Genomic DNA, 72,089 nt, shown 5'->3' with positions numbered 1-72,089 from the left:
CTACTACAATGATCCACTTACTGTTATCACTCCACCACCACCAGCCCCTGCCCCCTACCCATCCGGTTAAATAGATCTGTTCATATTACACAAGTTTAATGTTACTTGAGATAGCGAATTATTTTTCAATTTATTGTAAAGAAATGCAATATAATGATGGGATGAATTGATTGATTGATTTTGCTTTACGCCACTCTCAGTATTGCTGGTTTTTAATGGCGGCCGGAGTATCAAAAGAAAATTATCAACCTTCGTCACTATGTTAAAAACAGTGTTCTCGAGCCAGGCCCACTCTCAGCATTGCTGGTTTTTAATGGCGGCCGGAGTATCAAAAGAAAATCATCAACCTTCGTCACTATGTTAAAAACAGTGTTCTCGAGCCACTCTCAGCATTGCTGGTTTTTAATGGCGGCCGGAGTATCAAAAGAAAATCAACAACCTTCGTCACTATGTTAAAAACAGTGTTCCCGAGCCACTCTCAGTATTGCTGGTTTTTAATGGCGGCCGGAGTATCAAAAGAAAATCATCAACCTTCGTCACTATGTTAAAAACAGTGTTCTCGAGCTAAGATCTTCAGAATGTACCGTCTACTAAAACATGACTACTATAAATAACAATTAACATCCATGCGGTGGGTGGGATGTTTGTCATATTTATATGGGTATTATGCCACCTTATTAAAAAGACGTTTTCAGACGCGGAAGTGCAACGTTAGTTCAACCATATCAGCATTTATAAAAGTGAATATTAAGTTTTACCTCTCATCTAAGTAGGCTCATACTTTAAGTTATCAGAAATTTACAGCATTTTTAACTCATACAAAGATCTTTAAGGATCTTTAAGGACAATCTAGCTATTATTTACTGCTTGTTGCCAAGATCGAATTAAAAGTATTTCACATTTGAAAAGGAAAAGGAATTTTTAAGCTGTCATATTGTTTTCCCGCTTTTTAAAATCCCACTTGAAAATGTTGAAAAATACATGAACATGTTGCGCAAGTCTGACAACCTTACATTTGCATATGTGCTCTTGTTTGAAGATAATGAGGATTTAATTTTCGATGCAACGGTAACTCCCCCTAGGATTTAATTTTCGATGCAACGGTAACTCCCGTTGAAATTAGCATTTTTCTTTTTTTAATGAATGTAACAAACTTCAGTTAATTATTTATATGATTTATTTTACACCTAGGACTATATTTTATGTTATCTCTTATTTTCACTAACACCGGTAATCTAGTCAAGCAGACCTTGTTTATCACGTGATTACGCACCTATTGAAATTTAACAGGTGAGTCTCAAATCAGTCGGCACATGATCATTGAGAGTAGCACACGTTTGTGCAGTTGGGTTTGTGGTTTAGATAGCAATTTGGACATTATAATTGTCAGGACAGGACATGGATGTCCAAAGGCTAATTGAAACAACACTCAGGTAAGTTATTTTACTTATATTTTATGGTACATTGAGGTCAATTTGCTGTCGAGATGATATTTCTTGCTCGCGGTCCAAATGTACGGATAATTGCCATATTATTCATATTTATAGATAACGTAAGTAATTTTTGGGTTCAATTATTATTTTGCAGGGGTTTTTAGGCCCGGTTTTAGTGTGCGTTGGCACGTTGCTAATTGTCGACTGGTCGGAGATAATGGTGTCGATGAATTAATGGTGTCGGGGTTAAAAATGGTAACAACTCGGTGATATATTGGTTGGAGTTACAACGCATGGAGGCGGTGATAAATTTATAGTCCGTTTCTATTTATTTGGAGCAAAAAGTCCGTAAAATTATATACATTTTTAGTTGAGAAATCGAGAAGTCCGTGCAGTATTTATGCAGTTTAAAGCAGTTATAGTTTGTTATTCAGCATTATATTTATTCATACAAATTTAGTGTTCTCTTCAATCAATTTAGAAGCAACCAGATATATGTGAAAATTAGTTAATTCGTCCGTTTAATTATAAAGAGAAATTTAAAGGGGAACAACCCAGTTCATCATTTACATCTACAGTACGTACAACGAGGAACGTATCCGGGCAGTGTGCGGAAAGTATGCAGGCCGAAATTTGTTTGATTTATGTTTATTTCATGACATTTTGTTTTGTTCCGTGTGTGTTTATTTATAGTTACATTTGTGTTCTCATTTCATATTACATTTTTTGTTGAATTTACTTTATTTTGTTTTGTTAATTAAATTTATATTTTAATTTGGTTTTGTATGACATTGGCCACCTGACAATTCCCAAAGAACTTACTTCGTTACAATGAAACAGTTACTATCTTACATAATATGTCAAAGTTTTTAACTTCACCAAAATCACACAGCTCAAGATAATATCATTCTGCAATCATCGAAGGATTCCGCTACTTTTACTTGTTTGATCGCCCGAGGTTTTGCCGAGTGAAGCTGATATAAAATAAAGAATTACGAATGCATTTTTTATTTGTAAACACCTATATTATATGGTCAGTGCAAATTAGCAAATGTAATAAAATCAACCGGTTATTGTTTTTAGTTCATGTCTTAAATGTTATCAGCAAACACATTCTGACTGTAAAATTTCTATGGAAATGTTATATATACATTTTGTGACATAACTGATACCATTTGATTGGACATTGCACGGCAATCTCTGTGCCCGAGTAAATTGTATATATCTAAAAATTGTCATTTCTACACTCTTTTTTTAATTCCTCATAGAATCTTACATAGTTTTGAATTGTGTTAATTATATTATTTATTCTGCTCTTCATGAGCGTCATGATTGACAAATAAAACAATTCTTATTCTTATTCTACATAGTTTTTAATAGTGTTGTTTATATTAATTAATCTGCTCTTCATGGGCGTCATGATTGACAAATAAAACAATTCTTATTCTTATTCTACATAATTTTCAATAGTGTTGTTTATATTAATTATTCGGCTCTTCATGGGCGTCATGATTGACAAATAAAACTATTCTTATTCTTATTCTTATACTACATAATTTTTAATAGAGTTGTTTATATACTCGGTTTTATCTAAAATACAATTACCCGAAAGTCAAGGGTTTTGGATAGTCGTCATTTATAACGCTTACTGAAATTTGCAATTTATAACGCAAGTAGCAAAGACGAGTGTAGTAATCATCAAGAAAAATTCCTCACAAAAAAACAATAAGCAGGACACTCAAAAAGACGGAGGACAGCTGTACTTCTGTGATCGAAATAAGAATATGTATACACATGTCATTAGAATCTTTTCTGAAACAAAAGAAAATGGAGATGTCATTATCGTCGTCAAAGCTACAGTTAATACGTGAAGTTGAACAAAATAAATAAATAAATCGTACGCGCATGTACACTTTCTTGTACATGTCATTACCCGAATTCCTCGAAGAACATCAGCCTGTGATAACAAATACTTTAATTTCGGAGGCGGAAGAAGGTTAAATATTGTTGTTGAGTGATTTGTTTTGCGCAAGCGCATACCTAAGTTTTTTTTCCAGAAATAGCCGGCGTTATAATATTTGGAATTTCCCTAAAAAATTCAATGATGTAATAGTACAATATTGTGACAAAATTAAGCCATTCAATGGTTCGTAGAAACTTATATAGTTTCAGAGCAGGCACTCTTCTGATATATATGTATACATACTACGCGTGTGTTTACTATTTTTATAATAGTATAGTTTTTTTCTACTTTAGTCATAAAACAGTGATGAGTACATTTATGATATTTCCAAACTAATCAAGAATAGAAAAAAATCCATATTATGCAGGTGTCTGTACAGCAGAGATTGTTTTCCTTTCGTGCTTTGTTTGAGCATATACAGGTGTGGTTTTCTTTTTGAAATTGCTTTATACTTTTTAAGTACTATACCATTTCTAGCCTTCTATTCAAAACTGTTTTGATCATTGTTGAAGGCCATACAGTGACCCATAGTTGTTAACTTCTATAAACATAAGAAGATGTGGTATGAGCTATTTAAACACTGGTGGACATGCAGTTGTCTCATTGACAATTTTACCACTTCTTATACTATTATGTGCATAACGTAATGTTTACAAGATACATGCATGTGTAGTTTAACATTATATATTTTTACAACATCTATTCCAACTGATCGCTTTTAAATTCCCACCAGATTAGAAAGTGAGTTTATATTTTTTTTCTCTGAATTTTTAACTTTATTTACCGCTATGTAGACCACTTAGGGTTTACGACAACCTTTTAAATGTCGTAAAAGGACAGCGTATTTATGTTAGGAAGTGTCAAATTGTATTGATATATACCAATAATGCTTTCATTTTACTGCTATATCAAGATACTTAAGCATTTAGGTAAACAATGAATCGTGGTAGATTACAACAAGTAGATTCCCGCCATTTAAAAGCTGCAAACTGTTTTACGGTTTCGGTAATTTGTTTTAAAGCAAATAAACATTTTTTTCCAGTTTTCTATAAAGAAAATGACTAGAGGACGAGTATCTTCTTTAGAACAATAATAAAAATCTAACCGATTTTTTTGGCTATCGTTTTCTTTTAGTTGGTCGTTCCGACAAGGTGACCCGGAAATAAAGAGTATCAAATGGCACGTGCCCTTGGTGACCCGGATCAATGTTTTTAAACTGTCCTTCACAGAAGACTCACTGTGCGCTTCTGAAGGTCTTCAGATGACATGATTTGTTAATGGTGTTTTTGCTGTACGAGTTACACATGTTCTAGATGGGTGGTCACTTCAGATAATTACTTTTTACTAACAGTGTTTCTTTAAAGGAAACGTTTGTAAGAAGTTTACAAAAATAAACCATTGTAAGGTATCGGTTACTTCAAAGAAAATACTGTTAAGTACAGTGCAATGGAGTCTTATATCAATATAAATACATATTGAATATGCATTTTTATATTTACTTCATCTTTGTCGAATTTAGTTTTTGTTTATATGGTCAGTGAAAGAAATATATATATATAAAAAAAATACTTCAAGGAAAATTCAAAACGTAGTGTCCCTTATCAAAAGGCAAAATCAAAGGCTCAAACTGACCAACAACTGTCATATTCCTGACTTGGTGCATGTGTATAGTATATTTCTATGTTTCTTTCAAATTTGTATCGTTCAAATCATTCGATGAAAGATTCAATCAAAGACCCAAGTGCTAAGAGTACCCGTTGACGCCCAGGTATTATTATATCTATTTATTTACACCTCTTATCATATGTTGATTAATTCGAATTCCCGGAATCATTTTAAATCAAATATTTTATAACAGCTTGTAAAAGTGCAAACTGTGTTTTTCAACATTGACAATGTTGAATTTTACAATGAAAAATGTTATACAGTAGATACCACTGAGTGTCAGATGTAAGATGTGCAGTCAAGATGTCTACAAAACTCAAATGGCAAAGCAGATGGACAATTAGTGAAACTGGAAGACAGCTTTTCAACCTAATTCCTATCGTTGGTAAGGACGCACAACTAGACAAGCCTAACAACCAAATAGGAAGAATATTGTCAGAAATAAGAACGGGCTACAGCAGACTTAACAAATACAGAAACCAAATCGGTCAATCCCTCACGCCATATTGTGAATGCGGAGAAGAAGAAACATCAGAACACTTCCTGCTATACTGCCCAAGATACCAACAAGAAAGAGAGGACATGCGAAGACAAATGGAACTACTTAACATCGATCCAACAAATATACAGTCAATACTAGCACCACCAAGAAGAGAAACCTACGAAGCAACATCGCGAATTGTAGGGGAATATATTACAAAATCAGGGAGATTCCAAGAACTTGCAATCCCTGATTCCCGATCCTGCGCCTAAACAAGTATACCAAAGTACCGCGAGATATTACCTCGAGCAACGGTGTACCATAAGAGGAGGAAGATAGCACACAGAGAACAGTAGTGTCAATTATTGACCTTAGGATCAGGATCAGGATCTAAAGACGTGTTTGCAGACTTTTATTACTTCTGTTCTCGCCATGGTACCTTTATTGTTTATAAACTGTCGAGCTGTTTTAAATGAAAACTTGCAATCATATGTACTTTAATACGTGTTTCATCCCTACTTGTCATTTCAATACGAATACATAAATAAATTAAAAATTATAAAAATAAATTTCGTTCGTTTGTTCGTTCATTCATTTATTCATGCTGCATTCGCCCAGTAAAGCCCCCCCCCCCCCCCCCAAAAAAAAAAACCCACACAGCACAGAAATTAAAAGAAAGAAGATGTGGTATAAGTACCTATTAGACATCTCCAACCCAGTCACAATGTGTAAATAGTAAACGTTACAATAATAGATAAAAGTACGACCTTCAACACGGAGCGTTTGCTCACACCAAACAGCAAGCTATACAAAATTTCAAGCAACAGGTATTTAATACTACACTGAAAGAATGAAATGAAATAAAAGATAACTGTGTATAAGGGAGCTACCATTTGATTTTTATGGGGGGGGGGGGGGGGGGCTAGGATGAAAAATTTTGTCCTGCATTTTTTTAGTTGTGATCTCGGTCCTGCCTTTTTATTTTTCACTCTATACGGTCCTGCCTTTTTTTTTTATTAGTTTATCCTGTCTTTTTTTACATTATATGTCATCCTGCCTTTTTTTTTGCCAAGTTGCTCATCCTGCCTTTTTTTTTACTCAAAAATCCTGTCCTGCCTTTTTTTTCAAATTTCATCCTAGACCCCCCCCCCCCCCCCCCATAAAAATCAAATGGTAGCTCCCTAAGTCCGTTATGATTGACGATAAACAGACTTTATTAATAAGGCAATGATGTATGCTAACGAGACAAATGTGATCCAGTGTCCTGGGTCATAAAAAAAATACCCAGTACTCGAAGTACAAAAGTTGTGCTCGAAACACCAACAGCGAGTGCATTAATTGGTTGAACTCTGAGTATAAATAAGATTATTGGGCCATTTTTTAATACCCACAAGGCCAAAAGTTTTTACTTCTTAGATTTTAACCATTACGCTAGTAGAGGATTTTCCGCCTCGCCCATGATTGTTTCGAACTAACGAGTTCATTTAAAGTTAAAATTTTATTCTTTTTTAATGATATTTGAAAAATCATCAATAGATTAAATACATAAAAATGATAAATACCTTACGATATACAATTACATGAAGTGTTACAAACATAAATATTTGATAATTCATCCAAATCACGTAATAATTTCAAGTACTTGAATTAAATGTATTTAGTTTTTTTTTGCATATAACAAGCATAACCTGTTCGCCTACAGTGTTCAATGATAGTATTGATTATAAAGTTAGAAAAAAATACAACATTTAATACCGTACCATGTGGACTATGATGAAAACGAGAAGTTTTAATGTGACTATCAAATTTCAACATCTGTAAATATATAGTAACAGATATGTATTTGACATGGTATTGTTTAATTGTCTATTAAACTGAATAAAACTTAATAATACATCGCAATTACGAATTTTTTTCGATCCTGTAATCATATATGCGTTCTGATAAACAGTTACAGTTAAACCTGACTTAACCAAACATGTTCTTAAGCACCGTCATATCAAATTGTATGCGTTGTGAACCCGATAAAACCGAACATCAGCAAATACCGAACACAATCTTAAGTCCCTGAGAGGTTCAGTTTAAATAGGTTTCACTGTATATGTTTCTCTGAAGAATGTATGTTGCCCTGCAGACTGGTTATTGCCCTATATACTAGTACACATTGTTTGTTCATTTGTATCGTTGGATTGCAGTCTCGGTTACGTGCATCCTACATCTCCTTTAATTCATAACCCGAAATCTTATCATAGTTTCTTTTGAGTTCAACAGACGTGTTACCATCACTGCATTTGTTCAGGCGTATATGCCTCCAGAAACAAATCCATACGAATAAGCTTCTATTTTAGGTGTTGCCGCAGGGTTCTAAGAAATTCAGGTGGTGCTCCCATGTGGAGTAATTTACGAGAAAAGGAAAAGAAGAAGAACTAAGTACTTGCTTGGAATCAGAGACATATAACGCATGTATTATATATCTCTGTTGGAATACAAGTAATTTGATTTTTGAATTTGTCGTATAGAGAAGTTTACAATAATGAACTTAAGGTAATGTCGTAAAAAGAAGTTACAAAAAATGAAATTTCTGCAATGTCGTAAAGTTCCGGAACAATTAAAATTTGACAGTGTCGTAAAACAGTCACCATTGCTAACCTTCTAAATCAGGTATATTCACGTTTATATTTCAAGTTTATATTTCAAGTCATGTTCATTTTGCAATGAAACTAATTATACCATGTGCAAATGTAAACAAGCTCAACAGTTATTGTCAATTGTAAAATTACAAGCAAATAATCAAATTCAACTGCTCTTGAGATTCTATTTGTTATTTAGATTAATAATATTCTTATGTCATCCATTACCAGAAGTGGGTTGAAGGAACTGTGACGACATCACGCATTTGATTCAGTACACTTATGATATTATGATCAAAATTTATTTTTCATTTGTGTTTAGAGACAAACGTCGTGTTAGCATTATGTTAACTTTTGTCAATCGTTTTATATTTTTCATGTCGGGACCTTTTGAAGATGTCTATGTGGTATATATAGATTCCACAACTGCAACACGTGGTGTAGTGGTTAGTGCATTGGACTACTAACAAAAAGGTTTCTGGTTCGATTCCCGTTTGGGATGAAAATTTCAGGAACTCAATTTTCGGCTCTCCCTTGACACCATCTGCGAGTATGGTCTTGAGGAAACGACGATAGTCCATCGGAAGGGGCGATAAATGGCTGACCCGTGTTAAGAGAGAGCCATATCTCTAAGACACCCTTGTAGACTTCGAAAAAGAGTAGGCTAATGCCGCTACAAGGCAGCACTCGCACCCGCAAAGTGGAACGGGATTAATATAAGTTGCAAAACTTGTTTCCCAATCCACTATAAATAAATATGTTTAAACTAACACGGTATTACGATATTTCTTCACTCGAGACAGTTAAATTTTAATATTTAAAGCGCGAGGCTTGCCGAGCTTTTTAAATAATTAAAATTTAACTGTTGAGAGTGGAGAAATATCGTAATACACGAGTTACAGTGGTGGAATCTGTTTCTCTTACGATTTTTATACTTCCTTTTCAAAGATGTAGCGATGAATCCTTATTTATAATTTGTTTAGGAAAAGACCCTTCAACTGCGCTCAGTCAGACTCCGAATTAAATTCATTTAAGCGACTTTGCTACGTCCATGTAATAAAAGCTGCATCAGAATACAATCAGCAATTGAACTATATAGTATAGTGTTAGCACATGTAATATCGACAGCTCGCAACATAAACTCTTTTACACTAAGGCTTGCGATATATATTAACATTTTCATTTATATGTAAATACAACATGTACAAAGCATTGTTCATAACTTTATTATTTTCTTTTCTGTTACTAATGTATTAATTTGTTGTTCATGATAATATAGTTCATGTAATCTCTATAAAGAGGTAATAAAGATATCATGAATGAATGAATGAATGAATGAATGAATTATGATTTTTATACTTCCTTTTCAAAGATTTGAGGAAAGTTGTGTAATTTTGATGTGATGTCACCAGGCATGGTCGCCTTTTTTTCATGACGTCACAATAAGAAAATTCAGAAGAAAACAAGAAAATTTAACGTCACAATTAAATATCAACCAATCATTTGCCGAGAACAGATTTTTCACTAGTGAGGAGAAACGTTTTTCTCACACCGGTCAAGAAATGTGAAAATAGCACAAAAATAAGAGAAAGGTTTTTTCCCCATTGTTGAAGGCCGTACAGTCGCCTATAATTGTTTATGTCCACTTCATTTGAACTCTGGTGGAGAGTTGTCTCATTTACAATCATATCACCGCTCCTTATTTTTACATATAATTTTAATCATAGCAAACTGAAAAATCTTAAACAATAGATTCCGCAGCGAATTACTTATTTATAGAAAGTGAAATTCAAGTTAAAAATCGACGGGCTACTGTTTAAAATTACTCTCGCCTTATATATTAGTAATAAAGGTTCTGGATTATATATATATATATTGTATACAAAAATCGGTAAAATTGTTATTCTAGGAACATCAAGAATACATGTATATATATACATGTACATTAAAAATACAGTCATATCAAGCTAGTCTACTTCTGCGTGTATCTATATATTATCTGTTAGATAAGTAAAACTGTTATTTTATTTATAGACGATTTACACTCATGAACGATACATACTGACACATGTATTCTTCTCTTTACTTTTAATCTGACCGTCTTGACACTATGCAAATACTTAGAAAATTTGATACAAATTTCAACAAACGAATGTATGCGCTCTTCAATTATGAGATAAATAAGGAAGATTGTTTTCGTACAGGTGCCCTTGTTGGCCAATCTAAATATGCAGTACCATCTTAAAGATGACGGACAATGTCATATACACAAAAAGAGCACTTGTTGCTTATTAAAATGTCACCACTCGAGACAGTCAGAGAGGACGTGTCTACATTAAGTTAAAAGAGGGAAAAAAGAGAAAAAATACACTTGAAGGTAAAAAAATATACAGTTAAATGATAGCACTTCAAGTTTTTATTTTTTACTCTTTCAAAAAACTCTAAAGTTACAAAGAAGTCAAATTACAAAAAGTATACTGACCTTTAAGGCTTTTTATATACTTATATATAGTTTAAACTTAAACTCTTAACAACTATTTATATAAAAAAAATATTATGCGTTTAAAACAACAGTTAATAAAGTAAGATCCTAAAATCCAGTTGTCCTACCCAAACATTCATTTACAGTGAAACCTGTATAAACCGAACCTCTTCAGGACTTAAGATTTTGTTCGGTTTTGACCGATGTTCGGTTTTATCAGGTTCACAACGCATGCAATTTGATATGACGGTGCTTAAGAACATGTTTGGTTTAGACAGGTTTTCGGTTTATGCAGGATACGGTTAAGTCAGGTTTAACTGTACTTTGCAAAACCAAGCATTCACCCTTTACTTGAAATAAGCAAGCAAATCCCCTATAATCGACATGACCAAGGGTACACCCTATACTTAGCCTAACCAAGCATACATCATATACATGGCATAACCAAGCATACACCATATACCTAAACTAACCAGGCATACACCATATACCTAAACTTACCAGGCATACACACTATACTATGCCTTACCAAGCATACACCATATACTCGTCCTAAACAAGCATACACTCTGTACTCGACCAAAACAAGTATACGCCTTGTACTCGGCCAAAACAAGTATACACCCTACACTTGGCATAAACAAGCATACACCCTATACTCGGCCTAAACAAGCATACGTCCTACACTTGGCATAAACAAGCCTACACTCTATACTCGGCCAAAACAAGCATACACCCTATAATTGACCTAACCACGCATACAACCTATAATTGACTTAATTAAACATACGCCCTATACTTGGCATAAACAAGCATACACCCTATACTCGTCCTAAACAAGCATACAACCTATAATTGACCTAAACAAGCATACACCCTATAATTGACCTTACTAAGCATACACCCTATACTTGGCCTAAACAAGCATACACCCTATAATTAACTTAACCAAACATACGCCCTATACTTGGCCTAAACAAGCACACACCTTATACTCATCCTAAATAAGCATACACCCTATACTCGTCCTAGACAAGCATACACCCTATAATTGACCTATCAAGCATACACCATACAATTGACCTAACCAAGCATTCACCCTGTACTCGGCCAAAACAAGCAAACGACCTATATTTGGCCTAAACAAGCATGCACTATATACTTTTCTCAACCAAGCATACCCCCTGTACTCGTCCTAAACAAGCATACACCCTGTACTCGGCCAAAACAAGCAAACGACCTATATTTGGCCTAAACAAGCATGCACTATATACTTTTCTCAACCAAGCATACCCCCTGTACTCGTCCTAAACAAGCATACACCCTGTACTCGGCCAAAACAAGCATACGCCCTATATTTGGTCTAAACAAGCATACACCATATACTTGTCCTAACCAACCATACACCCTGTATTCGTCCTAAACAAGCATACAGCCTGTACTCGTCCTAACCACGCATACAACCTATAATTGACCTAAACAAGCATACACCCTATAATTGACCTAACTAAGCATACACCCTATACTTGGCCTAAACAAGCATACAACCTATAATTGACTTAACCAAACATACACCCTATACTTGGCCTAAACAAACATACTCCTTATACTCGTCCTAAACAAGCATACACCCTACAATTGACCTAAACAAGCATACACCCTATAATTGACCTAACCAAGCATACACCTTATACTCGTCCTAAACAAGCATTTACCCTATACTCGTCCTAGAAAAGCATACATCACCCTATAATTGACCTATCAAGCATACTTCCTATACTCGTCCAAAACAAGCATACGCCCTATATTTGGCCTAAACAAGCATACACCATATATTTGTCCTAACCAAGCATACACCCCGTACTCGTCCTGAACAAGCATACATCCCTGTACTCGTCCTAAACAAGCATACACCCTATACTCGCCCTAAACAAGCATACACGCTATACTCGTTTTAAACAAGCATACACGCTATACTCGTTTTAAACAGGCATACACTCTATACTCGGCCAACACAAGCATACACCCTATAATTGACTTAGCTAAGCATACACCCTGTACTCGACCGAAACAAGCATTCATCCCTGTACTCGACCAAAACAACCATACACCCTGTACTCGACCTAAACAAGCATACACTCTATACTCGTCCTTAACAAGCATACACCTTAAAATTAGCCTTACCAAGCATATAGCCATAATGTTGATAACAAGTATATCACATACATTCATATTCGAATGTTATTTATACTTTTTTAACTTTTCATTAAAATACAGTTATCTATATATAAAATGTGTTCAAACATTAAGTAAAGAAAAATTATTGATAATCACCTTAATCATGTAGAGACTATGTTCTGTTTTACAACTTGAAACCTGGAAATTGTTTAGTTTAATGTAGCATAAACGTATTAAATGCATACTATATAATTTAAATGGTTTTACATATTTCAAATATATTGCAGCTTTGTTAAAGCGACGAATGATTCAATGAGTGCATGATTTAGTGTAAAAAGTTTGTATAGAATTGTATAAAATGTGTATAACCAATATGTTGGCCTTCATTTAACAGTGAATATATATACCATTAATGCATCTCACCACATTGTTAAGGTAAACAGAGGCATATGTCGTATGTTACGTTTTTTAAGATGACGACAACAATGGCGACGTTTACGATAATGATGACGACAAGGACGACGATGACGGTGATGACGACTATGGCGATGAGGACGATGATGAGGATGACATTGACAATGCATGACGACGATGATATAATGATGGACTGGTGTTTCACATCTTACAGCATAGCATATATAGTATATACATATCATAACAGGAACATGCTACTGTCATCATATTATTCAGACTCAGAACCGACAAGTCTTTTAATACTCAACGGCGCATGCTCAGCAACAAATATCAGACTTCAAGTCTTTGGTTTGAATCGGCACCATTGTACTGTAAACCAACTTATTTTCACGAGCGATTTATTTTCGCGACTTTCGCGAATAGAAAAATAACGCGATATTAATCGTCGCGAATATGTTATACATGGATCATTCCTTATTGAACTTCAGAAAATCGTGAAATTAAATAGCCGCGAAGTGGTCTAAAAAGGGTAAAACGCGAAATTAAGTATCCGCGAAAATAGGTTGGTTTACAGTATACGCGAAGATAGCATCATTTAACGATACAAAAGAGGCGGGAAGGTTTCCAAGAGGATAGTGACTACCATTAGTTACAGCAAATAACTCGTGTCTGAAAAACAAAATAAAGACCTTGATTATATACCCTCCATAGTTATTTCTAAATGCAGTTGATCATTTTGGTATAGCAGTGAGCTGAGCATAAACACGAATAGATTTTTCCAGTTATAAATTTTTTGAATTCGTCAATTTTACCTTTTATTTTAACGTCTTAATCATTGACCTGAATATAATTTGTGATTTTTTATAAGATTATCCTTTATTCTTCTATTTCATTCGTCAATAATGACTCATTTTTTGAAAAGAACGATTCCTCTTACCTACACTCTAACGGCGTGTAAATACATCTTAACCGTCCAATTTCACACGCAAAACCAAAAGATAAACACGACCTTTCAACCCGGTAGCATTTTAAAGTCTATGAATTTATTTCCACAGTTAATCCAGGTTTTTGTTAAAAATTTAAGCTTTTAAAAGTACTCTGAATCACGGAGATTCATATGGATGATTAATACACAAGCTACCTTTGGTATTTCATCATAGAGCTTAGAAAAAGTCAATCGGGTACCTTTATTTTCACAAAAGTTTTGTATCACAATATCTTATTAATATTCGAGTTTGTAAATACTAAGTGTACTAGAGCCAACTATATGAACGTAAATTCCGTCATATGGCGCAAATTCATTGAAGGTTTTAAAAAAAAATTATATATTTTAAAAGAATCAACATATCATCAATTTACAAGGAAAAGAAAAAAACAACCCAAGAAATTAAATCCGGAAACGCATGAAAATGTTAAAAAGTGAACACTCGAAGCAAAGACATGTTCTATTGCGTAACTAAATTCTAGATATTGAATACATATTTAACGTTCCTAATTTACATAAGAAAAAAAAAAATCCTTACAAATGCGGTTAATCTTAGGGAGCAACCATTAAACTTCAAGGGGTATTGTTTATTCTGATTCCCAATTTGATGGGGGAAAAATATTGTGATCAAGCAGATGACATTTTTATTTATTCCAGATTTTCCTCATACCTTATAGTGTTAAATTTTGAACAAAAACAATTTGTTGATAGCGTCGAAAAACTAAACTTTAAAACCATACCCCCCTTTTTGAATTTGTCTAGTTGCATCCTTAACTTCATTCATCCTCCGAAAGGTTTATCGTCACTTTAGTACGTATATTTATAATGCATGTATTGTATCCAAACCATTTAAATAGGGAGCTAACTGTACCACACTCAATTGCATGACATTTTTAAACCTCATGATTGCGACAACCCAGAAAGAGGCTTATCTATATATATATACCATGAACAACACGACTGTTATCATACTTGGACCAGAAACAACGCACCCTTCTAGAGACGTAGCAAAAGCATGTGTACAGAAACACTTGTAAAGCTTGTAGAGCGCAAACGCACAATTATGTATTTCGTAAAATTATATATATATAACACGTTCAATTCAGTGTTACTTTATCAAAAAAGATTTGAAGTTGAACATATATTTTAAAAATTCGTTTCCCATTACCCATACGAATTATGTACTGTTTGGATTCATTGAAAATATGTTAATTTTGCTCGAATATTGAAGATTTTTTAAGTGTGGTGATTTCTCTCTCGGTATTTTCATTGTTAATTTGTTACTTGATCTAGAAGGCATAATGACCATGAAGTCCTTCTTTGTACCTCAGATTTAAAATATGTAATATCTCAATTTTGAATGCAATATACCCAGAGTATTCAAACTTAAAATAAATGACCATTTATTTTAAACTGTGCTTTCATCTTAAAACAAACATTTTTTCCCAGGGTCTTTACAGATTTTCTTCTTTAATATGTTTCAAAGGCTGTAGTTTGACCTATAATGGGTTACTTTTACATAGAGTTGTATCGTTGGAACTCATACCACTTTTTATTATATCTACTTTCTGCTTGAAATGTCGCTAACAGAATTCGCAACTAAAGGGCGACTCGCGAAAACATAGTTTCATCAACATACGTTCGTTTGGAGAACATTATATATCCACAACGTTGGATACCACCCCTACCCAGATGTGTTAAAGCATGGAGTTTCAAACTCTCAATAACATTATGTAAGCCAATGGCCGTGCCAACAATTTATCTAAAATAAATCATCTTATGTACGGCAAATTGACCTTGAAAAGGCATGGAGATGTCATCACAAGATGAAACAAATTAATGTGAGGATTAGAATACCACCAACTGCAGTTTTATACGATTTCTCTCTATTTAACAATTATTTTTTCTACTGTGACATCCTTGAGTTTCATGGTGCATAAATAACCCGTAAAATAAACACTGAAATAGCCTTTAAATCAGGGGTGACATTCAATTCCATTGACAAAATCCATCATATAACAGGATTACTCTGCGAAACCTTGTTAAAGGAATTTGGTGATAAATATGCCATAAACATGGGCTTTTCTGTTTTTTCAATTTCACGGTAAACATACTCCATTTATATTGACCTGTCGAGTTAAAAAATAAATAAATTATTCTTTGACCATTTGTTTAAGTATGCAGTAAAAATTGTCAATTTGGCATGCAGTGCATCAAAATTTAAATGTCGGACAATAAAATATGACATTGGCACGTACAAATGAAAAAATTAGTTTACTACAACCTGGAAATTTCCAATAGTTTGTTTGTTTTTAATTTGTTTACACCAAATTTGTGATCAGATCGGATGTGTTATATTGAAGTGTTTTGTCTGAACAAGTACTATGTTGAAGTGTTTTGTCTGAACAAGTACTATGTAGAAGTGTTTTGTCTGAACACGTACTATGTAGAAGTGTTTTGTCTGAACAAGTACTATGAAGAAGTGTTTTGTCTGAACAAGTACTAGGTAGAAGTGTTTTGTCTGAACAAGTACTATGTAGAAGTGTTTTGTCTGAATAAGTACTATGTAGAAGTGTTTTTTTCTGAACAAGTACTATGCAGAAGTGTTTTGTCTGAACAAGTACTATGTGCTCTTCAATGTACCTTTGATTACCACTGTCAAAAATGGTCAGAGAGACTGGTACTAGTAACGCGTTAGCTTATTCCGCCATGAGCATGTTTGGTATATATATGTGCTCGATTATGAACCTTGTTAGTGGTTGTCTTAGATATATCGTAATGCTTTTGTCTTCTGGTAATTCGCCTTTTCAGAATCCAAAGAATCATGGGTCATATCATGGTTCGTACCCCAAAAGGAAAATAATGTCACATCATTGGTTGAATTTCCGTTGTTTATGACATTTTTAACAAATCACGACGTTTTGGTGTACACTCTTGAAAATATTACCCAGGATGCATTAGATTCTGTAACGGCGAATTGATGTGGATGAGATATATATTGTAGTCTCTATCAAATATACGATCTAAAGATCTAAGTTTACAATATTAATATCATTAAGGGGATTCTGGGCGCTGAATGATAGATACATGTTTGTTGTTGTTGACCTCTTAGACTAAACATATTTTTTTATCTTGTTTCTGGAGGGTTTGTTGTTTCATGTACATATACCCCCTTTACCGTTAATCACATTGCCGTAACTGTACGAACTTCAACAATGAGCAACACGTATACCATATAGTCATCTATAAAATGCCCCGTAATGTGAAATAAAACTGCCGCTTGATTTATGACAAACCAATAAACGAAAACACAAATATGACTGACAGCTACCAACGATAATCGCTGGATCATAGTCTCCTGACTTTGGACAAGCACATACTAATGTCTGAACTTTCTTTCTGAAAGCCCGATTAAGAGGATACACAATTAAAAAAAAAAACACAAGTAAAACAACAGCAATGGCACAAGTGAACATTTATTATTTGGAGCAAACATTCCAGTCTTTGACAACATCGAAATGCCAACAACCCAAAGGCAGTTCGATTGCATAGAGAAAGTCTTAAACAAAATTAAACTTTAAGGTACATTAGAAAAGATGTCAACTATACAAAACGCCGAACAAACAAATACTCGATTATACCAACCAAAGGAACGAATGACAACCAATGTTCCTAACACACTCCGAGGGCAATCGGCAATCCTCGAGTGACTCCGCTACTCTTCTATCGTTAGATGAAGGTACGGAATCAGCCGAGTTGTTACGAGTGACTCCGATGGATGCGATGGATTCCCCCAATATCTTTTCAAAGACAGTGCGCATGCTTGTAACATAGACTGTATGTATGTGTCTGTCCCAAGTCAGGAGCCTATAATTAAGTGGTTGTCGTATGTTTATGTGTTACATATTTGTTTTTCGTTCTTTTTTTGTACATAAATAAGGCCGTTAGTTTTCTCATTTGAATTGTTTTACATTGTCATTTCGGGGCCTTTTATAGCTGACTATGCGATATTATTGAAGGCCGTACGATGACCTTTATAGTTAATTTCTGTGTCATGTTTGTATTATTCTGATTGTAGTATCCTGATGCAAGATTTCATATTTATCTTTTTATTTAAGTATTACCCGTGGTGCTTGTGAGAGCTTTCCGAGTGTCAAAATAATGGAACGCAATATAATAAAACATTGTAAGGACAATTATTCGCCTTTTATAGGTTCACTTGACTATACAGGTATGCAACAGTTTGCTTTTCTATGTATTCTATTTGAACGGTTTAAGACATACAAATAGAACATTGAAATATTGGTAAAATAGCTTAGGTCTTTTAATGTCCCTTTCGGTCAAAAGGGTCTTAACAGATTTGCATATTTATTTTAAAATTAGTATCTATTTATATTATATCGGCTTTGAATTGTATTCAATTGAGGTTCCTTGTGAAGGCAGAGAATAGCATATCATGCGCATTAATATGAGAAAGTGTCAGTGCTGGATAAAAGGAAAGGGAAAATGAAAATGCCTGCAACACCATGGAGGCCCCTCATGGGGGGGGGGGGGGTCCTAGTAATCACATAATCACCATTTTTTGCCAATATAATCACATAATCATTAGATATTTGCTTATCTTTAGTAATCAAATAATCATAAACTAAAAATACAGTCCTAGGTAATCAAATAATCATGAAATATTTGGCTTAATAATCAAATAATCATTAAAAAAACGGCCAAGTAATCACATAATCAAAAACCCCATGAGGGCCCTCACCATGCAGAACAACGGAATAAACAAAACAAATCAGGAATTTGATGTTCAGTGATTGTCGTCTGTTGATGTGGTTCCTAAGTGTTTTTGTTTCTCATTTTTTTAATGTAAATTAGACCGTTGGTTTTCCCGTTTGAATGGTTTTACACTTGTAATGTTTGGGGCCCTTTATAACTTGCTGTTCGGTGTGAGCCTAGGCTCCGTGTTGAAGACCATACCTTGACCTATAATGGTTTACTTTTATAATTGTGACTTTGATGGAGAGTTGTCTCATTGACACTCATACCACATCTTCCTATGTCTAAAACAAACATAGAAAACTAAAAATTGGGGCAACACGAACCCCATTAATGATTTAAAACCGAAGGCGACCTGAGATCCTTCGGTATGCATGGACGTAGCATTGATACAAGTAGATTCCATTTAAAAAAAACAAGGAGTAGCGAGATTTAATAACTTGCCAAACAATCGATCCAGTAAAACGTACCCCACAAAAACAAGAGATTATCAGAGATAAAGTTGATTTATTCATAATGATAACTCTTAAAGAGTAAGGGATTTTTTCTTATATTTCCCAAATGTATGTAACTTCAGTATATTAAAACAAATGCATTTATTTATATAATACGTTTTGCAATTTTAAATTACTAACTATTATCATCAACCAGATGCCATTGCTAAAAATCCTGCTAATAATTCTTCCATATGTCTAATTCTATGCTGATATCCAACAAACATTCTTAAATGAAAAAAATCTTAAAATTCAAGTGCAATATAGTAAAACAATGCAAAAAAAAAAGGAAAGTACTAATTTGTACAGGTCATGACGAATATTGGCGCATCTTCTGTTATACAATTGTGAAATGCCTTTGTTTACAGAGAATTTGAGTATAATTGGTGATTTGTTTGTACGTTTCTGGTAATTTAGAGCAAATGGTGTCTATGCAACAGACTAATTTTTCTAATTTTTCTAATTATGCAAATCAACCGTATGTCATAATTTTAAGTTTATTACATTATTTTTTTCTGTAGATTTTTTGCTCATTCGTAATTTTTACTTTGTTCTACTGGGGAAAATGATTTAAAAGAATGCTCTTGATGATGTTTTAATTGATTTCAAAATGATCCAAATCCGTCTTGGTATGTATACTGACAGCGAAGCGAGAATCTAAAAATTATCAATTTAACTAAGAAACAGAGTCTGGTTGACTAATATTGTCTACTGTGTATAAGTTATTTAAGTACGATTTCAGTAACTGTGCAGGTTTATTGAAAGTCTTTCGATAATGGTTAAGGAGAAACCAATTAACTCCAAAAAGGAGACCCACAATAATTTTTTTCTCTCAATTGTTTTTCAGAAAATAACATATCATCCACATTATTGAAGTTAAAATAGTTGTGCCACATAACATTTGATCAGTTAGCTCTCTATCATATAATAAAATTGAGAAAGGAAATGGGGAATGTGTCAAAGCGACAACAACCCGACCATAGAGCAGACAAAAGTCGAAGGCCACCTTCAAGAAACAGAGTCTGTTTGACCAAGATTGTCCACAGTGTATAAGTTATTTAAGTAAGATTTCAGGAACTGTGCAGGTTTATTGAAAGTCTTTCAAACTGGTAACAGTACTTTCGTGCCACATAAAAGTTATCAATTTACAGCCCTTCTACAAAAGCATGCAAAGCAAACCTTTGATTAACTTGCTTGCTATATATGTTTGTTTGATTGTGCAGGTTTATTGGAAGTCTATCCAGACTGGAAACAGTATCGTCGTGTCATATAACAATTGCTTAATTAGCTCTCTATTAACTTCTAGAAACAATTGTCTACAGTGCATACGTTATTTAAGTAAGATTTCAGCAACTGTGCAGGTTTATTAAAAGTTTTTCCATAATGGTAAAAATTGATCAAAGTTAGCTCCAAAATTATCAATTTAACTAAGAAACAAAGTAAGTTATTTAAGTAAGATTTCAGCAACTGTGTAGGTTTATTGGAAGTCTATCCAGACTGGTAACAGTATTGTCGAGCTGTATAACAATTGATCAATTAGCTCTCTATCATGTAACTTCAAGAAACAGTCTGTTTGACTAAGATTGTCTACAGTGTAGAAGTTATTTAAGTAAGATTTCAGCAACTGCGCAGGTTTATTGAAAGTCTTTCAAACTGGTAACAGTACTTTCGTGCCACATAAAAGCTATCAATGTACAGCCCTTCTATAAAAGCATGAAAAGCAAACCTTTGATTAACTTGCTTGCTATATATGTTTGTTTGTTTGTACAGGTTTATTGAAAGTCTTTCCAGAATGGTAACAGTATCGTCGTGTCATATAACAATTGCTTAATTAGCTCTCTAGCATATAACTTCTAGAAACAATTGTCTACAGTGCATAAGTTTCAGTAACTGTACAGGTTTATTAAAAGTATTTCCATAATGGTAACAATTGATCAAAGTTAGCTCCAAAATTATCAATTTATATAACTAAGAAACAGAGTAAGTTTTTTAAATAAGATTTCAGCAACTGTGTAGGTTTATTGGAAGTCTATCCAGACTGGTTACAGTATTGTAATGCCGCATAACAATTGATCAATTAGCTCTCCATCATATAACTTCAAGAAACAGAGTCTGATTGACTTATTGTCTATAGTGCATAAGTTATTTAAGTAAGATTTCAGCAATTGTGTAGGTTTATTAAAAGTCTTTCCAGACTGGTAACAGTATACTGTCGTACTACAGGGGCGGATCCAGTCATTTAAAAAGGGGGGGGGGGGTGGGTCCTAACCCAGGACAAAGGGGGGTTCCAATTACATGTCCCCATTCAAATGCATTGATCGTCCAAAAAAAGGGGGGTTCCAACCCCCGGAACCCCCCCCCCCCCCTTCTGGATCCGCGCCTGTACTACATAACAACAATTGATCAATTAGCTCTCTATCATATAACTTCAGGAAACAGAGTCTGGTTGACTTATTGTCCACAGTGTATAAGTTATTTAAGTAAGATTTCAGCAACTGTGCAGGCTTATTAAAAGTCTGTCCAGAATGGTTAAGGAGCAACCATTTAGCTCTAAGGGGGGGGGGGGGGGGGGTTTGTCTGAGTCAGATTTCTGTCATCTGCCTGACCACATTTTTTCTCTTTTCTCTCATCAAATTGGGGATTATAATTTTTTCTGGAAAAACCACATCACCCACACCATTGAAGATAACTAGTTAAATTGTCATTGATGATAACGAACTTTTCTTTGAACTACCGTTTCAATTTAAGAATTGCAAAAAAAAATTATTAATACTAATAAATATTAGTAATTCATATTGAAGGTAAAGTGCTTCACATTTGATGATAATGTGTTGCGCTTGTCCCAGAAATGCTGACTCTTCAATTCAATTTATTCTTCAAATTTGAATGGATGTTTTTCGAAGATGACGGAAATTGTCAGAAAAAGAACCCCATGAGAATTGGACAAATTAACCCATTGTGATTTCATTTTTTAATTGCATCACTAAATGTTAAGCTGAACTTATAAAACCATAACACAACATCATTTTTTTAAGAAAATCCCACAAGACGTGAAGAGTGTTTGTATTGAAATCAATGCATGTATAAAATATTTATAGCAGTAGAAACAATACACTGTCTTAAAGCGTACTTTTCGATCTTTTAAATGTCTCATTTTTCAATCAATTTGATATTTGAATCGTTACCGCCTCCGTATAGGAACATTTATCTATCATTGTCCTTACGTGGTATATTTACCGATATAGATTAGTCCATGTGGACAATAATAAATTGTCTGTCTCGACAGAACGCTTCACTTCAAGGTCATCAAAATGTTTTTATTTCCATATTTCTCGTCCGAGATGAAAAGAATACAAGTTTAATAGTATTCTTTTTTGTATGGTATTTGGCTCTTATAAATTGAAAGGTGTAAAAGTTAATGTAAAGACATACTTTATAAAAAGAAAAACACTTTATGGTAGCCATGCTTATTTTATGGGTTAATTTCAATGTTTGCAACCTTGACAAGTTCTAAGGCAAGAATTCACAAAATAAGAGTCATTAAATGTTAAAAAAAAATCGTAATACAAATCACGTTTATCAATTTTACATCTATACTTAGCAGTACAAGGATCTTATGTAATGCGGGATCTTTTTAATAATTGAAAAGTTTTATATAACTTAACTCAATGAACACTAGTATTCCAAAATAAGACCAGGCTTCTAGATTCAATTTACCTGATCCTACCTCATTGAGTTTGCCTTGCATCTGTTTTGAATCGAGCGGCACAAGTGAGTCATATGTAGACGAAGTGCATGTTTTTGTTCCTAGGTTTTTCGTCTGTTTTCTCATCACAACAGACGTCGGGTGTGGGGTTGTCTCGCTGTGTTGAAGACCCATTGGTGGCCTTCTGCCGGTTTTTGTTCTTCGGTCGGTTTGTTATCTTTTTGACACATTTTACTATTTCATTCTCAATTTGAATGAGTGCTTTTCTGAAACATTGTCCAAGCGTTCTCCAATTCGTAACAAACATGTTATTATTTTCTTTATAAATGCTTGAGATATTCAAGGAGAGAGAGGTTAGTATTTTCAAAACACAGTTAACTTTAATCTTACCACATGCTAATGTCCATTTGTCAAATTAAAAAAAAAATGGGCCACCGTTTGTGGTTATTTGTTTAACCTCGCTTACATAAGGCAATGTCATTGGCCCTTCGTATGATCGCCATTGCTTTTCTTCGGACAATGCCTGTTCCAAGGAAAAAACGTTTCTTTATCATTGGTTCCATTGGTTGAGAATAGATAGTCCAACGTTTGATTTAACCAGGTTTTACGGACTTACCTCTTTTGAATTTACATAGGAGCTCGGTATGTTTTTAACATTTTTTTGCTATGCTATCGTGTTCCGTTTCGCGAGTAGCCATATTGTCTAGTCAACAAAGCCCATTTTTTGGAAACAAGTGTAATATACCACAGGAGGTTATGAAAGTCTTAATTTTTTATGAGGCGAAACATTGTATTTTTATCAGATATATTTGTATCTCTATGAAGTGTTGTATATTAAATACCCCAAATAAGGTATCCATTTTTATTTTCAAGTATGTTTGGCCTCACAGAAAGCATGATTGATCACAATATCTCATAATTCATAATGATTATGATTATGAGAAAGTAGCAACCCTATTTGTTATACAAAGTAAATATTTTGTAACGGGTGGAAAGTCACTGTGAAACGTTATTTTATTATGTCTCTATTGATCCTCGTGATAAATAAGTAACAGAACCACTTATATTAATACACATATATTTATCAAAAGTAAACAAGTTTTTTCGATACTCTCTAAACCAAAATTTGACAAATGGTCGATCAAAAGTTACTAAGAGCCTTTTGTTTCTAAGATATTTTGTTATGTCACTTTTTGATATTCGGAATCTCTTTGATCTCAGCATGTCTCATATGTATTATATGCCAATCAAAACGTCTATCGGTACTCATCGTTTTTGATAAAGAGAAAGAAATGAAATCAGAAAAAGCTTTTAGGTTATAAATTGGGACAAATTTAGAAAAAAATAGCAAGTTGAAAGCTGTCTGATGTTTACATCAAAACGTAGACTACAAAAAATGTAGAGTACATAGGCACTGATATAATTTCCGGAGCACCTCAGATCACCCCCAGCTTTTGGTGGGGTTCGTGTTGCTAAGTCTTTAGTTTTCCATGTTGTGTCTTCTGTACTATTATTTGTCTGTTTGTCTATTTATTTTTAGCCATGGCGTTGTCAGTTTATTTTCTATCTATGAGTTTGGCTCTCCATCTTGTATCTTTCGTCCTTCTTTTACAACAAATTTCTCAAAGATTGACCGTTTATAAATTTAGAATTTATTAAGCAACTCCTGGTTCAACTCCATAAGGCACATTGACCTAAGATGTTTTTGTCTACTCTATTATTTTGAAGTATCTTTTGGTCAGTTAGCTCATCAACTGTTTTTTTTTTACATCCTTGGCTTTCAATTATTTGGCTTAGAGTGTTCCTGTATGATGAAGGTTAATCCAGAGAAAAGCGCTTCCAACGCATGAGATTTTTAAAGTGATGTTTTCAGTATAACAGATAAAAGAACCGAACATAAAGGAACACTGTTAAGTCGTTTCTCTTTATGATGAGAAACATACATGGTCATTGACTCAAACACCAACTTCCAAGCAAGGAACGAAGCTCATAAACTCGGCAATTAAACGCAGGACTTCGGGAATGTCCGGGGAGCCGACAACCTTGCTTCGGAAGTTTGGTCAAACACGACATACGATTTGAGTAAACCTTTAAATCCCACTGTATAAAACTGTTTTTTTTTTACACATTTGATTCAGATACAAATCCACAATATAAACAACTACACACATCCTTGGCGTGGCTATAGAACTTGCCTTATGCATGTATTAGTTATATCAATTCATCGAAAGTTTATTTAATGTGTGTGTTCAAATAAATATAAGGTGCGTTATTGCAACCTGCGAAAAACTGTTGTTAGATACACCACAATCGTGTACTGTGGTAGTGGGTATACGAATTGTGCATAGACCAACCGATTAAACCAAAACGTGGCAAAAATCACTTGCACGATGACGGAATCGAATATATCTAAAGTGCAGACGGAAGGATCGAATATTTCTAAAGTGCAGACGGAATAATGTTTCAATATTATAACTAATTTTCTGTAGAGAAGGGTCGAACTGTCATTTGAGATAGTTTTCTTTTCTCCGGCGTTTGTTAAACTTTTGATAGGTCCGTTTAATTATCAGGTGTATTGTTTATTTATGTGAAATATTTGATACCGACTTTAAGATGATAAATGGCTTTTTATTGACAATAGGAAAATCGATCTATTGACTTTCTTGATATAGAAGCTTTTATTTTGAAACTTTAGAAATCTGTTAATATTTCATTGCGTGTTTAGAAAATCTGTCAGCATTTGTAATGATAAATATTTGATATTCTCATTCATAACAGAAGTTTCAATTCAGTAAATGTCGTCTGCTTTTAAATTTTTCATGACTTCCGGAAAAGCTGAACTTTCAATCTGTGGGACTTTTTAAGAGGCTCAGCAAAGGTGAACGTGTACAGCTTCTGCAATTTTTAATAAAGTGTTGAAAGTAATATTAACACAGGCGCTTGGGAATAAACCCTCTTTTGGAATATATTGTTTATGGGGCTAGGATGAAATTTCAAATTTGAAAAAAGGCAGGACAGACGTTTTGAGTAAATAAGGCATAATGAGCAACTTTGAAAAAAGGGGGGATGGCAATTTATTTTAAAAGAGGTTATTAATAATATAAACTAATAAAAAAAAGTCAGGACCGAATAAAGTGAAAAAAAAAGAGAAAAAAAAAACCAGGACCGAGATTACAGCTAAAATATAAATGCAGAACACAATTTTTCATCCCGTCCCCCCCCCCCCCCCCCCCCCCCTTTCCCCCCCAAAAAAAAATATAAACAAAATTAAAGCTCACTTATTGAATAATATATATATGAAAAAGGGACTTTTTCCCCCAAGTGGCTGTGATTTTTATTTGAAAATACTAAATTCGTTCAATAAAAATACCTTGATTATCTACCTTGGTAAAAATGTGATAAATTAGTAACGCGCTCCCTGTGAGATTATCATTACGTAATGTTGGACTTTTATAAACTGAAGCCTTAGTTCTTACAAAATAAAATATTATCTAATCCTTCTGGGAATCCTATCAAATGTCTATTATTTGGTCCAAAGAGCAATTAGTAGATGCAGAAATAAATAAATCATTCATTAAAATTCCTTGCGGATTTCGTAACAAAAGTCGTGTATTTATGTGTAATACGTAATCAAAATTTCTACAATATCTAGTTCATTACTATTTTTCTTAACTACGTACGTGGTTCTTGGTTGTCTGTCTATTCCCTTATGCAAAGTTGATCTTACGTGGATTTTGCTATGTAAGGGCCATTTTGGTTTATAGATCTGCAACGTGTTCGGTCCTCAAACATCCTTGACTTTCAGTTATTCGGCTCTCAGTGTTTCTGATGAGGGTAAGAAACTAGAAAAGCGCTGTGAACACACATTTTGAAAAAAATCGTTGATATTATTGCGCCATTTGAAACGGATCAGTAAAAAAAAAGAAAAGGGCAACCCAAAGGAATAATTGATAATAAAATGATGAATACTATCAAAGAAAGAAGAGGGAAGTTAACCATGCATGACCAACAGAAATATGATAGACAAACAGTAGTCTACAAACTACAACAAAAGACGATCAAAGAAAGATCGACAACAGTGGCGGATCCAGAACTTTGCCTAAGGGGGGAGGGGGGCGCTGACTGACATAAGGGGGAGGGTCCCGCTCCAGTCATGCCTCAGTGATTCACTATATAATCAACCAAATTTTTCGCACGAAACAAGGTGCTCCGGCAGGGTTAGTAGTGTACTTTTTTTGTGTCTGTATAAGCAAAAAAAAAGTATTTGATTATAAATGTTAATAAACAATATTAAAAAAAGATATTGATATCACTGCATGCCAATGAGACAACTCTCCAACAGGGACGAAATAAGTAATAACTATAGGTCACCGCACGACCTTCAATATTGAGAAAAAAAAACCATACCGTATAATAAGCTGTAAATGACTCCAATCAGATGAAAGGGGAAAAACGGCCTTATTTATGTACAAAACAATAAACAAAAACAACAAATATATAAAACAACAAACGATAACCACTGAATTACAGGCTTCTGACTAGAGACAGGCACATACACAATGCGAAAGGGATAAACTAGTGTGCTGACGCTAAACCCTCCCACTAACCTGGGACAACAGTACAACATTAGAAAATGAAGGCCTCGTTGTGACTTTGGGATGAATAACAGTAATAAAAGCGTTCCTTTGCCTTATGTGCTTTTTGCTGTGCATATACTACATGTAGTATACTGAATTTGTATCTATTTATTTCTTTTCTATTAAACTTAAAATTAGTTGATAAGGGCTTAACACATCAGGTCGATACAAAGCACAATCTTACCATGACATTTCAGATGTTTTTACTCCGCATGTAAACAGTTGTGGATATTCATAATGAGAAGATGTGCAAAAACACACAATAATATATGCCTTATAATATAAGTGTGTTCGAACAATTTTGAAGTGAACCACAAAACTGGTAATATTCATGTTGTTGTATGTTTGCAACCTTGTTGTGGTCACGTGCTCTAAGTACGAACTGTTGAACATAAAATAACAAATTCAAGTTTTTTCCCAGCATTTGCGGTGGAAATTCGACGGTGCGAGCGGGGTAGATTGTCCCATCATAGGCATGGACTAATATTCTTGTTTATAAGTACTTGGTATTTACAGTCTGACTACACAACTGCAATAAGTCATTACAATGAGAAAGTTTATGTATACCTTCCATGGTACTATAACCTTGTCTTTGAACGTGTGTGCTTTATTCGAGTAAAACTCAATTATTCGTAACATATGCCAGTGGTCGTTGACACTACTTCACATATCCAACGTCTGAAAAATCAGTCAATTAGTTACATAATATTTTTTTGCGTTCTCTTTTAAAGTGCTCTATTGAATAAAGATTATCCTCTATTTGATGTTTAAATAATAGCAATGTCACCATATCAAAAACTGCATACAAATGTAATATATGTTAAAACAGCAGGGTATAGGATATTCATTGCAATTTCAGCAGACCAGACAATTAGCTTATGTTGATGAAAACATGACATTTATTGAGTTCAAGGTATTTTTTTTCGTATTTGTTTTGCCCTAAGTCAACTCATGTTTGAAATAACGCCAGACGTCCTTTTAAGTTTGCTTAATAGGCTTAAATGCCATGAATACCCAAATATCAGCTTTTATAACGCTTTGAAATGAGTTCGTTCGCGCATGAATATCGTGTATTTATACACTTCCTATTGAGTGATTTTACAGCCTTTCTCATTTACGATATGTAGATTGACAAACGGAAAACGTAGAAAATTATTTCATGAATGTATGACACATTTAAATTTTTAAATATTTTTTTTTTTTAATCGGTGTATCAAATCTGATAAATTGAAAGGAATGTGCATGTTAAAACAGATATGCATCGGAGTCGGCTCGTAATTCATCCTCAGTCCAAAGATTATTAAATCTTAAAAATTATCCTTTTTTCTATGAAACACCATATAACTGACAGAAGGAAATGCATTTATAACTGAACACAATTTATGAAATAAATAAAATCTACAAAAATGCCCCAAAAATGTGGAATCAAAACTTCAAAAGTAAATCATACAGGAATTTAATTAATCTTTTCTGTGTGCACATCCGGATTACCTCCCACGACAGTGACATCCATTCCAAGAAAACAAATATTTTACTTGAACTATTTGATAACTGCTTTTTATATTTTCTCCCAATGCGTATTTATGTTTCACTCTGTTCGGTCATGTCTTTTTTTAAATTAGTTTATGTTGCCCTTTTTTTTATCATCAATTGGCCTCCTGCCTTTTTTTACTCAAACTCCTGTCCTACCTTTTTTTCAAATTTTATCCTAGACCTCTACCCCCACCCCCTTATAAAAATCAAGTTGTAGCTCCCTAAGTGTCGAAGCTCGAGGGACAAATATTGAACGAAAGATTCTCTTTGAGACCATTAAAAAACAGAAATATTGCTGACCCTATTGCCAGTGGCGGATCCAGAAATTTTCATAAGTGGGGGCCCACTGACTGACCTAAGAGGGGACCGCTCCAGTCACGCTTCAGTGATTCCCTATATAAGCAACCAAATTTTTTCCCAAAAAGGGGGGCCCGCCCCCTTAATCCACCTCTGATTGCTGATGGCTGAATATTATTTGAATGCCTGAGTTATTGTTAGGTTGCTGTCTCTCATTTAGGGAGCTACCATTTGATTTTTATGGGGGGGGGGGGGGGGGGGGGGGGGGCTAGGAGGAAAAATTTTGTCCTGCATTTTTTTTTAGCTGTATAAATCTCTGTCCTGCCTTTTTATTTTTCACTCTGTTCGGTCCTGCCTTTTTTTTTTTTTTAGTTTATCCTGACTTTTTTTTACCTAAATTGTCGTTCTGACTTTTTTTTTTGCAAGTGTCTCATCCTGCCTTTTTTTTTACTCAAAACTTCTGTCCTGCCTATTTTTTTCAAATTTCATCCTAGCCCCCCCCCTAAAAATTAAATGGTAGCTCCCTTACTGATATCTTGTTTTATTCAAGATCGATGAATTATCTAAAATTGAGGTATCTAGCTCATTCTGCTATCTGGCCACAGACCACAATTAATTCCTCTATTAGTTCTTTATAACTTTTTATCACATTAAAAAATTTGCACCATGCACTTTTGTCCAATCTTTTGTGTGTGTAATGTATAGTACCTGTCCAAAAGTATATCCAAAATTCAGAAAGATTGAAGCAATCACTTTTACAAAATTAGCCAATACACATCCCTACCCCTATTGACAAGTCAAGAGATGTTCCGAAAACTGTAAATATCACCTTTTTGCACTTAGCCTAATCACTCTTTCCATATCAAAATAAGTTAAAATACAACATCCAAAAGTTTATTTCTCCTATCTTCTTTCATTTCCAACCCATAAAAACTAAATAATCAATGAGAAAGGCAAAGAAAAAAAATAAAGAAAGAATACACCTTAATTAAAGGGAACTATATTCGTGAACAACGAAAAGTAGGGTCATTAATTGTGGTCTTGGGCCTATTAGACCCTTAATCTTCAATTAAATGCCAAAAAAATTGGCATGCATTAAGTTTATTCTATATCGAACCAGCATACAAAATTTCAAATCAATCCGACAAGTTTTATGGTAGTCCTGATTCTTTTAATAACACTACCCTCATGTTAAAATTTATAGGAATTTTATGGCAGAAAATTTACAAAACATGTATCTACTAGGAAAAGTTAAAGTTTAATAACTTTCTTGTTAAACAAGATATTTTAAAAAAGTAAGGTATCTGTAGCAGCTAAATGGCTAAATTTCAAGAATTTGAAAGAAAATTTTTAAAAAATCATGTTTTTTTAAATAAAAATTGGGTTTTTTCAAAAATTCTTGTATTTTTAGCTAAATTAAATTAAATAAAATTCCTTTAAAAATACTTAAATACAAAACTCACTTTCAAAACTTATCTTAAAAATAAGCTTATCTTATCTTTAATAAGTAAAATATAACTCAAACAATAATTAGACAAAATTCACAGGTACTTGACCTGTTTACCTGAGGTACCAATATTCATGTGAAACACCAGGTTATGTTACATGTAATAAAAATTTCAAACTAGTGTAATTTCTTTATTCCTTGAAATATCACATTCAAATAAACTTTTTAGTGAAGTTTAACTATTTGTTTATTTTTATCAATAAAGAGATTTAAATATTTTAAAAGATTTTTGTAAGAATTTTTTTTTATTAAAAAATACATCCACATGATCAAATTTGACAACAAAAATTATTTAAAAAGTTAATTGAAAACATCCAATATGCTTTCTTGTTAAATTGATTACTCAATAAATTATTAAGAAACATATTTTCATAGATTTGATCAAACAATCTTAATCTGGACCCCTGAAAATGAAATAATTGGCTCAACTGGATACTGTTAAGAAAACACTTAATTTAGAGTTGCCTCAGAAGGTGGTCTCTGTAACACCATACCACATATTGCATCAAAGAACAAATATGTACATCAAAGCAGATATTGTACACCATTTTATTATAAATATCAGGGTGTCCAAATTTTATGCCATTAGTCCAAGTTGGGATATAACTGATCCAATTTAATTTTTCAAAATGTTCACTAAAGGTCATACCAAGAAATGGTCAAAGAAAGACAACTCTCCAAGAAATCCTGGATGCTTCCAAGCAGGCAAACCCAGTGGTAGAAGCAGAAGCCAGGCGTCAATACAGATCCCTGAATCAGCTAGTGCAAGTACTTCCTATGTGCGGCAAACTTTTAAATCTTCTGACTGCAAAATGGAGACGACTGGTAACATCTGTACACTTCGACCGCTCGATAATGCTGACCTGAAAAGAGAAGAAAATAAAGAATTACATTCTGGCATGAGGTGGATAGACAGTCAACTAAATATAAGCTTGATCAACACTAATATTAATAAGCACCAAGTGGACTCACCATCCTGTCCTATGTTTATTGCTGACTATTATGAACAGAAAAAGTGGGGAACTTGCTGGCAGTTTACCTTAAAATGCCTAGCCTGTGGTTTTATTGGAGACAGAATGAAGATGTACAAGGAAATAGCTAATGGCAAACCAGGACCCAACCCAGGACAACCAAATGTAGCCCTAGCATCTGCTTTGCAGGACTGTCCAATTGGAAATACAACAGTGCAGCAACTACTTGCAGGAATAGACACACCACCACCATGTAGAAGCAGTATGCAACGCACATCCAGCAGAGTAGCAGCTGAAATGGTCAAGCTGAACAAAACAGACATGGCACAGAAACTGGAACTTGTAAAAGAAGTGAACAGGAGGCGAGGTGTCCCAGAAAATGAAATTAACATAACTGTGGATGCACGATACAACAGCAACACAATAGTTAGTAAAAAGAAGCCTGGTCAGAATGCGACTCAAGTTTTTGCATTGGGAATAGAAACAATAACAGATAGAAAGTTTATTGTAGCTGCTGTTGTACAGAATAAGATGTGTTGGAAAGGGGCATGGCTTAGAGGGAAAGGCTTTCCAATAGAATGTCCTGGTCATGAAGAATGTACAGCAAATTTATACAGAGCTGCTGCCCTGTCAGAGTATGAGCTGGGAAAAGAGATGGGAAACCAGATAGGACTCCAGAAATGTCTGGTACGGTATGTGACCACAGATGGAGATGGACGTTCAGCTAAAGGTATTGAAGAAGCCCTTGCAGCTGTGGAACCAATGTGGAAAGTAGAAAGACTGGCAGACCATGTACATTTGGGACAGTCTCAATTCAGGGCCTCTTTGCGAGCTCAATACAGCCCGGGAATGTTCCATGGTAAAACCAAAGAGGAAAATAAACAACTTAAGACGGTATTTAGCAAAGATCTAAAGTGCAGATGCTCCATGATACTAAAGAAGCTGATGGAGAAATATGACAAAAACATTAATGAAATAAGCAAAGACTTACCAAAAGTGCTCGATGCTACCCTCCGCTGCTATGATGGTGATTGCACTCAGTGTCCTGAATATTCCATTGTCTGCAAAGGTGATGATGCACTCAACTGGTGGAGTCGTTCACATTACTTGTCAACATACCAGATCACTGCCCTGCAAATGGATAAAACAGATAAATTTTTACTTCAAGAAATCCTGAAAATGAAATTAACTACAGAAGCTGTTGAAAGCATGAAACTTTATGACAATACCAACAAAAATGAAGGAGTTCATAGAGCACTGAGTGTAAATTTGCCCAAAAATGTTATTTACTCCAAAAATATGGAAGGACGACTTGCTTCAGGAGTACATAGAAACAACAACATGCCGGGAACCTCAACACAACTTAAATGTACGAATCTAGGAGTAGAACTTTCAGAACGAAGTAAACGTTACCTCAAGAAAATGGACACTGACTTTACATATAACCAAGATTATATACTAAGACCGGAAGTTCAAAAAAGGAGATTACAGCAGAATGCAGAAAGGCTTGCAGAGCACAAGACATGGAGAGAACTGAATAAAAAGCACGACTATTACTGCAAAGGTCAACTAGATCCACAGCCTGCCTTACAGTTCCAGGACCACGACAGCTACTGCAAACCAAAACTTCCAAGACCTGCTGCAGACTGAGATACCAGAACCACCAGCCAACAGAATCATAAAAGGTCCTTTTAAGGGCCACCCAAATATTAAAAAAAGAATCTAAAGTTGTTGTACAGTAGTTTCCAAATTTCTTTTCCTTTTTTCCTCCCATTCTGATAACAAAATATATTTTTTTTGCCCGCCCCAGAAAAAAAAGAATTTAAATTAAAAGTATAGAAGTACCCGATAATCATTTTACCCAAATTATTATTGTCCATTTTCAACTCCACTCTGCATGGAGGGAGGGGATCTGGGTGGCCCAAGCAGGAACTGGTTGAAACGCATGACTGCCGGCTGTTGTTGAAACCATGAGGTTCCAACGACAGATGTTCGACAGTAATGCATTTCGAATTGTGGCACAGGTGCGAAACATCATCAGTTTTATCAATAATGATATTCTGATGATGCACCATGTAGGCAAGCCTGTGCACATGCATTTGTCTCCACCCCCTGGCATCTGGAAATTTACAATTAATAACTCCATATTTGCCATTAGGTGTACATAAACCTGTCCAAATTTGACACTGCCCATTATAGCCAGGGGCAGAGCTTTCTGTTAATTTCTGACTATATTTCAAAAAAAATGCATCCATTTTGAAGATGTGATGTTTTGTAAGACAATAGAGTAGTAATATATTATTAAAATATAAAAAGGGTCCAACATTATTGACAGAAAGGGCTGAAACTGGGGTCAAAGGGCTTTTAGTGCATCAAAATGGCCAAAAATGCCTTAAATTGCATAATATTGCCAGTTTAAAAATTAAAATTGATTAAAATTACAATAAAACAATAATATTTATCATTTGAAGTGACTTTCTGCCAAAAAAGTTGGCCCTTTCTTCATTTTCAAGAATTTGGGTATCAGCCTCTTAGGCCACAGACCACAATTAATTCCTCTATTAGTTCTTTATAACTTTTTATCACATTAAAAAATTTGCACCATGCACTTTTGTCCAATCTTTTGTGTGTGTAATGTATAGTACCTGTCCAAAAGTATATCCAAAATTCAGAAAGATTGAAGCAATCACTTTTACAAAATTAGCCAATACACATCCCTACCCCTATTGACAAGTCAAGAGATGTTCCGAAAACTGTAAATATCACCTTTTTGCACTTAGCCTAATCACTCTTTCCATATCAAAATAAGTTAAAATACAACATCCAAAAGTTTATTTCTCCTATCTTCTTTCATTTCCAACCCATAAAAACTAAATAATCAATGAGAAAGGCAAAGAAAAAAAATAAAGAAAGAATACACCTTAATTAAAGGGAACTATATTCGTGAACAACGAAAAGTAGGGTCATTAATTGTGGTCTTGGGCCTATTAGACCCTTAATCTTCAATTAAATGCCAAAAAAATTGGCATGCATTAAGTTTATTCTATATCGAACCAGCATACAAAATTTCAAATCAATCCGACAAGTTTTATGGTAGTCCTGATTCTTTTAATAACACTACCCTCATGTTAAAATTTATAGGAATTTTATGGCAGAAAATTTACAAAACATGTATCTACTAGGAAAAGTTAAAGTTTAATAACTTTCTTGTTAAACAAGATATTTTAAAAAAGTAAGGTATCTGTAGCAGCTAAATGGCTAAATTTCAAGAATTTGAAAGAAAATTTTTAAAAAATCATGTTTTTTTAAATAAAAATTGGGTTTTTTCAAAAATTCTTGTATTTTTAGCTAAATTAAATTAAATAAAATTCCTTTAAAAATACTTAAATACAAAACTCACTTTCAAAACTTATCTTAAAAATAAGCTTATCTTATCTTTAATAAGTAAAATATAACTCAAACAATAATTAGACAAAATTCACAGGTACTTGACCTGTTTACCTGAGGTACCAATATTCATGTGAAACACCAGGTTATGTTACATGTAATAAAAATTTCAAACTAGTGTAATTTCTTTATTCCTTGAAATATCACATTCAAATAAACTTTTTAGTGAAGTTTAACTATTTGTTTATTTTTATCAATAAAGAGATTTAAATATTTTAAAAGATTTTTGTAAGAATTTTTTTTTATTAAAAAATACATCCACATGATCAAATTTGACAACAAAAATTATTTAAAAAGTTAATTGAAAACATCCAATATGCTTTCTTGTTAAATTGATTACTCAATAAATTATTAAGAAACATATTTTCATAGATTTGATCAAACAATCTTAATCTGGACCCCTGAAAATGAAATAATTGGCTCAACTGGATACTGTTAAGAAAACACTTAATTTAGAGTTGCCTCAGAAGGTGGTCTCTGTAACACCATACCACATATTGCATCAAAGAACAAATATGTACATCAAAGCAGATATTGTACACCATTTTATTATAAATATCAGGGTGTCCAAATTTTATGCCATTAGTCCAAGTTGGGATATAACTGATCCAATTTAATTTTTCAAAATGTTCACTAAAGGTCATACCAAGAAATGGTCAAAGAAAGACAACTCTCCAAGAAATCCTGGATGCTTCCAAGCAGGCAAACCCAGTGGTAGAAGCAGAAGCCAGGCGTCAATACAGATCCCTGAATCAGCTAGTGCAAGTACTTCCTATGTGCGGCAAACTTTTAAATCTTCTGACTGCAAAATGGAGACGACTGGTAACATCTGTACACTTCGACCGCTCGATAATGCTGACCTGAAAAGAGAAGAAAATAAAGAATTACATTCTGGCATGAGGTGGATAGACAGTCAACTAAATATAAGCTTGATCAACACTAATATTAATAAGCACCAAGTGGACTCACCATCCTGTCCTATGTTTATTGCTGACTATTATGAACAGAAAAAGTGGGGAACTTGCTGGCAGTTTACCTTAAAATGCCTAGCCTGTGGTTTTATTGGAGACAGAATGAAGATGTACAAGGAAATAGCTAATGGCAAACCAGGACCCAACCCAGGACAACCAAATGTAGCCCTAGCATCTGCTTTGCAGGACTGTCCAATTGGAAATACAACAGTGCAGCAACTACTTGCAGGAATAGACACACCACCACCATGTAGAAGCAGTATGCAACGCACATCCAGCAGAGTAGCAGCTGAAATGGTCAAGCTGAACAAAACAGACATGGCACAGAAACTGGAACTTGTAAAAGAAGTGAACAGGAGGCGAGGTGTCCCAGAAAATGAAATTAACATAACTGTGGATGCACGATACAACAGCAACACAATAGTTAGTAAAAAGAAGCCTGGTCAGAATGCGACTCAAGTTTTTGCATTGGGAATAGAAACAATAACAGATAGAAAGTTTATTGTAGCTGCTGTTGTACAGAATAAGATGTGTTGGAAAGGGGCATGGCTTAGAGGGAAAGGCTTTCCAATAGAATGTCCTGGTCATGAAGAATGTACAGCAAATTTATACAGAGCTGCTGCCCTGTCAGAGTATGAGCTGGGAAAAGAGATGGGAAACCAGATAGGACTCCAGAAATGTCTGGTACGGTATGTGACCACAGATGGAGATGGACGTTCAGCTAAAGGTATTGAAGAAGCCCTTGCAGCTGTGGAACCAATGTGGAAAGTAGAAAGACTGGCAGACCATGTACATTTGGGACAGTCTCAATTCAGGGCCTCTTTGCGAGCTCAATACAGCCCGGGAATGTTCCATGGTAAAACCAAAGAGGAAAATAAACAACTTAAGACGGTATTTAGCAAAGATCTAAAGTGCAGATGCTCCATGATACTAAAGAAGCTGATGGAGAAATATGACAAAAACATTAATGAAATAAGCAAAGACTTACCAAAAGTGCTCGATGCTACCCTCCGCTGCTATGATGGTGATTGCACTCAGTGTCCTGAATATTCCATTGTCTGCAAAGGTGATGATGCACTCAACTGGTGGAGTCGTTCACATTACTTGTCAACATACCAGATCACTGCCCTGCAAATGGATAAAACAGATAAATTTTTACTTCAAGAAATCCTGAAAATGAAATTAACTACAGAAGCTGTTGAAAGCATGAAACTTTATGACAATACCAACAAAAATGAAGGAGTTCATAGAGCACTGAGTGTAAATTTGCCCAAAAATGTTATTTACTCCAAAAATATGGAAGGACGACTTGCTTCAGGAGTACATAGAAACAACAACATGCCGGGAACCTCAACACAACTTAAATGTACGAATCTAGGAGTAGAACTTTCAGAACGAAGTAAACGTTACCTCAAGAAAATGGACACTGACTTTACATATAACCAAGATTATATACTAAGACCGGAAGTTCAAAAAAGGAGATTACAGCAGAATGCAGAAAGGCTTGCAGAGCACAAGACATGGAGAGAACTGAATAAAAAGCACGACTATTACTGCAAAGGTCAACTAGATCCACAGCCTGCCTTACAGTTCCAGGACCACGACAGCTACTGCAAACCAAAACTTCCAAGACCTGCTGCAGACTGAGATACCAGAACCACCAGCCAACAGAATCATAAAAGGTCCTTTTAAGGGCCACCCAAATATTAAAAAAAGAATCTAAAGTTGTTGTACAGTAGTTTCCAAATTTCTTTTCCTTTTTTCCTCCCATTCTGATAACAAAATATATTTTTTTTGCCCGCCCCAGAAAAAAAAGAATTTAAATTAAAAGTATAGAAGTACCCGATAATCATTTTACCCAAATTATTATTGTCCATTTTCAACTCCACTCTGCATGGAGGGAGGGGATCTGGGTGGCCCAAGCAGGAACTGGTTGAAACGCATGACTGCCGGCTGTTGTTGAAACCATGAGGTTCCAACGACAGATGTTCGACAGTAATGCATTTCGAATTGTGGCACAGGTGCGAAACATCATCAGTTTTATCAATAATGATATTCTGATGATGCACCATGTAGGCAAGCCTGTGCACATGCATTTGTCTCCACCCCCTGGCATCTGGAAATTTACAATTAATAACTCCATATTTGCCATTAGGTGTACATAAACCTGTCCAAATTTGACACTGCCCATTATAGCCAGGGGCAGAGCTTTCTGTTAATTTCTGACTATATTTCAAAAAAAATGCATCCATTTTGAAGATGTGATGTTTTGTAAGACAATAGAGTAGTAATATATTATTAAAATATAAAAAGGGTCCAACATTATTGACAGAAAGGGCTGAAACTGGGGTCAAAGGGCTTTTAGTGCATCAAAATGGCCAAAAATGCCTTAAATTGCATAATATTGCCAGTTTAAAAATTAAAATTGATTAAAATTACAATAAAACAATAATATTTATCATTTGAAGTGACTTTCTGCCAAAAAAGTTGGCCCTTTCTTCATTTTCAAGAATTTGGGTATCAGCCTCTTAGGCCACAGACCACAATTAATTCCTCTATTAGTTCTTTATAACTTTTTATCACATTAAAAAATTTGCACCATGCACTTTTGTCCAATCTTTTGTGTGTGTAATGTATAGTACCTGTCCAAAAGTATATCCAAAATTCAGAAAGATTGAAGCAATCACTTTTACAAAATTAGCCAATACACATCCCTACCCCTATTGACAAGTCAAGAGATGTTCCGAAAACTGTAAATATCACCTTTTTGCACTTAGCCTAATCACTCTTTCCATATCAAAATAAGTTAAAATACAACATCCAAAAGTTTATTTCTCCTATCTTCTTTCATTTCCAACCCATAAAAACTAAATAATCAATGAGAAAGGCAAAGAAAAAAAATAAAGAAAGAATACACCTTAATTAAAGGGAACTATATTCGTGAACAACGAAAAGTAGGGTCATTAATTGTGGTCTTGGGCCATCTACTACAGTCGCGTGACAGTTTATATAATCACGCGAGATCTTCAGCTGTTGTTCGCCATTGCTCTTTTTTTGAACATCTAAAATATACCATGCTTGTGTGCAGTGTGCATGTTATGTGTTAGATGTTAGTAATGATTAATAACCCTTTGATTTTAAAACCATTGCATGTTTTCATGCAATCTGACAATTACATGAGTAATTGACACCAATTGTTTATTTCAACACCTGTTTTATTCAAATTTCTGTTCAATTTAAATCATTTAATGATGTAACAGTACACATGTGTATTATTGTGACGTCAGAATTAAGAAACAGACAGGCGTATTATAGAATCAATAACCTTTTTATAAAATGTTACCTCAAAAGTGTTTTTGATGTGTGTACATTCTTGAAATTACATACGCGACAGTACTTTTCAGTTGTTTCGCTGGTTGATATAGTCCAGTAGGGTTTTGGTGCTTCTCGCTTTGAATTTACATAAGAGTTAGGTAAAATTTATAGGAATTTTATGGCAGAAAATTTACAAAACATGTATCTACTAGGAAAAGTTAAAGTTTAATAACTTTCTTGTTAAACAAGATATTTTAAAAAAGTAAGGTATCTGTAGCAGCTAAATGGCTAAATTTCAAGAATTTGAAAGAAAATTTTTAAAAAATCATGTTTTTTTAAATAAAAATTGGGTTTTTTCAAAAATTCTTGTATTTTTAGCTAAATTAAATTAAATAAAATTCCTTTAAAAATACTTAAATACAAAACTCACTTTCAAAACTTATCTTAAAAATAAGCTTATCTTATCTTTAATAAGTAAAATATAACTCAAACAATAATTAGACAAAATTCACAGGTACTTGACCTGTTTACCTGAGGTACCAATATTCATGTGAAACACCAGGTTATGTTACATGTAATAAAAATTTCAAACTAGTGTAATTTCTTTATTCCTTGAAATATCACATTCAAATAAACTTTTTAGTGAAGTTTAACTATTTGTTTATTTTTATCAATAAAGAGATTTAAATATTTTAAAAGATTTTTGTAAGAATTTTTTTTTATTAAAAAATACATCCACATGATCAAATTTGACAACAAAAATTATTTAAAAAGTTAATTGAAAACATCCAATATGCTTTCTTGTTAAATTGATTACTCAATAAATTATTAAGAAACATATTTTCATAGATTTGATCAAACAATCTTAATCTGGACCCCTGAAAATGAAATAATTGGCTCAACTGGATACTGTTAAGAAAACACTTAATTTAGAGTTGCCTCAGAAGGTGGTCTCTGTAACACCATACCACATATTGCATCAAAGAACAAATATGTACATCAAAGCAGATATTGTACACCATTTTATTATAAATATCAGGGTGTCCAAATTTTATGCCATTAGTCCAAGTTGGGATATAACTGATCCAATTTAATTTTTCAAAATGTTCACTAAAGGTCATACCAAGAAATGGTCAAAGAAAGACAACTCTCCAAGAAATCCTGGATGCTTCCAAGCAGGCAAACCCAGTGGTAGAAGCAGAAGCCAGGCGTCAATACAGATCCCTGAATCAGCTAGTGCAAGTACTTCCTATGTGCGGCAAACTTTTAAATCTTCTGACTGCAAAATGGAGACGACTGGTAACATCTGTACACTTCGACCGCTCGATAATGCTGACCTGAAAAGAGAAGAAAATAAAGAATTACATTCTGGCATGAGGTGGATAGACAGTCAACTAAATATAAGCTTGATCAACACTAATATTAATAAGCACCAAGTGGACTCACCATCCTGTCCTATGTTTATTGCTGACTATTATGAACAGAAAAAGTGGGGAACTTGCTGGCAGTTTACCTTAAAATGCCTAGCCTGTGGTTTTATTGGAGACAGAATGAAGATGTACAAGGAAATAGCTAATGGCAAACCAGGACCCAACCCAGGACAACCAAATGTAGCCCTAGCATCTGCTTTGCAGGACTGTCCAATTGGAAATACAACAGTGCAGCAACTACTTGCAGGAATAGACACACCACCACCATGTAGAAGCAGTATGCAACGCACATCCAGCAGAGTAGCAGCTGAAATGGTCAAGCTGAACAAAACAGACATGGCACAGAAACTGGAACTTGTAAAAGAAGTGAACAGGAGGCGAGGTGTCCCAGAAAATGAAATTAACATAACTGTGGATGCACGATACAACAGCAACACAATAGTTAGTAAAAAGAAGCCTGGTCAGAATGCGACTCAAGTTTTTGCATTGGGAATAGAAACAATAACAGATAGAAAGTTTATTGTAGCTGCTGTTGTACAGAATAAGATGTGTTGGAAAGGGGCATGGCTTAGAGGGAAAGGCTTTCCAATAGAATGTCCTGGTCATGAAGAATGTACAGCAAATTTATACAGAGCTGCTGCCCTGTCAGAGTATGAGCTGGGAAAAGAGATGGGAAACCAGATAGGACTCCAGAAATGTCTGGTACGGTATGTGACCACAGATGGAGATGGACGTTCAGCTAAAGGTATTGAAGAAGCCCTTGCAGCTGTGGAACCAATGTGGAAAGTAGAAAGACTGGCAGACCATGTACATTTGGGACAGTCTCAATTCAGGGCCTCTTTGCGAGCTCAATACAGCCCGGGAATGTTCCATGGTAAAACCAAAGAGGAAAATAAACAACTTAAGACGGTATTTAGCAAAGATCTAAAGTGCAGATGCTCCATGATACTAAAGAAGCTGATGGAGAAATATGACAAAAACATTAATGAAATAAGCAAAGACTTACCAAAAGTGCTCGATGCTACCCTCCGCTGCTATGATGGTGATTGCACTCAGTGTCCTGAATATTCCATTGTCTGCAAAGGTGATGATGCACTCAACTGGTGGAGTCGTTCACATTACTTGTCAACATACCAGATCACTGCCCTGCAAATGGATAAAACAGATAAATTTTTACTTCAAGAAATCCTGAAAATGAAATTAACTACAGAAGCTGTTGAAAGCATGAAACTTTATGACAATACCAACAAAAATGAAGGAGTTCATAGAGCACTGAGTGTAAATTTGCCCAAAAATGTTATTTACTCCAAAAATATGGAAGGACGACTTGCTTCAGGAGTACATAGAAACAACAACATGCCGGGAACCTCAACACAACTTAAATGTACGAATCTAGGAGTAGAACTTTCAGAACGAAGTAAACGTTACCTCAAGAAAATGGACACTGACTTTACATATAACCAAGATTATATACTAAGACCGGAAGTTCAAAAAAGGAGATTACAGCAGAATGCAGAAAGGCTTGCAGAGCACAAGACATGGAGAGAACTGAATAAAAAGCACGACTATTACTGCAAAGGTCAACTAGATCCACAGCCTGCCTTACAGTTCCAGGACCACGACAGCTACTGCAAACCAAAACTTCCAAGACCTGCTGCAGACTGAGATACCAGAACCACCAGCCAACAGAATCATAAAAGGTCCTTTTAAGGGCCACCCAAATATTAAAAAAAGAATCTAAAGTTGTTGTACAGTAGTTTCCAAATTTCTTTTCCTTTTTTCCTCCCATTCTGATAACAAAATATATTTTTTTTGCCCGCCCCAGAAAAAAAAGAATTTAAATTAAAAGTATAGAAGTACCCGATAATCATTTTACCCAAATTATTATTGTCCATTTTCAACTCCACTCTGCATGGAGGGAGGGGATCTGGGTGGCCCAAGCAGGAACTGGTTGAAACGCATGACTGCCGGCTGTTGTTGAAACCATGAGGTTCCAACGACAGATGTTCGACAGTAATGCATTTCGAATTGTGGCACAGGTGCGAAACATCATCAGTTTTATCAATAATGATATTCTGATGATGCACCATGTAGGCAAGCCTGTGCACATGCATTTGTCTCCACCCCCTGGCATCTGGAAATTTACAATTAATAACTCCATATTTGCCATTAGGTGTACATAAACCTGTCCAAATTTGACACTGCCCATTATAGCCAGGGGCAGAGCTTTCTGTTAATTTCTGACTATATTTCAAAAAAAATGCATCCATTTTGAAGATGTGATGTTTTGTAAGACAATAGAGTAGTAATATATTATTAAAATATAAAAAGGGTCCAACATTATTGACAGAAAGGGCTGAAACTGGGGTCAAAGGGCTTTTAGTGCATCAAAATGGCCAAAAATGCCTTAAATTGCATAATATTGCCAGTTTAAAAATTAAAATTGATTAAAATTACAATAAAACAATAATATTTATCATTTGAAGTGACTTTCTGCCAAAAAAGTTGGCCCTTTCTTCATTTTCAAGAATTTGGGTATCAGCCTCTTAGGCCACAGACCACAATTAATTCCTCTATTAGTTCTTTATAACTTTTTATCACATTAAAAAATTTGCACCATGCACTTTTGTCCAATCTTTTGTGTGTGTAATGTATAGTACCTGTCCAAAAGTATATCCAAAATTCAGAAAGATTGAAGCAATCACTTTTACAAAATTAGCCAATACACATCCCTACCCCTATTGACAAGTCAAGAGATGTTCCGAAAACTGTAAATATCACCTTTTTGCACTTAGCCTAATCACTCTTTCCATATCAAAATAAGTTAAAATACAACATCCAAAAGTTTATTTCTCCTATCTTCTTTCATTTCCAACCCATAAAAACTAAATAATCAATGAGAAAGGCAAAGAAAAAAAATAAAGAAAGAATACACCTTAATTAAAGGGAACTATATTCGTGAACAACGAAAAGTAGGGTCATTAATTGTGGTCTTGGGCCATCTACTACAGTCGCGTGACAGTTTATATAATCACGCGAGATCTTCAGCTGTTGTTCGCCATTGCTCTTTTTTTGAACATCTAAAATATACCATGCTTGTGTGCAGTGTGCATGTTATGTGTTAGATGTTAGTAATGATTAATAACCCTTTGATTTTAAAACCATTGCATGTTTTCATGCAATCTGACAATTACATGAGTAATTGACACCAATTGTTTATTTCAACACCTGTTTTATTCAAATTTCTGTTCAATTTAAATCATTTAATGATGTAACAGTACACATGTGTATTATTGTGACGTCAGAATTAAGAAACAGACAGGCGTATTATAGAATCAATAACCTTTTTATAAAATGTTACCTCAAAAGTGTTTTTGATGTGTGTACATTCTTGAAATTACATACGCGACAGTACTTTTCAGTTGTTTCGCTGGTTGATATAGTCCAGTAGGGTTTTGGTGCTTCTCGCTTTGAATTTACATAAGAGTTAGGTAAAATTTATAGGAATTTTATGGCAGAAAATTTACAAAACATGTATCTACTAGGAAAAGTTAAAGTTTAATAACTTTCTTGTTAAACAAGATATTTTAAAAAAGTAAGGTATCTGTAGCAGCTAAATGGCTAAATTTCAAGAATTTGAAAGAAAATTTTTAAAAAATCATGTTTTTTTAAATAAAAATTGGGTTTTTTCAAAAATTCTTGTATTTTTAGCTAAATTAAATTAAATAAAATTCCTTTAAAAATACTTAAATACAAAACTCACTTTCAAAACTTATCTTAAAAATAAGCTTATCTTATCTTTAATAAGTAAAATATAACTCAAACAATAATTAGACAAAATTCACAGGTACTTGACCTGTTTACCTGAGGTACCAATATTCATGTGAAACACCAGGTTATGTTACATGTAATAAAAATTTCAAACTAGTGTAATTTCTTTATTCCTTGAAATATCACATTCAAATAAACTTTTTAGTGAAGTTTAACTATTTGTTTATTTTTATCAATAAAGAGATTTAAATATTTTAAAAGATTTTTGTAAGAATTTTTTTTTATTAAAAAATACATCCACATGATCAAATTTGACAACAAAAATTATTTAAAAAGTTAATTGAAAACATCCAATATGCTTTCTTGTTAAATTGATTACTCAATAAATTATTAAGAAACATATTTTCATAGATTTGATCAAACAATCTTAATCTGGACCCCTGAAAATGAAATAATTGGCTCAACTGGATACTGTTAAGAAAACACTTAATTTAGAGTTGCCTCAGAAGGTGGTCTCTGTAACACCATACCACATATTGCATCAAAGAACAAATATGTACATCAAAGCAGATATTGTACACCATTTTATTATAAATATCAGGGTGTCCAAATTTTATGCCATTAGTCCAAGTTGGGATATAACTGATCCAATTTAATTTTTCAAAATGTTCACTAAAGGTCATACCAAGAAATGGTCAAAGAAAGACAACTCTCCAAGAAATCCTGGATGCTTCCAAGCAGGCAAACCCAGTGGTAGAAGCAGAAGCCAGGCGTCAATACAGATCCCTGAATCAGCTAGTGCAAGTACTTCCTATGTGCGGCAAACTTTTAAATCTTCTGACTGCAAAATGGAGACGACTGGTAACATCTGTACACTTCGACCGCTCGATAATGCTGACCTGAAAAGAGAAGAAAATAAAGAATTACATTCTGGCATGAGGTGGATAGACAGTCAACTAAATATAAGCTTGATCAACACTAATATTAATAAGCACCAAGTGGACTCACCATCCTGTCCTATGTTTATTGCTGACTATTATGAACAGAAAAAGTGGGGAACTTGCTGGCAGTTTACCTTAAAATGCCTAGCCTGTGGTTTTATTGGAGACAGAATGAAGATGTACAAGGAAATAGCTAATGGCAAACCAGGACCCAACCCAGGACAACCAAATGTAGCCCTAGCATCTGCTTTGCAGGACTGTCCAATTGGAAATACAACAGTGCAGCAACTACTTGCAGGAATAGACACACCACCACCATGTAGAAGCAGTATGCAACGCACATCCAGCAGAGTAGCAGCTGAAATGGTCAAGCTGAACAAAACAGACATGGCACAGAAACTGGAACTTGTAAAAGAAGTGAACAGGAGGCGAGGTGTCCCAGAAAATGAAATTAACATAACTGTGGATGCACGATACAACAGCAACACAATAGTTAGTAAAAAGAAGCCTGGTCAGAATGCGACTCAAGTTTTTGCATTGGGAATAGAAACAATAACAGATAGAAAGTTTATTGTAGCTGCTGTTGTACAGAATAAGATGTGTTGGAAAGGGGCATGGCTTAGAGGGAAAGGCTTTCCAATAGAATGTCCTGGTCATGAAGAATGTACAGCAAATTTATACAGAGCTGCTGCCCTGTCAGAGTATGAGCTGGGAAAAGAGATGGGAAACCAGATAGGACTCCAGAAATGTCTGGTACGGTATGTGACCACAGATGGAGATGGACGTTCAGCTAAAGGTATTGAAGAAGCCCTTGCAGCTGTGGAACCAATGTGGAAAGTAGAAAGACTGGCAGACCATGTACATTTGGGACAGTCTCAATTCAGGGCCTCTTTGCGAGCTCAATACAGCCCGGGAATGTTCCATGGTAAAACCAAAGAGGAAAATAAACAACTTAAGACGGTATTTAGCAAAGATCTAAAGTGCAGATGCTCCATGATACTAAAGAAGCTGATGGAGAAATATGACAAAAACATTAATGAAATAAGCAAAGACTTACCAAAAGTGCTCGATGCTACCCTCCGCTGCTATGATGGTGATTGCACTCAGTGTCCTGAATATTCCATTGTCTGCAAAGGTGATGATGCACTCAACTGGTGGAGTCGTTCACATTACTTGTCAACATACCAGATCACTGCCCTGCAAATGGATAAAACAGATAAATTTTTACTTCAAGAAATCCTGAAAATGAAATTAACTACAGAAGCTGTTGAAAGCATGAAACTTTATGACAATACCAACAAAAATGAAGGAGTTCATAGAGCACTGAGTGTAAATTTGCCCAAAAATGTTATTTACTCCAAAAATATGGAAGGACGACTTGCTTCAGGAGTACATAGAAACAACAACATGCCGGGAACCTCAACACAACTTAAATGTACGAATCTAGGAGTAGAACTTTCAGAACGAAGTAAACGTTACCTCAAGAAAATGGACACTGACTTTACATATAACCAAGATTATATACTAAGACCGGAAGTTCAAAAAAGGAGATTACAGCAGAATGCAGAAAGGCTTGCAGAGCACAAGACATGGAGAGAACTGAATAAAAAGCACGACTATTACTGCAAAGGTCAACTAGATCCACAGCCTGCCTTACAGTTCCAGGACCACGACAGCTACTGCAAACCAAAACTTCCAAGACCTGCTGCAGACTGAGATACCAGAACCACCAGCCAACAGAATCATAAAAGGTCCTTTTAAGGGCCACCCAAATATTAAAAAAAGAATCTAAAGTTGTTGTACAGTAGTTTCCAAATTTCTTTTCCTTTTTTCCTCCCATTCTGATAACAAAATATATTTTTTTTGCCCGCCCCAGAAAAAAAAGAATTTAAATTAAAAGTATAGAAGTACCCGATAATCATTTTACCCAAATTATTATTGTCCATTTTCAACTCCACTCTGCATGGAGGGAGGGGATCTGGGTGGCCCAAGCAGGAACTGGTTGAAACGCATGACTGCCGGCTGTTGTTGAAACCATGAGGTTCCAACGACAGATGTTCGACAGTAATGCATTTCGAATTGTGGCACAGGTGCGAAACATCATCAGTTTTATCAATAATGATATTCTGATGATGCACCATGTAGGCAAGCCTGTGCACATGCATTTGTCTCCACCCCCTGGCATCTGGAAATTTACAATTAATAACTCCATATTTGCCATTAGGTGTACATAAACCTGTCCAAATTTGACACTGCCCATTATAGCCAGGGGCAGAGCTTTCTGTTAATTTCTGACTATATTTCAAAAAAAATGCATCCATTTTGAAGATGTGATGTTTTGTAAGACAATAGAGTAGTAATATATTATTAAAATATAAAAAGGGTCCAACATTATTGACAGAAAGGGCTGAAACTGGGGTCAAAGGGCTTTTAGTGCATCAAAATGGCCAAAAATGCCTTAAATTGCATAATATTGCCAGTTTAAAAATTAAAATTGATTAAAATTACAATAAAACAATAATATTTATCATTTGAAGTGACTTTCTGCCAAAAAAGTTGGCCCTTTCTTCATTTTCAAGAATTTGGGTATCAGCCTCTTAGGCCACAGACCACAATTAATTCCTCTATTAGTTCTTTATAACTTTTTATCACATTAAAAAATTTGCACCATGCACTTTTGTCCAATCTTTTGTGTGTGTAATGTATAGTACCTGTCCAAAAGTATATCCAAAATTCAGAAAGATTGAAGCAATCACTTTTACAAAATTAGCCAATACACATCCCTACCCCTATTGACAAGTCAAGAGATGTTCCGAAAACTGTAAATATCACCTTTTTGCACTTAGCCTAATCACTCTTTCCATATCAAAATAAGTTAAAATACAACATCCAAAAGTTTATTTCTCCTATCTTCTTTCATTTCCAACCCATAAAAACTAAATAATCAATGAGAAAGGCAAAGAAAAAAAATAAAGAAAGAATACACCTTAATTAAAGGGAACTATATTCGTGAACAACGAAAAGTAGGGTCATTAATTGTGGTCTTGGGCCATCTACTACAGTCGCGTGACAGTTTATATAATCACGCGAGATCTTCAGCTGTTGTTCGCCATTGCTCTTTTTTTGAACATCTAAAATATACCATGCTTGTGTGCAGTGTGCATGTTATGTGTTAGATGTTAGTAATGATTAATAACCCTTTGATTTTAAAACCATTGCATGTTTTCATGCAATCTGACAATTACATGAGTAATTGACACCAATTGTTTATTTCAACACCTGTTTTATTCAAATTTCTGTTCAATTTAAATCATTTAATGATGTAACAGTACACATGTGTATTATTGTGACGTCAGAATTAAGAAACAGACAGGCGTATTATAGAATCAATAACCTTTTTATAAAATGTTACCTCAAAAGTGTTTTTGATGTGTGTACATTCTTGAAATTACATACGCGACAGTACTTTTCAGTTGTTTCGCTGGTTGATATAGTCCAGTAGGGTTTTGGTGCTTCTCGCTTTGAATTTACATAAGAGTTAGGTAAAATTTATAGGAATTTTATGGCAGAAAATTTACAAAACATGTATCTACTAGGAAAAGTTAAAGTTTAATAACTTTCTTGTTAAACAAGATATTTTAAAAAAGTAAGGTATCTGTAGCAGCTAAATGGCTAAATTTCAAGAATTTGAAAGAAAATTTTTAAAAAATCATGTTTTTTTAAATAAAAATTGGGTTTTTTCAAAAATTCTTGTATTTTTAGCTAAATTAAATTAAATAAAATTCCTTTAAAAATACTTAAATACAAAACTCACTTTCAAAACTTATCTTAAAAATAAGCTTATCTTATCTTTAATAAGTAAAATATAACTCAAACAATAATTAGACAAAATTCACAGGTACTTGACCTGTTTACCTGAGGTACCAATATTCATGTGAAACACCAGGTTATGTTACATGTAATAAAAATTTCAAACTAGTGTAATTTCTTTATTCCTTGAAATATCACATTCAAATAAACTTTTTAGTGAAGTTTAACTATTTGTTTATTTTTATCAATAAAGAGATTTAAATATTTTAAAAGATTTTTGTAAGAATTTTTTTTTATTAAAAAATACATCCACATGATCAAATTTGACAACAAAAATTATTTAAAAAGTTAATTGAAAACATCCAATATGCTTTCTTGTTAAATTGATTACTCAATAAATTATTAAGAAACATATTTTCATAGATTTGATCAAACAATCTTAATCTGGACCCCTGAAAATGAAATAATTGGCTCAACTGGATACTGTTAAGAAAACACTTAATTTAGAGTTGCCTCAGAAGGTGGTCTCTGTAACACCATACCACATATTGCATCAAAGAACAAATATGTACATCAAAGCAGATATTGTACACCATTTTATTATAAATATCAGGGTGTCCAAATTTTATGCCATTAGTCCAAGTTGGGATATAACTGATCCAATTTAATTTTTCAAAATGTTCACTAAAGGTCATACCAAGAAATGGTCAAAGAAAGACAACTCTCCAAGAAATCCTGGATGCTTCCAAGCAGGCAAACCCAGTGGTAGAAGCAGAAGCCAGGCGTCAATACAGATCCCTGAATCAGCTAGTGCAAGTACTTCCTATGTGCGGCAAACTTTTAAATCTTCTGACTGCAAAATGGAGACGACTGGTAACATCTGTACACTTCGACCGCTCGATAATGCTGACCTGAAAAGAGAAGAAAATAAAGAATTACATTCTGGCATGAGGTGGATAGACAGTCAACTAAATATAAGCTTGATCAACACTAATATTAATAAGCACCAAGTGGACTCACCATCCTGTCCTATGTTTATTGCTGACTATTATGAACAGAAAAAGTGGGGAACTTGCTGGCAGTTTACCTTAAAATGCCTAGCCTGTGGTTTTATTGGAGACAGAATGAAGATGTACAAGGAAATAGCTAATGGCAAACCAGGACCCAACCCAGGACAACCAAATGTAGCCCTAGCATCTGCTTTGCAGGACTGTCCAATTGGAAATACAACAGTGCAGCAACTACTTGCAGGAATAGACACACCACCACCATGTAGAAGCAGTATGCAACGCACATCCAGCAGAGTAGCAGCTGAAATGGTCAAGCTGAACAAAACAGACATGGCACAGAAACTGGAACTTGTAAAAGAAGTGAACAGGAGGCGAGGTGTCCCAGAAAATGAAATTAACATAACTGTGGATGCACGATACAACAGCAACACAATAGTTAGTAAAAAGAAGCCTGGTCAGAATGCGACTCAAGTTTTTGCATTGGGAATAGAAACAATAACAGATAGAAAGTTTATTGTAGCTGCTGTTGTACAGAATAAGATGTGTTGGAAAGGGGCATGGCTTAGAGGGAAAGGCTTTCCAATAGAATGTCCTGGTCATGAAGAATGTACAGCAAATTTATACAGAGCTGCTGCCCTGTCAGAGTATGAGCTGGGAAAAGAGATGGGAAACCAGATAGGACTCCAGAAATGTCTGGTACGGTATGTGACCACAGATGGAGATGGACGTTCAGCTAAAGGTATTGAAGAAGCCCTTGCAGCTGTGGAACCAATGTGGAAAGTAGAAAGACTGGCAGACCATGTACATTTGGGACAGTCTCAATTCAGGGCCTCTTTGCGAGCTCAATACAGCCCGGGAATGTTCCATGGTAAAACCAAAGAGGAAAATAAACAACTTAAGACGGTATTTAGCAAAGATCTAAAGTGCAGATGCTCCATGATACTAAAGAAGCTGATGGAGAAATATGACAAAAACATTAATGAAATAAGCAAAGACTTACCAAAAGTGCTCGATGCTACCCTCCGCTGCTATGATGGTGATTGCACTCAGTGTCCTGAATATTCCATTGTCTGCAAAGGTGATGATGCACTCAACTGGTGGAGTCGTTCACATTACTTGTCAACATACCAGATCACTGCCCTGCAAATGGATAAAACAGATAAATTTTTACTTCAAGAAATCCTGAAAATGAAATTAACTACAGAAGCTGTTGAAAGCATGAAACTTTATGACAATACCAACAAAAATGAAGGAGTTCATAGAGCACTGAGTGTAAATTTGCCCAAAAATGTTATTTACTCCAAAAATATGGAAGGACGACTTGCTTCAGGAGTACATAGAAACAACAACATGCCGGGAACCTCAACACAACTTAAATGTACGAATCTAGGAGTAGAACTTTCAGAACGAAGTAAACGTTACCTCAAGAAAATGGACACTGACTTTACATATAACCAAGATTATATACTAAGACCGGAAGTTCAAAAAAGGAGATTACAGCAGAATGCAGAAAGGCTTGCAGAGCACAAGACATGGAGAGAACTGAATAAAAAGCACGACTATTACTGCAAAGGTCAACTAGATCCACAGCCTGCCTTACAGTTCCAGGACCACGACAGCTACTGCAAACCAAAACTTCCAAGACCTGCTGCAGACTGAGATACCAGAACCACCAGCCAACAGAATCATAAAAGGTCCTTTTAAGGGCCACCCAAATATTAAAAAAAGAATCTAAAGTTGTTGTACAGTAGTTTCCAAATTTCTTTTCCTTTTTTCCTCCCATTCTGATAACAAAATATATTTTTTTTGCCCGCCCCAGAAAAAAAAGAATTTAAATTAAAAGTATAGAAGTACCCGATAATCATTTTACCCAAATTATTATTGTCCATTTTCAACTCCACTCTGCATGGAGGGAGGGGATCTGGGTGGCCCAAGCAGGAACTGGTTGAAACGCATGACTGCCGGCTGTTGTTGAAACCATGAGGTTCCAACGACAGATGTTCGACAGTAATGCATTTCGAATTGTGGCACAGGTGCGAAACATCATCAGTTTTATCAATAATGATATTCTGATGATGCACCATGTAGGCAAGCCTGTGCACATGCATTTGTCTCCACCCCCTGGCATCTGGAAATTTACAATTAATAACTCCATATTTGCCATTAGGTGTACATAAACCTGTCCAAATTTGACACTGCCCATTATAGCCAGGGGCAGAGCTTTCTGTTAATTTCTGACTATATTTCAAAAAAAATGCATCCATTTTGAAGATGTGATGTTTTGTAAGACAATAGAGTAGTAATATATTATTAAAATATAAAAAGGGTCCAACATTATTGACAGAAAGGGCTGAAACTGGGGTCAAAGGGCTTTTAGTGCATCAAAATGGCCAAAAATGCCTTAAATTGCATAATATTGCCAGTTTAAAAATTAAAATTGATTAAAATTACAATAAAACAATAATATTTATCATTTGAAGTGACTTTCTGCCAAAAAAGTTGGCCCTTTCTTCATTTTCAAGAATTTGGGTATCAGCCTCTTAGGCCACAGACCACAATTAATTCCTCTATTAGTTCTTTATAACTTTTTATCACATTAAAAAATTTGCACCATGCACTTTTGTCCAATCTTTTGTGTGTGTAATGTATAGTACCTGTCCAAAAGTATATCCAAAATTCAGAAAGATTGAAGCAATCACTTTTACAAAATTAGCCAATACACATCCCTACCCCTATTGACAAGTCAAGAGATGTTCCGAAAACTGTAAATATCACCTTTTTGCACTTAGCCTAATCACTCTTTCCATATCAAAATAAGTTAAAATACAACATCCAAAAGTTTATTTCTCCTATCTTCTTTCATTTCCAACCCATAAAAACTAAATAATCAATGAGAAAGGCAAAGAAAAAAAATAAAGAAAGAATACACCTTAATTAAAGGGAACTATATTCGTGAACAACGAAAAGTAGGGTCATTAATTGTGGTCTTGGGCCATCTACTACAGTCGCGTGACAGTTTATATAATCACGCGAGATCTTCAGCTGTTGTTCGCCATTGCTCTTTTTTTGAACATCTAAAATATACCATGCTTGTGTGCAGTGTGCATGTTATGTGTTAGATGTTAGTAATGATTAATAACCCTTTGATTTTAAAACCATTGCATGTTTTCATGCAATCTGACAATTACATGAGTAATTGACACCAATTGTTTATTTCAACACCTGTTTTATTCAAATTTCTGTTCAATTTAAATCATTTAATGATGTAACAGTACACATGTGTATTATTGTGACGTCAGAATTAAGAAACAGACAGGCGTATTATAGAATCAATAACCTTTTTATAAAATGTTACCTCAAAAGTGTTTTTGATGTGTGTACATTCTTGAAATTACATACGCGACAGTACTTTTCAGTTGTTTCGCTGGTTGATATAGTCCAGTAGGGTTTTGGTGCTTCTCGCTTTGAATTTACATAAGAGTTAGGTAATTGTGTTGTTATAAATATTTGGCATAGACATTGTACATAACCAGTAGCGGATCCAGGGGGGGTCCGCGGGTTGGATCCCCCTTTTGTTTTGGACGATCAATGCATTTGAATGGGAGCATGTTGTTGGAACCCCCACTTTATCCTGGGTTGGGACCCCCCCACCCTTTTTTTCAAATGGCTGGCCGCCCCTGTTGTAACGTTTCAATGGGAATAATTTCCCGATTTGATTTCCCTAGAAGTTGTTTTACAAGCAGGGTAATGTCCATGTGGGCGACCATTTAATACTCTAAGGAAAACAAACTGACAATGTCATGGCAAAAAATACGAAAAACTACAGAAAGACAAATAACACTAAACAAAACATCTATACTATTAAACGAGAAGACCTCATTTTTGGTGTCGCTTCTCTCCTTTCCACAATAAATTAATCAACACGCCTCTGTGTCCTATAGGTACAGTACATAGTCGCATTTGTCATCCATTCATATATTTATTCAGATTGAGTTATTTTGGGAGAAAAACGAGAAAAAAGGCATCCGGATATTGTCCCGTCATTGGACAAAATTTTAAGTCAGATTAGACTTCCGGTTTGCGTTTTTCTGTATACTTTGAACATACATGTATATACAAAGAATAAAGTGTATTTTCAGAATTCTATCTGCTATCATTTTCAAGTTTACTATCCACGGCGGTTACAGAGTTTATTAAATAGAGAGGGTCTGTATACTATATCAATGACCACCATGGATCTTAGTAAACTTAAAATTGAAAGTAAATACACTATATTTATATAGTAATGAATGTTCATAATATACAGATAAGCGCTAAAAATATTCATGTGAACTTTTGATACCTTTTCTGAAATTCTCCAGTCATTAAATCTTTTACAAAATTCATTGATTACAAAAAAAGAAGATGTGTTATGATTGCCATGCTCAGACAACTCTCCACAAGACACCAATATGACACAGAAATTAACAACTACAGGTCACCGTACGACCTTCAACAACGAGCAAAGGCTTAAGCCCATACCGCATACTCAGCTTCAAAAGGACCCTAACTGACAATGTAAAACAATTCAAACCAGAAAACTAGCGGCCTTATTTATGTACAAAAAGTGAACGAAAAACAAATATGTAACACATAAACAAACGACAACCACTGAATTACAGGCTCCTTACTTAAATGTTCATAACATACTAAATGAAAAATATGTTCATATTGAAATTGATAGAAAACCAAAAATTGGGAATTTTGGAAATAAAGGAGGAGGGATAAAAAAAAAAAAGCATTTTCCTGTCCCAAATAACCTATATATATATATGACTTAATTGTGATACTTTTGCTGAAATTCTCCAGTCATTCAATACTTTACAAAATTCTTCCAACAACACTTTACATACTTTAAACTACGCTCTGAATGCCCGCGATTTCGCGGGTGTGTTCTAGTATAATTTAAAACCGAAGACCGAATAACACGAACCCACAATAAAACCGGAGATGATACGTGGTGCTTCGGAAGTGTGAGCAGATCCTGCTCCACATGGAAATGCAAAATTTCTGTTCCAAGTTGGAATATATTCCAATATAGCTCGTTAGAAGATTGATTTATCTTAAAGTAATAAATATCAACTTCCAGTGACAAAGATCCATGCAAGTTCAGGAAGAGACCAATAATTACAAAAGGAGTATATTCTACAACATTGGTTCGACTGCAATGACATGAGGAACATTTGAAATGTCACTGGAATATTTAATATATTGGATAGGGACAGACATTTAGCCCTTCAACCGGCCACCTATCGACCTCCAAAGTGTTGGTGTATGGGTTCCTAATATACAGATAGCGTCTTACTATCGCTACACGTGTCATGGGCCCCAATCCTTCTTGTTGTCTTGGGGGACTATGAGATTGAAGTCACGCGTTTCGATCTAAATTTTATTCTACAGCCATTCAACACGCACATGCATGACAGACGAAGCTAACTGTTCGCCGCCGACTAACATAAAAAGAGTATCCAGTCCCGTAATATAACATAAACAGGCTAAATTATGTCCTACATTTCCGTAACCAGAGATACCAAATAGAGGTATATAACACACGAGGCATTGGATTTAACGTCCCCTTGTGACCTGACGTGGATTCGTATTTATACATCCCACTCAATAAAACAGAAGAAAACCAAAAGGACCATACTTTTCTAATTATTTTTATACAGTTACGTAGGCAGTTTAGGTATAAGGTATACGATACCACACACAGACAAATACACATTGCTAATTCCTAGAATTCAATGTGACAAATATATTGCCTTATCTATTTTAGAATAAATTGAAAACTTGTCTATTTCTGCACACAATTCTGACTAAACGCGGATGTAGGTAGCAAAATATTTTTGTTAATATCCATAAATAGTTAAAATATTAAACCTTACTAGGAAAAAACAGTAAATAAATTAAGTTTATCTAATAAATAAATATTAACATAAATCGAATTAAATACAAGATCTGTATATCCGGTTAGAAAGACATGTGTCTTAATGGGTTTTTTTTTTTGGAACTTAATAATAATCATGTTAGTCTTGAATCCAATTATCATTTTCAGAATCTAAATAAAAAATAAATGCATTCTGGGTATTATTTTCAAAAACGTACACCAAAACGTTATGATTGGTTTAAAACGTTCTAAACAATGGAAATCCATCCAATGACGTAACGTTATTTTCATCTTGGTGTACACGTCCGTGGAAATACAGTTAATGTTTTGAAATTATGAAAATTAGCTCCAAAAAGCTTGAGTCAATATGCGCACTATAATAAAGCAAGTTCTTAATTATCCAATAAAAATTAATAGATAAATTATGTTTGCTTTAACACTTCAGTGGCGGATCCAGAAATTTTATAAAGGGTGGGGCACTGACTGCTTAAGAAGGGGCCCGCTCCAGTCATGCTTTAGTGATTCCCTATATAATCAACTTCATTCACCCCTACAAAAAAAAAAGGATAAGAACGTGCACCCTGCCCCCTCTTAACCGACTCTGTACTTAAATGTTTAGATTGATTGGCTTTTCTACTCCAAAGATACAACATTCGAATATTGATTGGAATGTAGAACCATCTAGATTGTTAGTATTTGCTTTATCTACAGTGCATTTCTTTCTAACCAAAATTTGTAAACGTTGTGTCGCGTTTGTTGATGTTTTCTAAACGCTACAAAAAAGTAGAAACAAATACATCGTTTAATAAGTCTTTACTGACACTGTTTGAAATTACAATAATGCATGCACATGTTGTAGGTAAACAGACTTTTTACAAACGTAGAAATAAATACATCGTTTAATCACGTTGAAGTTAGAAACAAATTCATGTATCGCGTTTGTACTAACAAACGACAAACTGCAGACGCATTTTAAGCGTGTGCATAGTTTGTGTAAACTTTGCAAACGTATGTTTAAAAATAATGATCAAAACTTGTGCGCGTTTAGCCGTTTGCATCGTTTGTGTTAGAAAGAAATTCATTCCTAGACGCATTTTAAGTCCAAACGTGACTTAGAAATGATAAGTATTACATATTACATAATTGTCATACTAAACTATTTGAAATAGTTCGTGTAAATTAATCAATATCAACGAAAAATCTGTGAACCGTGGAGGCATTTGTTCAATTTTTTCTCAAGGTTGATCAAAATCTCTCCCGTTTAAATTTTTGTCAGTATGTTCTCAATTGTAGTTACATGACGTCAATGAAATGAGTAATTATGAATATTAAATATTGCGAAAAAAATAAGGACAAAATATTTTAAAAGTTGAAAGAGAGGTTATTCTGGTTGTGAAAAATTATTCATTGATTGACAAAGATATTGGATTTTCTGTTGTCCGACGGTTTACAGAATTCATATAAAAATGATTTGTTGTGCATAGCATGGCTATTAAGGAGGTGTGGTGTGGGCTGTAAAGATTTGAGAACCAAAAGAAACAAGTTACGATCCGATTTGAGTATATAATCAGTTAACATGCATTAACATGTAATAGAATGTGTTTCAATTTCTTGATATTTGCTTATAACGGACCCTGATTGGGGTTTACTGAATAGGAAAACATGCACCTGTCCTAAGTCAGGAATCTGATGTACAGTAGTTGTCGTTTGTTTATGTAATATATACGTGTTTCTCGTTTCTCGTTTTGTTTATATAGATTAGACCGTTGGTTTTCCCGTTTGAATGGTTTTACACTAGTAATTTTGGGGCCCTTTATAGCTTGTTGTTCGGTGTGAGCCAATGCTCCGTGTTGAAGGCCGTACTTTAACCTATAATGGTTTACTTTTTAAATTGTTATTTGTATGGAGAGTTGTCTCATTGGCACTCACACCACATCTTCCTATATCTATTTTAATAAAAATACAAAAACAGAGAATATACTGATTTATTAAAATATGAAGAATAGAGACTGAAAATGCATTGGAAATTATATACTACAGAAATGAAGACAACGAAAAAGCATCCAGGACTTTTATGCATAAAACTAACTTATGAAGTACAATCGTAGTATACGTACTAAATTAATGGTAGGACATTTAGAAAAAAACCGTCCATTCAGAACAAATCTTAACTTAAGCAGCTTTATAATGCATACGGGCCATATATACACTTTGAAGTTAAATATCCCGATAAACTGAAAATAAACTGACTATAAAATGACGGTATGACTTTAAAGGTACAAAGACCAATATATGCAAGATTAATATTACATTCGGAACGTGGGTACCCGGTAGACCAAGATACCAACCATTTCATTTTGTTTCATAATGTGGAACTTTTCTTACAATATGCAGTTCGAAGACCAACTAGATATTCATTTGTATTCAAGATCCGTTTTGTTATAAAGCTGACCTTGTATGCATGCGACTGTTCATACTGACCGTTCTAGTGTATGACCCTGAGCGTGATATATTTGTTTTACTTCTATAGAGTCGACCGTTTAAAAATTAAACAACCTTACCACAAAATCAACACACAGCCACTATAAAATAAGAAGATCAGTGGCGGATCCAGAAATTTTCATAAGTGGGGGCCCACTGACTGACCTAGGAGGGGGCCCGCTCCAGTCACGCTTTATTGATTCCCTATATAAGCAACCAAATTTTTTCCAAAAAAGGGGGGCCCAAGCCCCCTGCCCCCTCCTAAATCCGCCTCTGAAGATGTGGTTTGATAGCCAAATGAGAAAAATATCCGCTAGATACCAAATGGCACAGAAATCAACTACTTTAGATTACCGCAGGACCTTCAATAATGAGCAAAACCCATTCCGCATAGTCAGCTATAACAATGCCCCGAATTGACTAGTCTGATAGTTTCTGTTGACTATACAAAAACACTGTATATAAAAGTAAGCAACGGCCTTAGAAACATGCGTCTTTGAATTGTTCCTTTTATATAATGATTCTTGATCAGTAATGTTTGTTTGTGTGCGATCTGTTAATACAAAGTCTCATAAACGACGAACGTTGATCAATATGTTGTTAAAAAATCTCGTCTTTTCACAATACCAAGGGTAAAACTTGAATTTAGTGTGGAAAAGCTTTTCAGGAGTGGGTCAAGGATTATATGTTGGGGGCGCAAACGTAGATTTTCGCTGAGCGTAGCGAAGCAAATATGTTTTTGAGGTCAAATTATCGAAATATTCTTAATTGAGCTGAGGATAACCCATGCTTTGCAAATTCAAGAAGAGCACACGCCCGCCACGCCCTCGCTTGAATCCACCCCTGCTTTGTACCCTTAGTTTCAATTCTAATCCATTTTTACGGTCAACTCAAGAGCCTATACCAAGTTATGTATTATTTTATTACAAAATCAGTCATCTATGATGTTGGGCGAAGGAGGTTGAAAATCACAAATAAACAAATAAAAGATATTGAGGTTCGAGCGAAAAGAAAATATTTGTCAACAAAGAGCTTGATTAATAATCACATCTTATGCAGTAGTGAAGACAAGTAACTAAAATCCATTTTACAATGCCATAAGTACATTATTAAAGATGCACATGTACTTATATCATTGACGCAAGCGGCGTAATTTCATTTGATGATTGCAGCATCATTTAAACGTTTATATAATTGTCAACTACGTCTGTTATTTCGTTTATAGTAGTTTGTACCGAGGGACAAGGAGCATCCTTCAAAGAGGCCTGACAATAAAAAAAATAGATACAAGTAATTCACATATGAAAATGCAATTTAAAAATATGGGTTATAATTAATTTTGTCTTGGGACGTAATTAACTGAAAACACATCATAATAGCTATATGCATAATATAAAATTAAGAATGGAAATGGGGAATGTGCCAAAGAGACAACAACCCGACCATAGAAAAAAACAACAGCAGAAGGTCACCAACAGGTCTTCAATGTAGCGAAAAATTCCCGCACCCGGAGGCGTCCTTCAGCTGGCCCCTAAACAAATATATACTAGTACAGTGATAATGAACGCCATACTAATTTCCAAATTATACACAAGAAACTAAAATTAAAATAATACAAGACTAACAAAGGCCAGTATGTATGTACTGGTAAATGCCTTCTTTATCCGAAGAACCCCTTGAAAGCTGTGAGGGTACAGTGGCATCCATATACATTCCCTATAGGGATTAATGGAGATGTGTCTCTAACGCATATTTACTACAATTATTTTACCAGGACAATCAATCCCAATCCAACACAAAGGGAGTTCTAGGACACCGGGAGGTCTGTTATTATGGTGGCGGAAGCCGAAGTACTCAGTGAAAACCACCGGGTCACTCTGCGGAAACAGACAAACCATAGAGATCAGGTCAAAGTAGTGGACAACTTTGACCAACCGAGGCCTAATAACTATAACCTTTATTGTCATATAAACAAATTTAAACATGTTTGTGACAATTAATATTAATAAATTATTTGGTGTTTACTTTATATGATTTCTTTGAGATGCTTATGTAGCCTTAAAGACAACCTAAGAATGCTGCCCTCTACATCAGCGTTGTTCTGCCTTATTGTGCTATAGGTCATTGTTGTCCACACCAATTGAAAACTCTTTAATTATACATGTAAATGAAAATCGCTAAACAAATAATACCTACTAGTATTTAAAGTTAAAAGAGTAATTATAACAAAATTATTAGATAAACGTATGTTTCGAAAGAGGTAGCTAAATAAAATCTATTGATAGGTTAATTATTCAATCAATGAATTACTCAGCTTCAACTAAACATTTAATTAATGTTGCTTCAAGCAATTCATTTATTAATTAATTTGCTAACTAATATGTCAATCAGCCAACAAATTGACTAAGTATGCCTATATCTCTCCAGATAATTAACTTACAATGGTATTTTTAAATGAAGTGTATTTCATTTACAACCGATTCAGCATTAGCGTCTGAAACCACCTTGACTATAATTAATTTGTCTCGTTTAATTTTCATAAAATTTTGACCCTTAGACAAAAATGAAGTTTGAAAAAAAACTTGATCCACACTTTTTATCGGAAAAAAATCTCGGATTTAAAGCAGTTTACAAACCCATTGAGGAGCTTAATATTTCCTTAACAAAAGAACGCGATGAAAACGCTGAGATGACTTTTACAGAGTTATCTGCTTGTAGTATTATGTACCGACTTAACTGTAACGCTGATGTGTCTTAAGGTGGTACCTAACACTACAGGGAGATAACTCTTTAAAAATCAGCTAAACGTTTTAATTACGTTGTGTTGTTAAAGGAATATTTAGCTTCTCAATGATCAAAATTAGTGTTTGTCAAACTGCTATATAACCAGTGTATTGTTTCTGATAAAATGGTTGGTTAAATTTTTTGAAATTTTTGTATTTTTGTTAAATGGTCAAAGTAAATACTTTGTCAAATCTAGACGAGTCAAATAAATTTTAGTGATGGTGTTGGGTACCACCTTAAGCGAAAACCTCATGTTAATTTCCTTAATTGTTGTCTGATTCTGTTTATAGGGTGTGTAAGAATTGTAATATACGTATTCCATTTAAAAAAAAAACTTTATTTAAATATTTGACATTTATATACAATTCAACTCAAAATAGTCACTACATTCTATTCCGGATCTTCACATGGAGATCTGGGCTCATGTTCCCTGTCAGTGTTTTACGTCCCATGTGAAGCCCGAATAACAGTTTTAAATTAAACTGAGGTGTCCTGGTTTCAACATTAATTATACCATTCTTCGTTTTTGTTCAAAGGGTATATAGGATCATATGCCTGTCAAGGTAACCAATCAAATTGCAGGATTAGCCGTGATATTTCATTCCAGTATATTAATTATCACAGTTAGTGAATTGCGGTATGTCATATATCATCAATATGCAGACTAACAATTTAATATTGAATGTAATTACGCCTTCAGTTTCTTGTACAAGTACATAGTCCGTTAGAACATGTTTTTTTCCTCAATATCAAATAAGCAGATGTGGTATGATTGCCAAAGAAACAGGGTAGTCAGTGGCGGATGCAGGAATTTTCGAAAGGGGGGGTGCTAGCCCAGGGCAAAGGGGGGGGGGGGTGCAAAACATATGTCCCGATTCAAATGCATTGATCGGCCAAAATAAAGGGGGGGTGCGCACCCCCGGAACCCCCCTCTGGATCCGCCACTGGTAGTGTTCAATATCGTAGCGGCTACGTAGCTGCTTTCTATGGAAAGCCAACGGGGTCAAAATTCTTAATTCGTAACGCTATCAATATCTATGTAGCAGCTAGGCTCAATACACGTTCAAAAGTCATAAATCTTCGTAGCACTACGTAGCCGCTACGATATTGAACACAACCCAGCTATCAATCAGAGACCACATGGTCTCCATAGCAACTATATCTATACGTTGCCGTTTGACCTTCAAAAAGGAGCAAAACCAATACCTCATAACAAGCTATAAAATTGACCGACATATCAAAAAGTTAACACTATTTCTCATACAATTTTACCTTGAAGGGTCAAATATTCATAAAAGTTTGTTGTATAATAATTTGTTTACTGTTCTTGAAGAGTTTGGCGGTTGAAATATATTGGACATATACTAGTACTGCGAATGGATAACGACCGGCATGTGAAAAAGGTTTTGACATGGGCACCACAAGGGACAAGAAAGCCTGGAGGACCGAAAGGCACATGGAGAAGAGATATAGCAGCAGAGATAAAAAAAAAAAAATGGTTGCACCTGGAATCAAATAGAAAAAATCGCGAAAGATAGAACGAGTTGGAGGTACCTTGTTGATGCCTTATGTGTTCAAAAACATGAGGAGGATTAAGTAAGTTAAGTAAGTTAGTCTTGAAGAGTTTAAAATAAGGTCAACAATAGTGTTTACAAAATTGACATAAAAAGCATTGCCTCACAAGCTTGTGCAATATAAAAAACGTTCATCGCTATCAGAGAAAAATATATATAACTGGTTAATGCACATTCTTCAAGACTTCCAATGTTTTTTTTTCAGTTGAAAGTCTCAATGAAAGTGATATATATATACGATTCAGGTTGTATTATATGTCTCTGCCGCTATTTTTCTAATAACCGTACACGATACTGTAGGTAGAACACTCTGTGTTGTCTTTATCTGAAAAAATATAGTTCGAAAGGAACACTTCAATGTCGTTTTTTGTCACGTCCCCCTGTTTTTGACAATATGGAGTTAGTCTACAGATGGAAAATAAGTATTCCCGCCCCTGGTTAATTTTTTTTATAATTGTTGTTATTTTTTAACTGCAGTAGTAAAACAATATGAGGTCAGTGTTTGCAAAGTATAATTTTTTTTATACCCAGCACGAAACTTTTAAAGGTCTCGGTATATCTCGCTTTACTCAAGTTTACTGGTATTTAAATCCTTATTTAGAGTATTTGTGTCTAAGAATGTCTTGTTAAGGGGAGGGTTGGGGTCCAGCTAATATGTTTAACCCCGCCACATTAATAATGTATGTGCCTGTCCCAAGTTACGAGCCTGTAATTCAGTGGTTGTCGATTGTTTATGAGTTACATATTGGTTTTTCGTTCATCTTTTGGACAGAAATAAGGCCGTTAGTTTTCTCGTTTGATTTGTTTTACATTGTCATTTCGGGGCCTTTCATAGCTGACTATGCGGTATGGGCTTTGCTCATTGTTGAAGGCCGTACAATGACCGATAGTTGTTAATTTCTGTGTCATTTTGGTCTCTTGTGGAGAGTTGTCTCATTGGCAATCATACCACATCTTCTTTTTTTATATTGTCTTTTCTTTAATCTGTATTCAATTATTCAACATTTATATATAATAGATATAGATCTATTACATATTGAGCAAAAATATTCACAAAACAACGTTAAATATATAATACAACACAATAATAAAAAAAATAATGAAATGGCACCTTTAGTCTCTTACAGTCTATTTTTTTTAAGTCGGTTTCTTAAAAAAACATTTCTCATACATCTTACACCACACACATATATATTCATACGGTAAGTTATATGAGTTGTATGGTCTTGTCTATTTTGCATTGCTTTAAAAAGGACTTACTCCTACACGATGATGATAGTTTATCAACGACCTTGACTGGTTTCAAGCCCTCGCAAGGTCGGTAAAGAGGTTGTATATTGACATTTGTAATTTTGCACTGGTGACTCAATAAAGTGCTAATATTTGTCATTAGCAAATATTACACAATATTATGTTTTCCACTTTACTATTTAATGAAATAATTATTTGGAATATTCCATAATTTCTACAAGAATGTATTTGCTTTCACTTGAGCTAATAAGCACTTAAAGAATCATAAATCGTCGTTTTAGAGGAAATGAACAGGGGAGATCATCATGTCAATGTAATTATCTCGAAGTATCTATCTTAAAAGTGTATGATTGCATTGCAATATGTTATTCCATGTAAAGTATTTGTACACTAGGTTAAAGTGTATCTAAATGTATTTAATTACCTTTGAAATCATTCCAAAACATTTTAAAACGGATCTCCCGGGTAGTTATTCCACTGAATTTAAAAAAAGGAACGTATTTCTAAATGAACTAAGTTTAAGGGCAAGTAGAAATGAATACTTTTTTTTTGTGTAATATGGTACAAGTCTCCGACTAGACTCTGTGAGATTGAGAGCCTTACACATTGTATAGACACGTGTATATTGTTGACAATAGCATATACATCGTCACTTTTTATTTCTGCTATTTTGTCTTCTTGTCATGTATGAGACAGGTCATTTGAAGAGGGAAATATGAAGATACTACTATATATATGTGACAGGCTAAGGGAGCAACCACTTAACTTCAAAAGGGGTCAGGTATGGGATTTTTTTCGGAGTCAGAACAATGTTATCTACTTATTCGATTTTTTTTTCAATATTTTATGTGTAACAGTATAAGGTATGTGTAAAAATGGATTACATATTTTTTTTTGTCATCTGTTTATCCAGAATATTTTTAGATATTAGATATTTAGAAAAAAAAATACCCCTCCCCCTCCTTTTTTGAAGTTAATTGGTCATTCCCCTCAGTATCGATAAAGATTCTCTATATATTGATACTGTTTAATGTCGGCAATCAGTCATATAATGAAGCCTTTCGCGAATTTTATACTTTTCCCAGCAACTAATTTAATTTTTAATTTCAAGATGATGAAAAATATGAAAATCATTTTTATCGGATTGATTAAAATTGAGAATGGAAATGGGGAATGTGTCAAAGAGACAACAACCCGCCCAAATGAAAAACAACAGCAGAGGGTCACCAACAGGTCTTCAATGTAGCGAGAAATTCCCGCACCCGGAGGCGTCCTTCAGCTGGCCCCTAAACAAATATATACTAGTCCAGTGATAATGAACGCCATACTAATTTCCAAATTGTACACAAGAAACTAAAATTAAAATAATACAAGACTAACAAAGGCCAGAGGCTCCTGACTTGGGACAGGCGCAAAAATGCGGCGGGGTTAAACATGTTTGTGAGATCTCAACCCTCCCCCTATACCTCTAACCAATGTAGTAAAGTAAACGCATAACAATACGCACATTAAAATTCAGTTCAAGAGAAATCCGAGTCTGATGTCAGAAGATGTAACCAAAGAAAATAAACAAAATGATTGTATTTGTTTTTTTTATAGACGAAACTTGTTTGTTATTTATTTCAGCAGCCAATAATAAAACCGAAATTGGACTTGATCACATTTATCAATATCGGTTCAATCATGAACAATTCGGTGATAAAACAAGAAAAACGATTGAAGGAACGGTTATTGAATGATGAAAGGGTTGTTAGCCCTGTCAAATATTATAACTCACAAACATTGATTGTGTACTACGTAGACAATTCTTACCACAACATAAAAATGATCACGTTTTCAAACATGGCGTTGTTGATAGAACGCAGTTGGTTTGTATATATGTTATTTGCAAATATTACTTAGTAGTTTTATTTTCACCAAGAATTATGTAAAAATAATTCACTCTAGGAATATTTATAATTTTTTAGCCAGATTTGTTTTCTTTCTATCAAGCCATTGACCACTTCTGTGACCATAAAACATAATTAAGAATAGTTGGCAGGGAAGATAACTACATCGGTCTAAGGTGAATATCCCCTCAGTATATACTGTATCAATTCAAAACGTACATATGACTAATAAGCTCTCATACTCAGCAGATTTCTTGTTATATCCCTTCATTCAGCATATATAAACCGCAAATATCAGAGCCAAACTCATATCTAGGTTTTTGTCATATTATATACCAAATAAATTCAACAGCTATACACGATTTTTTTATTATATATTTCGGAAAGGAATTTCAAGAAAAGGGTGGGAGATACCAAAGAGATCATTTTTTTTTCATCCATTTTTTACGATACTTTCTTTCATGTGAATTTCACGTGGAAAAATATTAATGGTGTAGAATGCATTTGGAAATTTTTAAGACGTACATAATATGTTTTGCTACAAGAGATCACAAGACAGCACAAAAAACCTAACGAGCCTCAAAAACTTTTTTTTCTGTTTCTTAAGCTCGTTTAATTAAAGTTATATTTCCCCACAATATTTTTTATAATGATAGTAACAAATTAAAAAAATCTTACTCATGGAGTGAAATTTCCCATGCAAATAAAAAGGCCTTGTGTCCTATTTTTGTAAACTAATTTCTACTGTTATCTTCAAAATCTCAGAGACTTCAATATCATTTAATTGAATTTGAGTTATATTTTTGTGCACAATATGAAAATCGAAATAGAACATTCAATGAAACAGGGACAAATACAACGTTTACCTTTCAAATAATTAAAAATACAATATCTAAAATAATTCGTTTCTTTTGTTACTATTAAAAAATTGTACCATTTCTTCAAATTTATTAGTACATTAAAGTACAGAACTTCAATGTCATAATGACAACGAAATTTGATTTTTAAAGATGAAATCATTTTCATTGACCCCTTAAAATGTATATTGCATAATCAAACTATGGCTCTTTTGTATCAGTCTTGTATATAAATAGGGAATAATTTCAATTGGCTGTCTTCTATAATTACTGAAAATTTATAATTGCTTTTAGCTCACCAGGTAGAAGAACTCTTCAAAAGATCAGCTGACTCAAGGAATTATTTCAATTGCCTTTTGTTTTCTCTTGACTTTACTTGACTTGTCATTTTCTGTTGACGTTGTACTGGTCATTTTCTGTTGACTTTTTACCTGTTGTTTTCTGTTGACTTTACTTGTTGTTTTCTGTTGACTTTACTTGTCATTTTCTGTTGACTTTTTACTTGTCATTTTCTTATGACTTTTTACTTGTTGTTTTCTGTTGACTTAACTTGTTGATTTCTGTTGAATGTACGTACTATTTTCTGCTGATTTCTTTTGTTATCTTTTGTTGATTATTCTTGTTTTCTTCTGTTGAACTTTCTCGTAATTTTCTGTCAATTATAATTGCTATTTCCTGTTGACGTTTCCTGTTATTTTCTTAGGACTACTTTCTATTTTCGGCTGATTTCACTTGTTATTTTCGGTCGATTCTACTTGTTATTTTCTGTTGATTCTACTTGTTATTTTCTGTTGAGTCTACTTTTTATTTTCGGTCGATTCTACTTGTTATTTTCTGTTGATTCTACTTGTTATTTTTTGTTGATTCTACTTTTTATTTTCGGTCGATTCTACTTGTTATTTTCTGTTGATTCTACTTGTTATTTTCTGATGATTTTACTTGTTATATTCTTGAGACTTTACTCGTTGTTTTCTGTTTACAGTACTTTTTAAGTTCTGCTGACTTTTCTTGTTATCTTTTGTTAATTATTCTTGTTATCTTTTGTTGTTTTCTTGTTATGTTCTGTTTATTATATACATGTTATTATCTGTTGAATTGTCTTGCTTTTTTTAATATGCTGACTTTACTTTTTATTTTCTGTTCACTGAACTTTTTTTTTCTTTGGACTTTATTTTTTGTTGATCCGTTTTAAAAAGAGAGGGTTCCCTACCCAGGATAATAGGGTGTTACAACCATATGTTCCCATACAAATGCATTGATCGTAATTTAATGTTGACATTGTTGATATTTTTCTAGGTTTGCTGAGTTGTTCAGTACATTAATTTCTTTCACCGAACTAATGTGTGTTCTCTCTATATATAAGGTTCGTCTTTTTATCGGTTTTGTGAATATTTTCTCTCTGTTTATTATATTGTTTTCCTTTCTGGCTCATTCCAATAAAAACCTATATAACCCGACATAAACAATTGTTTTGTTTTTTTAAAATAGGTCATAGGTCATACATGCATTATTACTCATAGCACAATTCTACGATTACTCCATTTTTGACATATTTAATCAACGTCCATTAAACGCTTATCAGTGCGATTAGTATCATCTATTATTCAAACGCTCTGAGGCTTTCGATTGTTTAGATTTGTTGATTGACATTTGTACGTCTGCTTCTACCTCTTTTTCTGTGCAGATTAAACTGGCTCAGAAATTGATATGATAATAAACATAATCAAGTGAAATGATTTATTTATTATTTTCTCGCTTAGCACCTGTAGATTCGAGGAGACGTGTAAACAGATCGATTATCTGAACCTTGATAAGGTCACGTGATAAGGATTACTGCATGCAGTTTTTATAAGATAATTCCAGGCTATTGGAAATCACTTCTGTTTACTATCGTACATACTTCTGTAGAGATAATGGTCAAATTAGAAATTTATACCAATTATATTGTTTGACCACTTGCGTTACTTGATGCAGTTTAAATTGAGAGGAGATAAGGTACCTTACAGACTATCGCATGGTATATATCTTTCTATATATTTAGAAATGTTTACACTTTTTGCATATTTGATTTTGCTTTTTTCATGTCTTAAGTGTGATTATTGGAATCGTCCATCGTTTCTGTTTTCATGGTTATTTTTGTTAATTATAATGTCTTGGGAACAATTGAAACGATGAACACGTAGCTTTGGAGTGTCTCTCTTTTAGAGGAAACCACTTTCGATAAAGTTTTGAGAACCGTACGCGTTGAAACGGTCACTTGTGCCTTGTTCACACGTACATTTAATTCGAATTGAATTCGAATGGAATGCAAATCCGAATGGAATGCAAATCGAATTCGCTAATCGCGTTCACACACTTTTCTTTTTAATTCGAATTGATTCAAATGGGCTTATTCGAATTATCCGATTCGCATTCGAATTACGTGTGAACTCAGATGTATTCGCCACTACTGTCATAAATTTTGACTTTTCAAACAAAGGATTTAAAAAGTAACCCTCATGGGCATACAAGGTCGTTGAAAACCCCCAAGTTATCAAGATATTGATTTAAAGAGGTTGGGCCAATTTTCCTCGTATTTATTACACTAAAAACTAGTTTAAGTGTTGTTTATATCAAATAAGAGTGGAACTGAAACCAATATTATGTTCCGAAAATGAAAAATTAATTACAAATAGTTATGATATAAAATCAAAAACGCCCTTTTTTCTGTTGAAAATAACATTCACACATAATTCTGACACAATTTATGATACTGCGAAGCACTCTGTACCTCTCTAGAAAGGTTAGACTTGTAAAATTAGGTGTTTCAGTCATTTCCGTGTTCCAATTGAGGTTACAGCCTACTTTCAGTACTCTACCGGTCTTTAATCCTTATTAAAAATACAACCGTTATGTCGTCAATGCAAATAAATAGCTTGTTTGCATTGTCTCGAACTTTATGTATTATTATCTGTTAACCTTTATGAGCGATTCCAGTGATATTTCATTTTTCCTTAACGTATGAAAAAACCAGTTCATACAGGGTGTGTATATTGAAGATCGCAGGCATTTTGTATTCAAGTTTCATGTCAACTTTGTCACTAACCTAATGAATTAGTTTGTTATCAAAGAACGCATGCGCCTCTGCGTAAAACGTTCATTTGATCTAAATGCGATTGCAGAAGATAAGTTTTTGAAAGAAGCACATGAGATCGAGGTTCCATTAGCTGTAAGACAACATGTACACAGATCATTCTGTTTTGTCATAAGTTGACATAAATATTCCTTTTAGCAGCAGTGTGGTTTTTTTTTTGTTTTTTTTCCACTGTTAGGACAGATGGTATTAGCTGCACTATGTAGGTTTTACTTTTACGACACATGGTCTATAGAACGGATATGAAAAACATGGAGGGGTGTTCTATGCACGTGGAATTAGATTAGTCACATACCACATCATGTGCTTGTACCAAGTCCTAATATGTTGACCATGCATGCGTTGTTTGTCTTTGATAATGTAAATCTATTTTTCTGGAGACGTCAGGTTATTTTTGTGTTCTGTCCAAAATAAAGTTTGGGAATTCCTCCTAACTCTTCAATGTATTTTTTTTTTTATTCAGTATTAACACATTTAGTTTTCATCAAGTATACATTTGATTAGAAGTCCATTACTAGACTAGTAATGGACTTTTGATTTTACTTGGGTATACCGAGGTCATACTTTTTCGATAAAATTGATTCTGCAAATAATAAAAAACTCAATAGCATCTTAAGTTCACAGACATATTTGTCTTGTATGTTTATTCAAAAGTTCGGTTCACTCGTATAGTTTGGAGTTTAGGGGCCAGCTGCAGCCCGCCTCAGGGTGCGGGATTTTTTCTTGCGCTGGAGACCAATTGGTTTTGGCAGCAACAAATCAATAAAGTGAACTTATTTCATTTTATGAAGAGTGCATATGTTAATCTTTCCTATGAAACCTAATAAAATGTTGAAGAATGATATATTTGTTTTATCGAAAAGATTTGGTTGCCACTGACTCAGGTGTAGACGGTCTACAGACAGTGACCTAAATTTTTGACATACCCAAATTAGTCGGGATGTATTTGTGACAACCTACAACGTATTTGTTAAACTATTCCCCTGATGTGTTCTCGTATCGCTACACTAGGGTGCAGATATTTCAATGAAATGGCGGACAAGTTTACGTATTTGTCAGACCTTTCCACGTCAGTTCTCCCGTGTTGTGTCAAATTACGCCGCAGGTTCCACGCTTCATCTATCTTAGTATATGGTAGCATATCAATTGGTGTTCCGAATATTATTTGTAAAATGTAAAAACTACTGCTTAACTTCATTGCGGAGGGTTGATGTCTTCCAGTTGACCACAGGAGTTTTTGTATTTGGAACGCGAGGTCTATTTAAAGTCTCAACGATTGGTAAATATAAAAGTAATACAATTTATTTTTAACGTGTAATATCATGCTGGGTAAACGTATCAAGGTCT

General features: G+C 34.3%; 2 long non-coding RNA genes across 6 annotated transcripts; one reads left to right on the top strand and one right to left on the bottom strand.

The window, feature by feature from the left end:
- The first annotated feature begins 1,149 nt into the window (after positions 1-1,149).
- LOC139498868 (uncharacterized) lies at positions 1,150-1,788 on the top strand. Its single transcript, XR_011658035.1, has 2 exons — positions 1,150-1,433; positions 1,588-1,788. It is a non-coding gene; the product is annotated as an uncharacterized lncRNA (long non-coding RNA).
- Positions 1,789-31,712: 29,924 nt separating this feature from the next.
- On the bottom strand, positions 31,713-53,836 carry LOC139498867 (uncharacterized). Of its 5 annotated transcripts, none has more exons than XR_011658030.1 (11): positions 52,270-53,836; positions 51,848-51,987; positions 50,535-50,748; positions 47,085-47,224; positions 45,772-45,985; positions 42,322-42,461; positions 41,009-41,222; positions 37,559-37,698; positions 33,566-36,459; positions 33,144-33,283; positions 31,713-32,044 (listed from the first exon to the last, which is right to left on the bottom strand). It is a non-coding gene; the product is annotated as an uncharacterized lncRNA (long non-coding RNA). The 5 variants fall into 5 exon arrangements; XR_011658033.1 differs by having other exon boundaries at positions 34,798-36,459; XR_011658031.1 differs by having other exon boundaries at positions 36,246-36,459.
- Positions 53,837-72,089: the final 18,253 nt, after the last annotated feature.

Source organism: Mytilus edulis, chromosome 12 (assembly GCF_963676685.1).
Source record: "Mytilus edulis chromosome 12, xbMytEdul2.2, whole genome shotgun sequence".
NCBI lineage: Eukaryota > Metazoa > Mollusca > Bivalvia > Mytilida > Mytilidae > Mytilus > Mytilus edulis.
The sequence above is the reverse complement of the archived record's forward strand: the minus strand, read 5'-3'. Positions and strand labels throughout refer to the sequence as shown.